At 44.1% G+C, this 68005-nt stretch overlaps 9 protein-coding genes across 14 annotated transcripts in view; 5 read left to right on the forward strand and 4 right to left on the reverse strand.

The window, feature by feature from the left end:
- The window catches only part of LOC311364999 (ceramide synthase 2-like), a 15238-nt gene extending 10226 nt beyond the window's left edge, over nt 1-5012 (forward strand). For both annotated transcript variants that reach the window (XM_084484520.1, XM_084484519.1), the window contains exons 8-11: nt 234-362; nt 1344-1450; nt 1742-1895; nt 2985-5012. In XM_084484520.1, coding sequence (XP_084340646.1) covers nt 234-362; nt 1344-1450; nt 1742-1895; nt 2985-3131 — 537 coding nt within the window. In that variant the 3' untranslated portion in view covers nt 3132-5012. The remainder of the gene's footprint in view (nt 1-233; nt 363-1343; nt 1451-1741; nt 1896-2984) is intronic.
- Nucleotides 5013-6728: 1716 nt separating this feature from the next.
- LOC311365302 (cortexin domain-containing 1 protein) lies at nt 6729-7537 on the forward strand (the record flags this gene model as incomplete). Its single annotated transcript, XM_084484819.1, has 2 exons — nt 6729-6740; nt 7361-7537. 2 exons carry the CDS (start codon nt 6729-6731, stop codon nt 7535-7537), a joined length of 189 nt encoding a protein of 62 aa, XP_084340945.1.
- Nucleotides 7538-11545: 4008 nt separating this feature from the next.
- On the forward strand, nt 11546-25201 carry LOC311365304 (histone-lysine N-methyltransferase SETDB1-A-like; the record flags this gene model as incomplete). Its single annotated transcript, XM_084484820.1, is given in 18 exon segments — nt 11546-11712; nt 11979-12163; nt 12528-12779; nt 13222-13266; nt 13577-13753; nt 14124-14334; nt 15153-15226; nt 15542-15732; nt 21703-21826; nt 22157-22312; nt 22498-22649; nt 22684-22865; nt 23356-23429; nt 23681-23710; nt 23713-23850; nt 24611-24765; nt 24884-24972; nt 25081-25201. Coding segments are annotated over 18 exon segments (2523 nt in total).
- A 281-nt stretch (nt 25202-25482) lies between these two features.
- clk2a (CDC-like kinase 2a) lies at nt 25483-37016 on the forward strand. 2 transcript variants are annotated; one of them, XM_084485019.1, is made up of 13 exons: nt 25483-25611; nt 26364-26563; nt 26753-27032; nt 28482-28572; nt 29623-29689; nt 30346-30462; nt 30880-31046; nt 31739-31833; nt 32984-33113; nt 33737-33819; nt 34033-34112; nt 34304-34394; nt 34836-37011. In XM_084485019.1, the coding sequence occupies exons 2-13, from the start codon at nt 26364-26366 to the stop codon at nt 35007-35009; spliced, it is 1575 nt and encodes a 524-aa protein (XP_084341145.1). In that variant the 5' UTR covers nt 25483-25611; the 3' UTR covers nt 35010-37011. The 2 variants fall into 2 exon arrangements, with proteins under 2 accessions (XP_084341145.1, XP_084341146.1); XM_084485020.1 differs by lacking the exons at nt 25483-25611; nt 26364-26563; nt 28482-28572 and having other exon boundaries at nt 26933-27032; nt 34836-37016.
- A 928-nt stretch (nt 37017-37944) lies between these two features.
- LOC311365429 (uncharacterized protein) lies at nt 37945-41470 on the forward strand. Its single transcript, XM_084484964.1, has 4 exons — nt 37945-38379; nt 38557-38950; nt 39643-39730; nt 40406-41470. Exons 2-4 carry the CDS (start codon nt 38712-38714, stop codon nt 40550-40552), a joined length of 474 nt encoding a protein of 157 aa, XP_084341090.1. The 5' UTR covers nt 37945-38379; nt 38557-38711; the 3' UTR covers nt 40553-41470.
- dnajc8 (DnaJ (Hsp40) homolog, subfamily C, member 8) lies at nt 40978-44438 on the reverse strand. Its single transcript, XM_084484963.1, has 9 exons — nt 44362-44438; nt 43724-43825; nt 43451-43507; nt 43257-43323; nt 42755-42849; nt 42570-42641; nt 42268-42359; nt 41841-41916; nt 40978-41751 (listed from the first exon to the last, which is right to left on the reverse strand). Exons 1-9 carry the CDS (start codon nt 44431-44433, stop codon nt 41632-41634), a joined length of 753 nt encoding a protein of 250 aa, XP_084341089.1. The 5' UTR covers nt 44434-44438; the 3' UTR covers nt 40978-41631.
- A 1020-nt stretch (nt 44439-45458) lies between these two features.
- Nucleotides 45459-52845, reverse strand: LOC311365387 (heterogeneous nuclear ribonucleoprotein R-like). 2 transcript variants are annotated; one of them, XM_084484906.1, is made up of 15 exons: nt 52702-52845; nt 52000-52157; nt 51751-51869; nt 51515-51622; nt 51272-51385; nt 50977-51153; nt 50587-50722; nt 50241-50446; nt 49906-50055; nt 49690-49811; nt 48761-49302; nt 47033-47095; nt 46246-46313; nt 45892-46038; nt 45459-45683 (listed from the first exon to the last, which is right to left on the reverse strand). In XM_084484906.1, the coding sequence occupies exons 2-12, from the start codon at nt 52154-52156 to the stop codon at nt 47064-47066; spliced, it is 1863 nt and encodes a 620-aa protein (XP_084341032.1). In that variant the 5' UTR covers nt 52157; nt 52702-52845; the 3' UTR covers nt 45459-45683; nt 45892-46038; nt 46246-46313; nt 47033-47063. The 2 variants fall into 2 exon arrangements, with proteins under 2 accessions (XP_084341032.1, XP_084341031.1); XM_084484905.1 differs by lacking the exons at nt 45459-45683; nt 45892-46038; nt 46246-46313; nt 47033-47095 and having other exon boundaries at nt 47834-49302.
- A 321-nt stretch (nt 52846-53166) lies between these two features.
- On the reverse strand, nt 53167-54358 carry atp5if1a (ATP synthase inhibitory factor subunit 1a). Its single transcript, XM_084485166.1, has 3 exons — nt 54185-54358; nt 53810-53922; nt 53167-53440 (listed from the first exon to the last, which is right to left on the reverse strand). Exons 1-3 carry the CDS (start codon nt 54254-54256, stop codon nt 53299-53301), a joined length of 327 nt encoding a protein of 108 aa, XP_084341292.1. The 5' UTR covers nt 54257-54358; the 3' UTR covers nt 53167-53298.
- An 11141-nt stretch (nt 54359-65499) lies between these two features.
- LOC311364861 (adhesion G protein-coupled receptor B1-like) overlaps nt 65500-68005 on the reverse strand; it is a gene marked incomplete at both ends in the record, with an annotated part of 17400 nt that continues 14894 nt past the window's right edge. For 2 of the 3 annotated variants that reach the window (XM_084484352.1, XM_084484350.1), the window contains 7 exons: nt 65500-65715; nt 66006-66056; nt 66306-66446; nt 66588-67243; nt 67435-67471; nt 67599-67694; nt 67830-68001. In XM_084484352.1, the coding sequence (XP_084340478.1) occupies nt 65500-65715; nt 66006-66056; nt 66306-66446; nt 66588-67243; nt 67435-67471; nt 67599-67694; nt 67830-68001 (1369 nt within the window). The remainder of the gene's footprint in view (nt 65716-66005; nt 66057-66305; nt 66447-66587; nt 67244-67434; nt 67472-67598; nt 67695-67829; nt 68002-68005) is intronic. The other variant, XM_084484351.1, reaches the window with a different exon arrangement.

The raw sequence follows: 68005 nt of genomic DNA on the forward strand, positions 1-68005 counted from the left end.
TCCAACGTGGTGCAGCAAAAGCCTGCACTTTTACTTTGGTACTTCCTGCAAGGCGTTAATCCTTTCTAAGACGAATGTGAATGCCAAACTCAACTCAACACTATTGATCAACAAGTGACACAATAATTATTTATTTAAACACTGCTTTTTTTTTTTCTTGCTTTTTTTTAAGATTCAAAGTCTTGTGTGTTTTGTTTTGTTGATGGTGTGTCCTGCTGTGTGCTTCTCCTCAGGATTTCAAAGAGCAGATCGTTCACCATGTGGCCACAATCCTCCTCATCAGCTTCTCCTGGCTGGTGAATTACATCCGGGCTGGGACGCTGATCATGTTGGTGCACGACACATCCGACTCCCTCATGGAGGTAGGGTGTGTGTGTGTGTGTGTGTGTGTGTGTGTGTGTGTGTGTGTGTGTGTGTGTGTGTGTGTGTGTGTGTGTGTGTGTGTGTGTGTGTGTGTGTGTGTGTGTGTGTGTGTGTGTGTGTGTGTGTGTGTGTGGTTCAACAATAAACTGCCAACCCTAGCTTATTGACCAGGGCTGGTTTGCATCTGACACTGTTCTTTACATTCAAAAGGCAAAGCGTATTGATTAGGCGTCGTATCTCCTGAACCTATAAACATTAGTGATCAATTTGTATAGATAAAGGGAACCCTCTATGAACCCTTGTTAAGGAATTAGCAGAACAAGGTCATACAGATAAGAATGCAATGATAATGATTGTGAAATTAGTTGTTTGACTTGCCTTCTGAAGTTGCTAACATCTGATTGAAATGAGTTAACAACTTTGACGGTGACTCAATGGCAGTTACAGTAGAAAGTAGCACTATGGACCACAATTTTATCACCTTCGTCCATGTGTGCTTTTACAATTGATCTGGGGCGGCATGTGGCTCAGGAGGTAGAGTGGGTTGGCTGCTCACTGGAAGGTTGCTAGTTCGATCCCTTGCTAGCGAGTGTCGAGGTGTCCCAGAGCAAGACACCTTACCCTCACTGCTCCCGACGAGCTGACTGTTGCCTTGCATGGTGGACACCACCGTCGGTGCATGAATGTGTGCATGAATGGGTGAATTTGAGGCAATATTGTTAAGCGCTTTGAGTGGCCACTGATTAGCAAAGAGCTATATAAATGCAGTCCATTTACCATCACACTGGACGGCACTGTTCCATCCATATGGTGCAGAGATGCATGAGTCTTAATGGGGATTAAAGTGTATAAAATATGGCCTCATAGTGCTCCAGTCCCTTATTTACAATCCTGCAGATCTCAGAGGTATGACCTCTAGAGGGCAACCACCAGAAAGTGACCCTCCTCCTGCTTCTCTTCTTCTGCTCTTTTTATTAAAGTCTGCCAAGATCTTCAACTACGCAGGATGGAGAAGAACCTGCAACTTCTTCTTCACCATGTTTGCTGCAGTATTCATCGTGACCCGTCTGGTCATCCTCCCCTTCTGGTAGGGAGAGCACCTTGTTCACACTTTATCTGAATGATGTTTTGCCTTTTTTTGTGTGATTATTGCCATCGATCGCATGCCTCCTGTGAGCTGCCCACATCCTATATGGAAAACAAAGAGGAAGAGAAAGAACAGTAACATTATCTAGGAGCTGCCAATAATCAGGCGTTGCTTCACAGGCCCTTTTGTCTTGTCGTGTCAATGGGCTTTTTGACTGGCCCATGTAGGTTGGTTCTGACTGGGCCTCTCTGTTCTGTGTCCACCCCCCCCCCCCCCCCCGCCCCTTACCAGGATCATACACACAACGTGGGTGTACCCCCTGACCCTCTACCCCGCCTTCCCCGGCTTCTACTTCTTCAACGGCTTGCTGGTCGTGCTACAGTGTCTGCACGTCTTCTGGGCCATCCTCATCCTGCGTATGGTCGTCAAGTTCCTGCCGGGAAACGTGAGAAACGCTGCCCTTTTCCCTCGTTTTTTTCACTCTTGAGTAGTTTTTGTTCCCATGGAACCACGGTATGCAAGCCCTTAATAAATATGTACATTGCATGGTGTGTGCGTTTTGTACATAGAGCCACACCTTATTATAATTAGAGGCGCGATACTTTCTAGGGTCGTCTCCCTAGCCCTTGACAAGATGAGTGCATGATGTTTTTAAATTGCAATACAGCATTTATTTATCCTTTGTATTTGGCAAATGAAGTTTGCCAACGCTTGGAGTCAATTTGGTTGGTTTTTAGTTTGCTAGCTAAGGTTAACGCTTCTGTTTGCTTTTGTGAGTGTTGGCAATGGCTCAGGTTAAACTGAGATGAACTATGGACTATCTGGGCTAAGCATTTATTCATGGGTTTATCATTGCATATGCAACAGGTCCAGTTCTGGTTGATATCAAACACTACTATGATCTTTCATTTTGAATGGTTTACTATCCAAAGGTTTATCATCAAAATTTGTTTAAAGCTGCTATATAGATAGATAGATAGATATCTAGATATCTAGATTGATATGATATGCACGCAATTAATTATTATTATTAAAGTAAAAGAGGGGTTAAAAAGAGCAAGATTTTGGAACTTAACATCAGAAAATCAATCTCCTCCATAACTACTGCAATCATGCACCTGGGATTGACAGGCAAGATGGATTCCCTGAAGTGATATACCCTGATTGGTCAGAAATGCCCTCAGTAGTCAGAAAACAAAATCATCTCCTTCAGAGGCAGGCACATCACATTTGAGACACATATTCTCACGTGCCATTTTAATCACTAACTAGATAAGGCACTTTGAACTAATTGCACTCAAAGTGTTTTAAGTGTTGGTAATATGTGGTCTCCAACATTGTGCCCGTTGGCGATCCACGTCAGATAGAAGGTGGCCAGCCTGCACGTATTGCAGGGCTCACTTGTAAAATAGATACCTATCTCAATGGGATTTCTCCCTGGTTAAAAAAAGGTTAAATAAATAAAAATAAAAACGTATTGTAAACATGGCCAATCCTAACCCCACGCTTTTAAACCCTCCTCGTCCAATCACAGCACATCGTGGCGGATGAGAGGAGCGACCACGAGGAGAGCGAGACTGAAGATGAGGACGCGGACCACAGCAGGAAGGAATTGTCCAAGAATGGCCACGCACAAAACGGCCACACGCCACTGAACAACAACCACGGCAAGATGGAGTGACTTGGCCGAGGGGAGGAGCCGAGGGAAAGGACACATCGGACTGAAAAATGGCGCCTTAACATCAAGCCTGCAATTGAAGGCCAAAGATCGGGAGAAATGGTTTGTTTGCAATGGTCAGGCATGCATTCCCCCCCCCATCCCTCTCACTCACACACACACACACACACACACACACACACACACACACACACACACACACACACACACACACACACACACACACACACACACACACACACACACACACACACACACACACACACACACACACACACACAAAAAGCAACTGCATACACTCTTTGTGATATCAATAATACTAGTGAGTCTGAATTCCAAATGCTCCTTTTTTTTGTTTTGTTTAGAAAAGCCATGTAGTACATCGGAACTACTCTTTAGATCACAGTAAAACAAAACAAAGACACAAACTGTCTGCGGTGGAAAGCGAGCAGTGGCAAAAAAAAAAGACTGTCAAAAGATTTGGTTTCTTTATCGTTGTAACATAGTGTTTCATGTTATCAAAACTCTCCTTTTTCGAGGGTGTCCTCAAAGTTTTCAACGGAGGACGTCGTCCAGTCCACCCTGGGGTCTTCCCCCCCCGACTCGTAGCGTCCTGTTCTCTGTAACTGAGAACAGTTCTTTGGGGGGAGGGGGGGTTTACAGTCCTTAAAACATTTCTGCTGCCTTTCTCGTCCGTTTGAGTCAATTTTTTTCAGCTTAACGAAAATGAGTGTGAATGAGACTAAAAAGAATGAAATAAGAGTGTGATGTTTTCACTCAAGTCGACCACGTGGCATGTCTAGTCCAGTGCCATGTAGTGAGCACTACCACAGCCATAAAACGATGAGGTACTGTCTGTGGACCATAAATATGTGTAGCTGGGTAAGGGGGTGATTTACCAAAACCTGAGCAGGTATACTGTATAAATAAATTAATCTAGAGCCATGTTAACTGATGAAAATATTTTTAATTGTTTCGAAAGGTGAGCAAAGTGTGAGCCCGCTACGTTAGCTTAGCAACCTGTGTTGGAATTGACGTGTGGATCCTTGTCTTTTTGGGGAAGCGCAAAGTCAACAGCTTGAAAGCTTTTTAAATCCTTTTATTTTTGTTTATCGTTGCCTTAGTTGTATGATTTTATTACTGTTGTATGTTGTAACTTGCTTTAAATCCAGTCATCTAAACAATTGAGAGTAAACTGTTCTTCGTGATCAATAATCATTTATTCTTTCTTCAAATGTCCAACTGTGTTTTTTTATTTTCTTTAATCAGTGTTAATTTGCCTTTCCATCCAAAGAAGCACTTTACGGGTTTCCTTTTTTTGGATCAAATTTGACATAGCATACAAATGGCATGTTCAATAACACCATGTGATTCAAACTCAAACCACATCCACTCTGTGTTTAGACTGGGCTGGATTATGATTTAAGTTTACAGTTTTTTGTTTTCATATTTATTTTGTCCAATGTTAACATCACAAAATATTATTCCTCTTGCTGCAATTCTGTTTCACAAGACAGGCTTAAATATTCATCTAAAATGTAAGCAAACTATTTTGTACATGTCCGTAGTCATTTGCAAGTGCCTTTAGCTTGGTTTAAAGCTTTATGTGTTAAAAAGAAATTGAGATTGTATAGAGATTACTCTAATCAAAATCGTCAATCTTTGAAATGTTTTCTATTACAAAATCTTATATCCTAACTTGTCACACACACTTTGCACTGTAATGCCATGGCCCAATTGTAATATTATTTGTTTGCCAATACCTGCAATGACCCAATGTGTGTTAAATGTGGCTCCCTCTCAAAACTTTATCTTCTGCAATAGTGTTTTTATTTTGTAATTTGCCATGTTGCCGACTTATAAGATAAACAATATTGTAGATAACATTTGTGTCCTTGGTTCATTCTTTTGTCTGTTATCAAAGGTATGATTATTTTTTTGGTTGTCAAAACTGCAATTTGATTGTTTGGAAATTACTGCCATTATTTCGGACTTGGTTTAAGTTGTATTGGTATGTAGGTGTATCAAATTACATACATTTTGATGACAATGTAAAAATACAAGGACAGGTTTTTGACTGGTTGCCTTATCAACGGGCCTTAACTTAAGCATTTAACTCAAGTATTCTTTGGTGGTTGTGTGAACGTTAAACGTTTGTTGGTTTATGCTGCCTGTTTAATTAGCCTGGAGTTTAACAGGCAGTCTGGATTTGACTTTTTTAAAGCCTTGTTGATACCTATGCCTGTAGCAATAACGATAAAGCGTCTCCTTAATGGGGCCTGGTGAAGATAGGATTTCATAGCTCAAAAGTTGTAAAGAAATTGTCCCAAGTGTCAAGTGACCATTTGTGAAGTCCCTCTGCCAAAACAGGACCAAATAAATATTTTTCCCAGCAGGCGTGTGTGTTTAACGGCAGGGGACGTGCTACCCGCGGGGAAGGAAAGCAAACCGGCGACCACGATAACGTTAGATGACTGTTCTTGTTTTCACCGTTGTAGATAGGACCCACTTGTATTTGAGAGCTATTGCATGTCTGATGGTAAAGTCGTCAACTTAAAGTTGTCTACTTAAAAACGACAGAAGATGGAGATAGGAGGATTTGTTACTTTGTTTACTGCTGGATAATTGTGCATGGTTGCATATTTGAATGGACATCCTTCAGTTAAATGTGTTCCCTCTTGGTATCCATGCCAAAAGTAGCTATACAAATCTTCTATTATTTATTTCGCTCTTCCCCCGCTTCTTTTCTGTACCTTTTGGCTGCCACCTAAAATCCCTTTTGGTTAATTGCATATGGTGCCGGATCACTTTACTCCAGTACTCTTGGCCTTCGCTCTGACTGTTCCTCAACTCCGGCAGCCAAACCAGCAACAATCTCCATTCTAAATTGGCGGGGTCGATTTCCTCTCTGCTCGCGCCTCCGCAATTTGATTGCTAATGCGTCTCCGATTTCCTCGTGTCCTGCGGGTGGACTTTCCTTGTCACCCCCAACCAACCCCTGTCTCAGCCTCCCTAACCCCCCCCCCCCCTTACCGCTCCTCCCCCTAAATCTTTGCCTGCATCATGCTATGGTTTCCCCTTCATCATTAGCTGTGTCTTCACCCTTGCATGATTAGGGTGCTCAGTGTCGCGGACGGCGGTCTGAATTATGCCCGTGTGAGTATAGTAATGGGTCCCCTCTGACAGCAAGACAAAGGCCAGCCGGGGGTGTGTGATTCGCTCGTGGACAGTGCGGGGACGTTATTCAATTCCTGCTAAAGTATTAATAAAGGTTTTACACGCCAGGGGGAGGTTGACTGATGCTACGCAAGGTCCAAGTGCACGGCTGTGAACCATGGGGATTGAGCATGGGAACGTGCACAGGGCTGTGCGTGTGTGAGGGTATTTTGTGGGCTGCTTGTTTTTTCCTTTTGGTCACTCGAGGCGGAAGTGGGGTGGTGGGGGAGTTTTGGCACACAAGATGATTGTCTGTTTTATGTAACTCTAGTCAGTAGGATGCAGTGGCGATAAGGTGAGCAAGAGACATGAGATGAAGGCAGCTCGGACAGGTGGGGGGAATGGAATGTTAGCAGGCGTGAAGAGCGAAGCACTTCTAACACGATGACCACACTGGTAAGGGAGATGATGACCATGTTTTGCCCTTTCCCATGTTATGTATTCGATTTTTCTTCATTGTTTTATGATGAATTGTTATTTTACCCCTAGTTTGCTCTTTGTGTTGCTTTTGTCCCAAAGATTGAGCAGTAGTATAGTAGTAGTGTAGTAGTGTAGTTGAAATGTTTCTGACATGTGGTTGGCATGTTTCAATAATGAGGGAAAGGCTTTGTCCCTGAACCGTATTCACTATTGTCCATATCGTGTGATAGTAAATCGTTTGTTTTCTAAATGTGAAAGTTTGGTCCAACTGGGTGAGATCTACATTTTGACCATCATTTTTCCTCACAGGCAACTTGGACTCAAGATGAACCAGCCTCATGCAATATGACCTAAGACACTAATAGCCTCTACGGTTACATGCGCATCATCAGTGATTTTACAAGCCCCTTGTCACGTTGTCTGCTCTGTTTTGTTAGCTGAGGCTCCATAGCGCTTCAGCCATCGTCAAGCTCCACTGAAACGTGCATATCTTGGGGCAGAACACCCACCTGCTTTCCCCCCACAAAAAGAAGACCAACGCTTCTATGAGAAGTTAGGCTCATCCTCGCCATTACTCGCGACGCCTCATGGAGCAGGCCAATCGTCCACCATTGGCCCCGCTGGAAGTGGACGTGGACCTGGGGTTTGCCCTCTTCTTCCTGTTTCTTCTGTGCTTCTTCCTCCTGGTGACTATCGTGCGCTGCGCTCAGACAGTCGTGGACCCTTACGGCTCCATCTCGACCTCCACCTATCAGGAAGAGCAGATCACCTGAGAGAGACGTGCAGGACTAGAATAACTGTTTGTGTGTGTGTGTGTGTGTGTTTAATGGGATCTCAAACTGCCTACTCTGATATGGTGTGCTTGTGACATGTTGATCTTTGACTCAAGAAGTCATATAATGAATGATAGACTCTTTAGTGTAGTCCTTATTCAGGGAGGTTGGAGAAGAACGACTGATGACGGTAACCAATCTGACTATTGGACTTTTTTAATTCTTTCATCTTGGTGAGTTAATCACCTGTAAATAGGCTTCTTTGTCTTATAGATCCTGCTAATGACAAGCTAACATTTGTGTTGTGTTAGATAATGTAGAAAGACCACTTTTGGATGAATGCTGTCTATAGCCTATGTTGTGAAGTATTTCTTTAAAAATGGGAATACTGTAAATGAGCATTATGATTGTAAGTTTATATGACTAGTTTTTTCAATAAATGGATGACCATACTTTTATATAAAAATAAAAAATCTATTTATTTAATATACTTTTGTTGGGCCTGTTTGGAAATGTTGCAGGGAAGCAATATTTAACATACGAATATGAATAATTGAACTAAAGGTAGCCTTGCTGTTTTGGCAGACATAAATTGTATTTTATCTGCATTAAATAATTAAGGCCCTTTGGCCATAGAGGGGTTGCCCTATGACCAACTGGACCCCTGGCAGCCGCGACGGAGTCGAACAAAAACCGTCACAATTTGACACCTGCTACCTGTGCCGTATACGGCTTTGCAAAAGTTATCTCCTGATAAAAACCTACATTTAAAGCAAACTCAACAACTTTAACTTCTGGGTAAACTGTCTGAAAGGGCCAGCACTCCGGGTGGGTGTCGTGCACTAAGTGATACAGCTGCTTAGCCAGATCCCAGTCATTTAACTAGCAAATACAGAGTCATGTCATGTCCCTGGTCTGGTAGAAGCAAAGTTCTCTTTTTTTATTATTTTTTTAAACCTTTTTTTATTTTCATTTATTACCAGTTTTATTTCAATAATTTTGGCGGACCGTCAGGTTTCGGCAGGGCGCCTGTCAGCAGCCCGCACTACAGGGTCTGATGGATCACTTTATCAACGGTAAGGGTGCACTTTGTGTTTGTTTGTTTTCTTTACAGTTTGAATTAACTGCCTAACTAAGAGTGTATTTGCGCTGTTGTTTACCTAGTATCCGTTAGGTGAGCCTTACGTTCGGTATTATTCGGTCCGTCTTGTTTGACTGGGACGTTGACTTCCTGGTGCGGTTAATATAAGGGTTTAGACACGTACCCAAACTCGACTGACCAATAGTGGGCCGACCTTCCAAACACGTGGCTTTTGTTTACAATTTCTGGGTCACCGAAGTGGTTCTTGTTGTAGTAATTCTAGTACAATATGGCCACTTATGTTTCACAAGCAAACAGTATACCTACATTGCTTACCATCTGAATATTTTAATACAATTGGACTTATCGGACCCACTAAAGAATCACAAAAATGTAGGATAGATTTATGTAGGCTACTAATGTAATAATTATTATATATATGTAAACTAATTATAGGCCCTATAGTTTGTATTATGTATTGTTATTTTGTCATGTTAGTGAAATGCACATCCTCTCCTTTTACTGATTTCGTATGTTGAATGTGTACTGAAGGAGGAAGGTGTGTGTGTGTGTGTGTGTGTGTGTGTGTGTGTGTGTGTGTGTGTGTGTGTGTGTGTGTGTGTGTGTGTGTGTGTGCAAAAAAAAACAGTCACTATATCTGGAGGAATCACTACTTTCTGTATCCATAATGATCACACAAAATATCAGAGAATTTTGCATCTGTTTATTTTCTGTTTGTTTTCATGTTTATTTTCAAGAATAAACTTGTCCTATGTGAACATAAATAACTTAGATACAATTATTGTGGGGGGAGGCTCCTAAACTGAAAAGGATCTTTCTGGTGCATGAATATTTTGCCCACCAGTATTTTGCTGATAATGTATCATAAACTAAACATTGCCTATTACCCCTGACATAAAATTGCATAATGTGAAGCCCAGAAGCATATCACATATTGTAATGGGTAGGCCTACATGCACTCCTACGCATTCCATATTTAGCACGTAACTGTCTGATGGCATGGATCCATCCGTTTCAGAGAAGGCAGGGGTCACCTCGTCCTTGCCCTGCTCTCTGTTGCTGCTAGAACCGGAGACGTACCAGGTAATGTCCTCGTTATAGCCATCGCAGGAGTGGTACACGTATCACGTAATAGAATAAACACTACATCAATCCCTCGAGACGAGCTCGGGGAGACTGATATTGCATGCTTTGCGGATGCTGTTGTGTTTTCCTGTTTTCTCCTCGATAGTTGTATTTAAAGATTACGATTCCGAGTGGTATTTTTCGGAGTGGTCGAGTTCATCTCACTACAGTGTACACAAGCATTTCCACAACAATATGCTCTGGTTAGATACCTTTACTGAGTTATTGCAGAGCATTCTTCATACATTAGATGATTTCCTCATGTCAATAGGACCACCAGCCGACCTCTTTCAAGATGGTAATGTGGGCTGGACTCCCCCCGCTCCCGCCTGCTCGGTTAGGAAGGCTGAAAAGAAAAGACCACGAGTGAAGGCAGGAGCAGCGAGAGGTAAAAAGCTAGCTCTCATCACGAACTGAGTTTGCAACATACAGTATCATCGGTATACCCAAGTAAGCCTTTCGTTGATTCGTCGGATCTATATACCATCTCACTTGTGAAAAAACCTGAACCACATATATTTGAAGTCATTATTTTCTATTGTTGTTTTTTTTTGCCTGATTGATTGTGTCTCGCAAACACAGGGGCACATTTATAGTATGACTACATCAACCTACACATGTCTGCATTTTGAACGCACGGTTGCACCTTATACTCTTGACACTAGGGCCACGTTGAGGAAAAAACGTTATATTGCTTAAAGAGTGTCTTAAAAAATCACAAGTTACATTTTATGCTAACTTTAATATTGTAAACTTTTATCAATTATAAACCCAGCAATATAAAGATTCGCCATCTCAATATTGGGACGCGCGGGAGAAGTAGCGCGTGGGAGCGGCGTCACCAGGTGGGAGGAAGAGAATCACCGAGAAGACTTTCTGTGTTCGTTAATCAAATAAACCGAGAAAAAATAACCCACTTTAATATATATGAAATATAAACGGTGGTGGCTTAAATCGTCGAGTAGGCCTACTCTTTTGTTGCATCCCTTGTTGTCAATGTTCTTACTTTAAGTTTTGGAGAACACATTAGGAGGATGAGTTATGAGCACGATTGAGCTCAGAAGAGTTTCTGAAGTATATCTTCACACCGTGGTTCCATGCCGATCCATTTAATTTTCAATACAGTATTTCACATTGCAAATGTATAACATCAATACAGTAACATTAGTGTTGTACCCCATTTTGCATATACACATAATCAGAATCAAAGCTTAGCAACGTCACTATTGCGACGTCAGTCAATACTATGGTAAGCAATGCAGGACAAATCCTAGTGCAACTATGGGGTCCCAAAATAACCGCAACTATTGGCAATATGTTGTTGGTGCAACGATGCATGCATGTAGACTGTAACAGAAATATACGCTGAATCTACGTTTTCTTATTTTTCATTGTAGCCGCACTCCGCCTGTGTTGTAATTTTGGTAATCTGTTGGGGAGTTAAGACATGAGCATCTTTGCGTGACTTTGTTTAGTTGAAACATTTTTGCGTGACTTTTTAGTTTTAAAATCAGCATCATTCACCAACTGACAACTAAGGCACATAGCCTACCTTGCCGTTAAAGCCGTGTCGGTAAGATGGTTGTGATACATTTTATTGTTTTGCTAAACATTGGCATTTGCCAGCATTACCTTTACGTAAGCAGGGGATATTTCATAAAATGTAGTGCTAAATGTGCTACATTTTGTGTAAAGTGGACCTCTACATATTGTATATATACCAGACAGTAACGATACAGCAGATGCTGCCACCACTCATCAACTACTATGTTGCAGCTGCGATGGAGAGTGATGAAGATGTAATGGAGACTACGCAGGAGGAGCTTCAGAAATGGATCAGAAAGGAGGTGAAAAAGAGCAAGATGGTGGACCTATCAGCAGAGAAAAGGTGCCAACTACTGTTGGAGAAGTGGAAGAAGCAGAGGGCTGGGCTCGTCAAGCTCACCCAGTAAGTAATAGGCTACTGCCACTCTTCTGAATCAGATACATTTCTTTTAAATTCTGAAGGTGTGCCACTTATAACAGCCTAGCATTTGCGTCTTTGAGGATGTCTATGATATCCTTTTGATTATCCAACTTGTTTTAAATCCTGTGGGGAAGTCTTATTGACCGCATTAGGCTTTCCATCCGCGACATATAAATGTGCATGTATCCACCTGTTGGCTGAAACAAGTGGATGACCATCGACAGTTGATGTGGTTGTGCCTGACACAGGTCAGTGGCAGACTGTGAGGTCATCGTCCAGCATCTCTACGGCCTGCTGGGCTGGGACTACAGAGATGAGGATTCAGAAGTTGAGGAGGAGCTGCAACACAAGCTCCCTGTCATGGGATTGAATTCCATGAGGGAGAAGTCTGGGTCCAGGCATGGTGCTGATGCTGAGGGAGATCCAGAATGTGGTAAAGGGCTGGGAATTCCCCATCTCTTTACCCCAGAGAGATGGGGGGGATGGGGCGATCTAGAGTTCACATTATCCAATTTAATCTTTTGATTTCAAACAATAATCTCACTAAGATTAATCCCTCTGTACTAAATTATGTTTTAAATATCATGAAACTACATTACAATTTTTTTTATCCCTAACAAATGCTGATGTCTATAATTTCACAATGACGTACCATTGGATAACAATACAGTATACCTTGTAAACCTAAAGGAGATGATGTCTAATAACCATACACCTTCACACACAACTTCCCACCCACACATAAGCATATCAAATGACTTGCTCTGGCCTTTTTTTTTTTTCTTTATTCTTGGAAGATGAAAAGCCCAAACTGAAGCGCAAGCTGGTCCAATTAGACACCACTTCCCCTCGCCTGGAAACCGATTGCCTCCCTCCGCAGTTGAAATGCGCGAGAAACGGGCCGTACTGCGTCAAACAGCGCAACAAGCTGCGGAGTGGCGAACCCTCCTCTTTGTCAGCCCCAAGGAGACGGCCGGTGGTGGTGCTGAAGAGGCTCCCTGAGCATGAAATACACTCTGCTCTTTGTCCTCAGCCACCGACGCCCCACGGTATTGCTGGTTGTAGAGATGATGTCCACAACAATGATGATTATGTAAATAGTGTCGGTGATGTGAACCAGGAAAATGATGGTGATGATGTCATAGACAAAGCCTGGGGCTTGGTGACTGGAGGTAATTCTTCGACGGAGGATTCCTGGAAAGGGACGGCCGCCGCCTGTACTAGGGACACTGAAACTCTTTCACGGATAAGTGCAAAAGACAACAAGGCAAAGGTTAAATCAAAGTCCGTCACAGCAGGACGGCAAAACGGAGGTCAGTTCAATGAAAACTTTGGAAACGAGTCAATAAAAAAAAAAGTACATTTAAAAGTGGTATTAATTTGGCATTGATGTAATTCGTTTCTACACTCTACCACTTTGCCGCTCACTCACCATTTTTGATATGTTTGTCTTGTGTTTTTGTTCGGGTGTTCCCGTATTGATTCTTTCAGGACAATCAGATGTGCCTCACAATGGCAAGACCACTGTACACCATGGTAAAAAAAAATCAAAAGACTTTCATGCACAAGTACTGTCACTGTGAAAAGAAGCAGTCCACGACTGCCACAGTAGGAAATGAGGATAAATTGTGATACGTGATCACATAAGTATCACATTGTTGTGTATTAGGCAGTATCGTATAAAGATGCAGCCATACATTTTCTTGTTGACTATGTTTTGGGCATGAATAGATCGACATCGATTCAAATCACAAAGAATAAATGACAAAGCATGGCTGATATTCAAGCATTACTGTTTTCATGGCAGTCATTTTACTCTGTTTTTTCTTCGATGCTCCGACATCAGCAGAGACTCAGAGCTGTGGAATCGCTGTCTCCTCCGTCTCCAAGCCCTGCACCCCCATCGCCTCCCCAAAGTCCCCCATCCGCCCAGAGCAGAAGATCAGGCTGAATATGAAGGTGCTGGCCCGTCGCAAGACTAGAATGTGGCTACCGGGAGAAGTAGTGGAGATCATTCCAAAGGGTGAGGGCGGGGAATTCTGATGGATCACTGATGCATTTCATCCTGCAACTCCAAACATGTGAAACATTTGGGTCTTCTCTGGGCTTTAATGGGTTTGAGGTTGGTGCTGGGGCTGCTAAAGGAATCACTTCAAGGGGTTGACACAGTGTCTTTATACTCTTGGCTGAAAGCAAAAAACTCTTAGCCACTTGCATAATGAGGATGAAGTGATTTTATTTGTTTCCATCTAAGGTATGGTTGTCCCTGGATGTGCTGGTATTCAGAATAATAGTATAACACCTGTATAATATTACATCACATGAGATACATGACATATCCTGTTACATTGTACAACATCTAATCCATAGCGTGGACCGTTTGTCTTGGACAGATGGGGGGGAGGGCTTCAAGTACAAGGTGAGCTTGGAGAACAGCGGGCGTGTCCTGGTGTCTGGACACCACCTTGCCTTTGAGGACACTGCTCCACTGCGGAGTCTCCATGTGGGTGCCCGTGTGGTGACCACCAGCTACCGGAAAGACAACAAACCTTTCTTCTACTCTGGCATCCTGGGAGAGCTTCCCTCCAGAAGGAACCGCATGAGGTAGAGAGTGGGAGAGATGTGTGTGTGGGGAATCAGTGCCCTGCATGATGAAGCTCTGTAGTCATATTCAAATTGAAAATCTGATTTTAAAAGACGTAGTTAATCCATCTTCATTAAAAAGTTTCAAAACAACAGAATTCCATTCAAATGCAGCCAGATATGTGTTTGGGTTTATTTTTTGGAAACCTTATAGCCACCTGTCAGCTATTGTTGAATGAAAACGTAAAACAGAATATCTGTTCTGATTGGCTGCGAGCTGGCCTCTTTATGGCAAAATCTTTGACCCCGCCTCAAGTGCATCTTTTCCCAGATTCATCAGATTCAGGGAACCTATCTAAATTGTCGTTGACAAATACACACACAGTGTTGAAATATCGGCATCTCATGTGTATGACTGCAACACTTCTCAATGATGCTGAAACATAGGAGGAGGGGAGGGAGCACAGGGAGAGTTTTTTTTGGGTTGTTTGTTTTCAAATTCTTGCTCTCTTTTCTGCTTTCTCTCCCTGTGTAACAAAGGTGCGCCTTTGCAACTCTGAAATCCTGCCCGCAGCAGTTTAAGAGGATATATTCACCGGGTTTAACCTCTTGTTCTAATTGAGTTGCCTGGCAACCAAAGTTGGCAATTGAACAGAATGGATATTTTCAAATATATTTCCTAACATTTTGACAGTGATTGGTAGCTTATGAAGTTTCACAAGCTTCATAAGGTAGGATGCATTAAACTATGCACGCACTATATACATGTATGCATGCACACTCATTTTACAAGGGAAGTATCCAATAGTTCATATTCTGTTTATTTGTGTGTGTTTCAGGTTCCTGGTCTTTTTAGACGATCATACTCCTACCTATGTTGGACGACCTTCTCTGCACCTGGTGTGTAGGCCATGTAAGACTGACAAGCACATTATGCTCATACCTTTTAACATAGCTAAACCGAGGACTTTAAGTGAGAATGAAATTAAATAAAATATATCCACCACATTATGATGGATAAATCTACTTTTTTCTGATCAATTTCATATACTCTCCCATCAGTCCGAAAGAAAGCTCCTTTTTAATTTTTGACCTTCTTCATGAGGGTATTTTTCCCCAGCCATTATCATTTTTTAAGCCAAGCACTGTATATTTTGACCTTTTAGTTCCTGAGCCCTCACAAAACGTCCCACTACGTCTTCCCCTCCACTTCTGTGCTGTGTCGCAGTGGTAGACCCCTGGGCAGACATCCCAGGAGACGCCCACCGGAGATTCATCAGGGAGTACTTGAAGGTGTGGCCATACCCTCCTATGGCCAACTACTGTGTGGATGAGCAGCTCAACGTGGAGTGTGAGGGGGTCCAAAGAGCCTGCGAGGTGCTCCATATAGACTGCAGCCTGATGCATGTCCTCTTCAAGGTAAGCGTCTTTGCAGTGGCGGATTTAGCAAATTTGGGGCCCAAGGCGAAGATATGTATGGGGCCCACCTAATCCGATTTTTAAAAGAGAATGAAGAAAAAAAATGTACAGACTGAATGGTCGATAGGCAGGTAAAGCTAATCTACAAAAAATATATATTCCCCTTTAAACCCTGCATACACTTCTTTACTCCAAAATTAAGATGGAAAGCAAGGTAAGGCAACTTTATATAGCACTTTTCATACACATGGCAGACTCAAAGTGCTTCACATATAAATATTGTCATACAATAAAATTAAATAATAGATAAGTAAAAAGTAAAATAGATAGAAAATAAAGGCAAAGTTTAAAAAAAACATTTTAGAAAGGCAAAGTTAAAAAAAAATGCATTTTAGAAAGTGAGAAAATAAAGGCAAAGTTAGTATTAAAATAAAAGATAGATAGAAGCATTGTAGATTTAAGATTTAGCAGAAAGCTAAAGCAAACATAAAAGCCTTCAGTCTTGTTTTAAAAGCTGTCAGAGTTGAGGCAAGTCTTAAATCCTCAGGGAGTTTATTCCAGCTATTTGTTGCATAGTAACTAAATCCTGCTTCCCCATGTTTCGTGTTGACTCTGGGGATAATTAACAGATTGGTGTCAGAGGATCTTAGTGGCCTAGAAGGCTTATGTAGTGGATATATCAGTTAAATATCAGTTAAATATTTTGGCCCTAAACCATGTAGGGATTTATAGGTTAGCAACATGATTTTAAAATAAATTCTCTGACATACAGGGAGCCAATGTAACAATTTAAGAATTGGTGTAATATGTTCAAATTTTTTGGTCTTTGTTAGAACTCTAGCAGCAGCATTCTGAACAAGCTGTAGTTGCCTTAGAATTTTTTTTGGGAGACCTGTAAAGAGACCATTGCAGTAATCAAGCTTGCTAGTAATAAAGGCATGTACAAGTTTTTGTCTTCGGTAGACATGAGCCCTCTAAGTCTTGCAACGTTTTTAAGGTGATAATATGCAGATTTTGTAACTGATTTGATGTGACTGTCGAAATGTAAATTTGAGTCCATGATAACCCCTAGATTTCTGGCTTTGATTGAGGTTTTCAGGGACAGAGAGTGAAGGTTTTGGGTAACTTTAAGCCTTTAGGTTTTAGCACCAAATACAATTATCTTGGTTTTGTCCTCCATTTAGTTGAAGGAAATTTCGGCACATCCAGTCTTTTGACTTGCTCAATGCACTGGCACAACAGATCTATGGGCTGATAGTCATTTGGTGATAGCGATACATAGATTTGCGTGTCATCAGCATAGCAGTGATGGTCAATATTGTTATTTTGCATGCATTTTGCATTTGCCCTAGTGGGAGCATGTAGATGTTGAATAGAGAGGGTCCTAAGATCGAACCTTGTGGGACTCCACATGTCACGTTTGTTGATTCTGAAACAAAGACGCCAATAGAAACAAAGTAGTTCCTATTTTGTAGGTAGGACCTAAACCAATGTAAGACTGTGCCTGAAAGCCCCACCCAGTTTTCTAATCTTTCCAAAAGTATTGTATGGTCTACAGTGTCGAATGCAGCACTGAGGTCTAGTAGCATTAGTATTGAAATTTTGCCAGAGTCTGTGTTAAGAAGGATGTCATTTACAACTTTAATAAGGGTGGTCTCGGTGCTGTGAAGGGGTCGAAATCTGGATTGGAAGGTATCATAGCAACCAGTTGATGCCAGGAAGTCACTAAGTTGCTGGAGGACAACTTTCTCAATGATTTTACTTATGAAGGGTAGATTTGATATTGGTCTGTAGTTGTTAATAATAGAGGCATCTAGGCTCTGCTTTTTTAAAAGAGGTTTGATAACTGCAGTTTTTAAGGCTTTTGGGAAATTGCCTGATTGGAGAGAGTTGTTAACTATTTGCAATATGTCTATTGCTAGGCAGTCAAAAACATTCTTAAAGAGGTTGGTAGGTAAAGTATCAAGGCAACAGGTGGATGGCTTCAGTTGTGTCACAGTTTCCACAAGAGTTTTAGAGTCTATGACATTAAAGCATGTCATTGCCATGTTACTTTTGCCTGAATAGGGTGGTAGTCCAACATTTTTGTTTAAAGTGGAGACATTGATGGCGCGTCTGATGCCTTAAATTATATCAGTATAAAATGCTGCAAACTCATTGCATTTCTGAGTGGAATGAAGGTCAGGTGGAATTTGTGTTGGGGGCTTTGTCAGTCTGTCAACAGTTGCAAATTATTGCATTATGGCATTATTAGTATTGGTTTTAATGATATTGGAGAAAAATGTTTCTCTAGCACTTTTTAAATCTAAATTGTAGGCACGGAGGCTCTCTTTATAGATGTCATGGTGAATATGAAGTTTTGTTTTACGCCATATGCGTTCAGCCTTGCTGCATTCTTTTTTCTGGGCTGTTACAAAAGCAGCTTTTCTCCAGGGTGCCTTTTGCTTTCCAGAAATCGTTTTAACCTTATAAGGTGCAATGACATCCATGACTTTCAAAAATTTCTAATTAAAGTTTTCTAAAAGATCATCAGCAGAACATGGGTTGAGAGGTGGTAGCAAGGAGATGGCCTTTTTAAAAAGTACATTAGAATGTTCATTGATATACCGTTTTTTGACAGTATTTGATTTTGTCTGTATGTCGGGAATAAAAGATATATTAAAGAAAACACAGAAATGGTCGGACAGTGAAGGATCAGTCACCGAGAGATCTGAAACATTGAGACCCTTTGTGATAACCAGGTCTAGAGTGTGCCCCTTACAATGAGTAGCCTCTTTCACATGTTGAGACATTTCAAATGTGTCCAAAATGGTAAAACGTTTTTTTGCACACTTGAATCTGATCAAGACTATTTCCTGATTCCCGGGAAAGGTTATGATGGGAAATAAAATAAAATAAAAAGCGCAATGACTGTGCTTCTATTGTTGTCATACGGTAACGTTGATGGAGGTGAAACTCGAGCCCTGGGAAAGGAACGACACTAAAAAGAAACAGCGAAACGCTGATCCTCGAGAGCCGGTCCGTGGACTCCAGCCACGCCGGACACACACAACCATGCCGGACATACACAACCATGCACAGCCTAACTCTAGCCCCGGGAAAGGAGTGACACACACGGCAAAACGCTAATCAGTGTCCCCCTCGGGAGCGGGTCTGTGGACTCCAACCACGCCAGACACAACTTAACTTTGAGTGATTACTCCCATTTACAGCCGCTGGCCAATCAGTTGCCAGCAGCCTGTTTACGTCACACAAAAGTACCTACTCTGCTCGCTTGGAACCTCGACGGAGGTAGTACTAAAAAAAGTACCCGGTACTAGGTACCGGGTACTTTTTTTTCCAATGGAAATGCAAAAAAAGGCGAGTCGAGTCGAGTCGAGCTGGTACTGTCGGTGGAAAAGCGGCATTAGTGGTTACAGCAGGAATGCAAAAGTTGCCATGTTTTGATGTAGGCAACCTTGGGTTCAGCAGATTATGCGAAACTTCCTTTGTGCTGTGTCTACGGCTGAACCCTTTTTTGTCTCAGTAATAATCAGGACTACTATCATCAAGCCCTCCGCTTGGATGTTATCAGACGATGTGGTCATGACGTGGGGATGGTATCATTGACGCAGATGCAAGTTTGATGCCAACATTTCTCAGTTTCTTAAATTCATCTGGAAAATCATAAAGGGAGGAGACAGTGGAACTGGAGTTGTTGTTGTGGCTATGGGAGAGATGAGGCTGGTGGTCATCATCGATGGGGGAGTGCTGGAGGTCATCGTCGATGGGGGAGTGCAGAGGAGGGGGGTGGCCGTTCCTTGCCAAGCCAGCATCAGCAAAGGGGGAAGGCATGGTGTCGATGGTGTCGGGTGGGCTGTTGTCTCTCTTCAAGGTCTGTGGTCTGTCTGCTATCTGTGTGTCAGATAGTGGGACAGTAGATGTGTGGGAGACGCTGTAGTCTCGCTTCTTCTCATGGCATGACAGGGTAGATTTGTGGGAGAGCGAGAAGAGAAGATTGTCCCTTAACAGTTTTGAGCCTAACCTGTTTGGGTGTAGGCCATCTGCTCTGAAAAGATATTTGCGCCCCCAGAACAAGTTGAAATTGTCAATAAAGCCCCTTCCTCTTTCATTGCAGACTCTTGAAAGCCATGTAGCCACATATTCAGTGCAAGTAGACGACTGAATCTGTTTATTCCCCTGTCAACTGCTGGTATGGGTCCACTAATGACCTAATGTGTAATTTGTCCAGTGTGTCCAATAGTTCAGTGAAATCCCTCTTCAGAAGTTCTGACTGTTCTCTTCGAATATCATTAAGTCCTGCATGCACAATAACCTGTGAGATTTTGGGGTTTTCCAATATAATTGTGGTTAGTTTCTGGTTGACATCACTAACCGTCACATCTGGGAAGTAGCATGTTTTGATCTTCTTACTGGTTATATCCTTTATGGTTGAGTCTCCTACAATCAGAGTGTCTGGTTCACCCTTGTTGGCTTGAAGTGGCGGTCGCAGACGCATGCACAGCTCGACTCTGTGGTGACTGGTTCTTGTTCCGTCTCGGTCCCCACCGTCCGTCCGGACGCATCCTGGGGCTCAGGTGTGCACGGGTGGCAGATGCATGCGCAGCTGGCCTCCCTGGCGACAGGGTCATGGTCGTCGACTTTTGGAGTGGCAGGAACCGGTTCTTCAGCGGCATGGTAAACTTCAGCGATTGGCTAATCCGGCTGATTTTAGCTTTGGGAAGCTTAGCATTTGGCGTTGAGTGAACTTGTTGATTCACTTTGGAATGTTGTTTGGGCTTAGCGCCGACTCTGTGCCAGTGAGAGGCAGCTGGAACTGTCTCTCTGTTGTCCAGCTTCGGGAAGGATACAGTGTAGCTTTGATTATCCTGTTGTGTATTTGTCTGAGCTAGCTCAGCAATCTCAACCATCGGCACTGTATCCTGGAGGAGTCCTTTGCATTTTTCTAATGCTGCTAGCCTAAAGCAGAGAACAAACAAAGTGTAGCACTACCAAAACTAATAGTCATGATGGAACCCAACAGAGAATAAGGTTACAGATAACACCTGTCTTTGCCAAAATGCCAGGAAAACCAGCACTGTTTATTCTTTTTTTTTTAATATCAATATAACAGCAAGACAAGTAGTTAGGGTAAACCCCCACAAACAGTCATATACATAGCAAAACATCACAAACAGCCATATACTATATATACAAATACTGCCAAGAGGAATAATTGACTTTGTATGTGTGAGGTTGCAATTGGCATTGCACTTGAGATTGAACATTTCAAACAAACAGAGAGAGAGAGAGAGAGAGAGAGAGAGAGAGAGAGAGAGAGAGAGAGAGAGAGAGAGAGAGAGAGAGAGAGAGAGAGAGAGAGAGAGAGAGAGAGAGAGAGAGAGAGAGAGAGAGAGAGAGAGAGAGAGAGAGAGAGAGAGAGAGAGAGAGAGAGAGAGAGAGAGAGAGAGAGAGAGAGGTTAGATTGTTCTCCACATCACACGTGTCTTCTCACAGGTCTTCACCTAGCACCACTTCACAGCTAGCTACTGCTGCTGTGGCGGCATGTTTAACGCTTTGGACGTTGTTGTTCCTGTCTGTATCCCCAACAGTAGCCGTAAATAAGTGTCATCTTTGGCAGCGTCTTTTCGCTTTTTTCTTTTATTTGAGCAGCTTGGTTAACTTTATTTCCTAACCATTTTCCTAACCCTTTATTTTGTTTTCGCGTTTAGACTTGTCTTGCTTCGTCTCTGTTTGTCTATTTTTTTTTTTTATTGTATTTTTTTTTGAGGTTGGTTGGGGGCCTCCCTACTATGGGGGCCCCAAGCGGCCGCTTACCTATGCCTCTATGTTAAGACCTCCACTGCGTCTTCGAGGGGGGTGGAGGTCCTTTGTGGCTGCAGTGACCCATGAAGATCTGTTTCTACATGCAGTTGTTTGTTTTAGTATGGCCACAGCCTGACTGTGCAGTGCCTGTTTCCCCTTTCCCAGCATAGCGGACTCAAGGAGTGGATTTATCAAGGTTCCATACGTCTGGAGCACTTGGTCAACATGAATAAGGTTCTGCGGAAAACGGACAGGGCGGGAGAGACGAAGGCTGATGAACCCCGCGTGGGTATGTTTTTCTTTTTCTATGGTCTAAGTTCATCTATAATAGAGGAACTTTTAATCATGAGGTGGTGCTAATGTTATATCCACCGTTCACTAGACTTTGTTTCTCTGTTTGAAATAAAACAGAGAAACAGAGAGATATCCTTGCACAAATGTACCATCTATATCCTGTACCTCTATAATCTGTAGTCCATTCCCCATTGTCCTACAAGTCCTGTGGAATTGTATAATTTTCAGACTTTTAAAATTTTTAGTCCTATTTAAAAAATGTATACATATACTGTATTCTACACAACTCGAAGATTTTGTAGCGTTGGTGTTTTGTTTTTGTCAGCATCCCCTGAAAATCAGCCGAAGGCATGTCCCGGGTCTCGTTCCACTGTGACCACTCCACCCACTCCACCCGCTGCCATGGTGAACTACACTCCGCACCTCTGCAGCCCCACCTGCTTGGAACAAGTCCGGCCCGACAGGCCTCTGGAAGCGTTGCGTAAGCGCAACCCACTGCTCACCCCCATGATGTACAAGTTTAGACGAGCCAAAAGGAAGCTCTCCCCAGACACCATGACCACGGTATTGAGTACTTACTTAATTTGACCGACTAGAACCCACATGTACGTGCGCGATCTCACTTCTTTGTTTCCTCCACACCTGACGGATTATGTCCGTCGACAGGGTGCCCCTGTAGAGACAAAGCCGCCCTACAGCATATACTACTACGCTCCCTGTGGCTTGCCCCTGACCACCATCGCCCAGGTGGAGGAGTATCTGCATGGCACGCGCTGCGACTTCCTGTCCATGGACGCTTTCAGCCTGGACCCGCACCTGTCCGTCGCCGGTGCAGAACCCCTCCCCTTCAAGGTGTTCCTACCTGACCTGGCCTGCGGCAGGGAGAATAAGGCGGTTTCCTGCATCAACGAGCACGGCTACCAGCTTCCCCCCAAGCTGAGCTACAGGAGCGGCCGAGACACCAGCCACGTCCGTCTTGACGCCAGCCCCGACTTTGTGCCGGGCTGCGACTGCATTGATGGTTGTAGGGACAGGTGCGTGCGTCGGTGTTTGATGCATCGGATGGTGCCCAATTGAAACCAACGCCAACCATGCCCACTTGATAGAACCTCGTTCCCAGTCGTTCTCATTTCAAAACGGATAGTGTGTGTTATTTGTGAGAGAGGGAGAGGGCAGGACTTTCGAGCATGCTCTGCAGGGCAGGCTATTCATTGAAGTGACATGGTTTTACCGGTGAGAGAGATTGCAGGACTTCCGATAGAGGGATATCCGTTTCCGTTACATATTTCAGATTTTGCTTTGTCAAATTCTTCATCAAAAGTAAATAGATGAAAATACAAAATAGATAAACGATGTACACGTAAACTGAGTACACATACTAGTGTATACACCTTGCACAGGATACAAGCAGGACAGGACAAATTCAAAATGAAAGATTGTGTAGCTCCCTTACTAAACATATTCTATGTCTCTATGCCTCTGCCACAAAGTGAGTCCTGCTCCTGTCGCCAGCTGACAATCCAGAGCACTGGTGGGAGAACGATGGAAGAGAACTCCGGCTACGCTCAAAAGAGGCTCAACCATGCAGTGGTTACTGGGTGAGCCTTTGCTGTTATCTCTAGTTAATGACCAATGTGCTCTTGTTTACTTCTGTGACTTTTTAGTCATTGCACGTTAGAGTATAAAGTAAACAAAAAAAACAGCACAAGGAATGTATTTGTATATTGTTCAATATTTGCAAACCTGCTTAAGCAACCTCACTATGTTATGGGTTCTTACTCGAATGGCCACCTCAGCAAAAACACTATAAAGTGTGTGTGTGTGTGGCTTTGTTTAATTTTCCCCGCAGCGTGTACGAGTGCAACGCCCAGTGTCTCTGTGACCCCCGCACTTGCTCGAACCGGGTAGCGCAGCACGGCATCCAGGTGAGGCTCCAGGTCTTCATGACCCGGGACAGAGGCTGGGGCGTCCGCTGCTTGGATGACATTCCCGCCGGCACCTTTGTGTGTTCCTACAGTGGTAAGAAGGACCATGCCTCAAAGCTAGGGTAGGCGATTTGGAGGAACCTGCCAGACTAAGCCAGATTCTGAAGAATAACCAAATGGGAAACTCCCATGCCTCCCTTTAGGCCTCCCTCAAAGCCACTCCCCTAAAAAGATGTAAATAGGAGTTGAATGCATGCTATTATGCGCTTTAAGGGAATGTCAATCAAAGATTAGAGCCTTGCCCCTAAGTGTAAAAATCCAATGGAAGTGTGCCAGAAGGTATTTATGTTATTTTGATAATAGGTGGGGACTATTTCAAACCAGGTCTTTGGTTTTACTCTAAAGCGTTTTTTTTTTTATTTTTTGTCAAAATAACTGTTCAAACTATTGTTGTTACTCGTTTGAAAATAATACACACGCCATTTGGTTAAAATATTTGACCTCTGCTCTAACGACTACACTGAACAGTCCAAGGAGCAAGTGGAAAACGGTGGTCCAAATGGTGGTATCGTATTGCCAACAATACAAGTAAAAAACGAATTACATGAAATGCCCTTAATGTATTGGTTGGGGAATCCATAGAACCACAGTTATTGTCAGCGATTCATCTCCAAAGCAAAAATAAGTACGGTCGGTCATCATCAGTGTCCTGCACGTCTACTGAAATTTGCCTAAAATATTGGGAGCAACATCATTCATATCAGTGCCCCCTATTTTATCAAGTGTTGTTTTTCTCTTGGTTTTATTTGAATTAGACTGATTTTTACATCTTTCTGATCCCACGAATGTTGTAGCCTCTAAACCGACTGACGCTGAGGACCCTTCAAAGAGAAAGAAACCTGCATCTTCCATGGTTCCGATGACTACATCCAGATGTTTCTTTGATGGCGAGGAACACGGCTACATCCTTGCTGCTAATATGGAGGGCGATGTCGCCCGCTACCTCAATGTTAGATCTACATTTATAACACACCTTGCTTTATGCCATACTCTAGTTACAGTATTTTATTTGAATTCAATTTTAATTGATTTCAGATTTAATTTACTTTCTGTCCCTTCTTTTATAGCATAGCTGCACCCCAAACTTGTTCAAGCAATACGTCTTTGTGGACACGCACAACCTCAGGTTTCCCTGGTTAACCTTCTTTACTAGCAAGTACGGTTCTGAGGTTCTGAGTTTGTTTTTATTTTTTATCTAACAGCTGTAATGACTGTTTTGCTGTCACATAATGCACCTCTTATTGTATTATTTTGAACTTTGCAGGCGGGTCAAAGCTGTCACAGAGTTGACCTGGGACTACAGATCTGTCCAAAAAGATGATGCTGAAACTCTTCTTGGTCAGCCGTGCTGCTGTGACTCTACAAACTGTTCTGGCCAACCATAATGCTTAGAGACTTTTAAATTGTATATAAATGTGTTGATTTGCAATGGTGTGTTTATTCTATTTAAATAAATATCACTCAACATTCACACTCTCTCTTAACGGTTAACCTTCAAAAATGACCCTTGACTATTTTAATATTGAATAGAAAAAAACGAATCATTATGTTTTAGAACCATAAACAACACTTGTTTATTTTTTATTCTGCGAGATTGTTGTCTAATATTAAGTTGCCCGATAAATAAGGCGTAGCACCGCTGTCAGCCCACCGCTAACCAGTACAAGAAGACGCTTCCTACCAAGCGGCTTGGGGGAGAAAAGATAAACCGTCTAGAGAAAATCCTTACGAGAAGAACCGAAGCGCCACCACGGATTTCTTGTGGGATAAACGCACAGGCCTCGCTGCTAAAACGGTAAAGGAAACATAACAACACAAAAAACGATGATATAAACGTTTATCTAACTACATGGATAATCGTATAGCGTTTGGTTGCTAACGCTAGCTGCTAAACGTATGCTAAGATGGCGGTCGAATTAGTTGGGTTAGTCAACATCGCTAGCACAACAAGCTAGCTTTGCAATATTCTACTGTCACTGTGTCCAGTTCAATGCAGCTGTGTTTCTATCTTTATTTGTATCGCTAGACTACTTAGCAAGGACATTTAGTTGGAGGCTGGGCATTATGATGGATACTCAATGCTGACTGTGTTGCTACTGCAACATTCAAATGCAGTCCAACGTCGGCCATCGTATCTTGTCATGACTAGTTACTGTTGACAAGCATAGATGCATTTAAATGTCAACCTCCAAGTCATCTACCGGGAAGGATTGTGTGGTTTGATTTGGATTCTCGGCTGGATTATCCGCTAACGTTAGTGTTGTTGTGTTGAGCTAACGATCGCCTGCTAGCGTTATGCTATCACATTGTTACTTCCCTCAAGGCAAAAGTCTATTTTTAGTTCAAATTTCAAGTTTGTCCTCAACGAATGCACCCTGATTAAGTAGTATTCGATTTGAATACGTTAATACATCATTTACAGTTTCACACACTACTGTTGACAATGTCCATGGTTTCTGTATTTACATTCAAGGCGTTGGATTCGTTCGATCAGGGACATCATGACTGACAGCGACATACTCATTGACTTGTTTTAAAATGTCCTAGATGCCTCACACGAGACGTTACTCGTCCTCGGAGAGAGACAGTCGAAGCAGCTACCAGGATCGTTTTAAAGACAGAGGTCGGAGACCACGGCACCGGAGATCCCCTTCGTTTTCCTCCAGCAGTGACAGAGACCGAAACAGAGAACGAGATCGAAGGGGACGGGGACACAGACAAGAGGAAAGCTATGCTCGTTCAAGGAGGTATGTTTGAAAGCCCCATCTTAGTGGCTTTATGCCACACCATGTGTTTTGTTGATGCTTTTATGCTACTGCTGTATATTGTTTGGGTCCCACCGCTGCTATGCTGAGAGAGTGTGACATTGAGTTCCATTAGAGGTGATTTGTACTTCACTTCTCTGTATAATAATAAGGTGATGTCCTTGCTCTCAGTCGCAGCTTTGACAACCGGTCAGCAGAGCGGCGGCCGTTTGACAGAAGATACTGCGATGGATACCGACGCCTGGATCACAGTCGGGAGAGAGACCGCGACCGGGAACGGGAGCCCCACGCCGCAGCCGACACTTACTATCCACGGGACTTCACGGCCACCATGTACGACTACCGGCGAGGCCGCGAGAGGGAGCGGGAAGAGTCGTACCGGAGGAAAGGCAGCAGGCGTAAGCACAAACGAAGGCGGCGTAGAACCAGGTCCTATAGCCCATCCTCCTCGGTGAGTACAGCCCAACCCGAGCTTGTGTCCTAACCCTCCACCTCCCCCCTCTTTCCATCGCTCCCTCTCTCTCTTCTCTCTGTCAATCAGGCCTGTCCGTCTATCTTTTTCTCTTTAAACCTATTGTTTTTTTACAGCCCCTGGACTTGGTAAGTAGTACAATCTTTATGTTTTTTTTTGTTGGTTCATTTTTCGTCCTATCGACAGGTTTTTCTTTGTTCATATTTTTGTTTTGGTTAAAAGGGGCCTTGCTTAAAGTGGCATTTCCCTTTGGTAGAACATTTTCGTTTTATTTGCCCAAATTCTCATCACTTTTGTTGTCACCCAGTGAAAATGCAAGTTATTTATTCCTACATCTAACAAGGGGGACCCTTTTAGATAAATAAATCAAAGATAACCTTGCATTACATATATTGATACAACTCTGGGTCGTACAATGACATTCATTATAACTGTCTTGGAAGTGAGCCTTTATAGACAATAGATAAGAATGTCAATGACGTCTCAAAAAAGGCAATGCATACAAAGTGCAGTTCTATAGCAAAATCTCATTCACTTTGTATGTATCCGTCCAAATCCAAGCTTCATTTACACTATAATGATCATGCAGGCATTGCTGTACAATGATCACGGATTATCAACAGCAACTGATTAATTAATCTAAATTCATTGAACACAAAATTGCTATATTTTGTTCCAGCTCTAGAAAATGTTCGATCAAAGAGTTGAATTGCTTCAAGAAAAGGATATGAAACATATTTGACATTGGGGAGATGTATTACCCACAGTTGTTAAAAAGTAAACACACATTTAAGAAAGGGATTACATTTGGTCTAGTCTTTAACTCTTTCTTACCTGTCTATGGTCACCTCATTTAGTCCGCCATCCTGGATAGTACTCTCATTAACACGAGAGGTTATTTTTTGAACTTAGTGATGCTGCAACTGTCTTCATTGTTTTTTTTTCCTCTGCGTTGATGAATGGATATGCCGGTTGCTTCCTTGTGTTGTAAGCAGCCGTAGATACAAGGCAGAGGGGGGGAGAGGAGTGGAGGACAATGTGTGATCTTTGACTTGTTCCCTTGCAACTATATCCCCTATCGTTATATATATCCCACGCGTGGTGTCATGCGTGACTCGCCTCATGACCCACCACCAAACCCACCCACCGACTACGCCCACGAAAACCAACGGCGCCAACCAACCCCTCCTCCTCCCTCCTCCTCTACCTGTGACGCCACGGCTACGGCTGCCCGCCCCCCCCTCCACGAAACGACCTCTTCCCCTTCCCCCATCCCTCCCCATCCCCCACTCCTCCCCATCCCTCATCCACCCTCCCCATCCCCCCCTACCTACCTACTCCACCCTCCTCCTCCTCCTCCACCACTGTCCCTACATCCGGTCGTGTGGTGCCGCTGCTGTCGATGGCGTCCGGGGGGGCTGAAAGCAGCGGAGCGGCAGCCGGACGCGGGCACTGAGTGTGAGGGACGACGAGGAAGGGCACCTGATCTGTCGGAGTGGGGACGTCCTGCAAGAGAGATGTACTCACTGCCACTACTCTATCGTAACCCTTCTCCATAATGAGTATTCACATTACAATTGACAGCAGGGCGGAAGTGCCTGATGATGTTGCGGAGGATGATGTTGATGATGATGATGATGATGATGTCGATGACCGGCTAGGACGCTCTTTTTTGCTCAAGCTGGAGAACCGCAGCAGGGGGGCGGGGTGGATGTTGTGGGGTGTTAATCTTTTGTTGTTTTCTCCCAGGAGGATTTTAGATTCCTTCTGGCTTTTTGGTTTTGGTTTCGTTTACTTTTGATTTTTGTTATTTTAATTTTTAGCATTTTTAGCTGTGGAACATTCACTGTGTTTCACAGAGCAGTTGCATCGCCGAGCGCCCTCTGTCGCGCTGCGTTACAAACAACCTTTGCGGGTTTAAATCTATTAACTATTTTGTGCTCGCCATATCCCCATAATATGAAGTTCAGCAGTTTGTTCTTCAGTATACATCTGGCTCTGACTTGGCTTATCCCTGTGCGCCAATACCCCAAAACACTAGCATAGCAGCGGACATTATATTGAAGCACTCTCAGAAGTCTAATAAGTGGTCAATCGTAGAACAGCCTGTCCAGTTCTACAGTTGCCCAGTTCCACGCATCAGCCATGGTGTCCTCTTTGGGCACCAAGCCACGGCTACGCCATGCCCACTTGCGCGCTTATTAGATGATTCATCTTTTTGGACGGCTTCAAATGGCCATGATGACGGTTGTTGGATCAACCCTTCTATCAATATTTTATTGACATGCTCCATGACTTGTCATCCATTCGGCGTAGCTTAATCTCAAGTTTTTCAAGCCTGCCGGTGTCACTAGGCAGCGGTTGTGCAAGCGGGATGGGCGCTAGAGTCAACGACGCCTATCACACCTTTTGCGTTATGTGTAAAAAAAAATATAGCTATATCTGTGCTCTCGGCCCCACATGTCTTAATTCCTCTGTTCCTTCTCTCCATCTCTCCCCTTTTCTTTCCCCCCTTTCTCTCTCTCTCTCTCTCTCTCCCTCTCTCTGTCTCTGTTGTCTTGTGTTACAGACGAGATTGTTAGCACCCTGGGCGAGGGCACCTTCGGGAGGGTGATGCAGTGCATTGACCATCGCCGGTGTGTATGAGCTGCTTCAGGGTGGGGGGGTGGTCATTGGGAAACAAAGGCAGCAGAAGCTGTTTTGATGTTAGACTCATTAGAACCATTTCTGAGGCAGACCCATTCTGGAGTGTAACTAAAAAATAATAACCTGGATGATGATCTTATCACTTCCATGTTGTCTGTGTTATGTATTGTGTATTTCAGTGCTTTTTTGTTTTTGTACATCTAAAACCTGCCATGAATACAGATCAATTTCTAAAATACTTTTATTGAGCTGACAATGTGGCAGCATGTAACCTTGATTGTGCCAAAACGATACGCTCAATTTAAATGTGTTGCCCAAGGTATTTATAGTTTGGCACCTTCACTCAGCAGCCAGTGATCGTAAATCTTGGGCCGCCTCCAGACTAGAGCGAAACCTTGTTATTTTCGCATGGAAAAGGATTCACATTATCCTTGTATGATTTCACTGTTTGTGAGAAAATGGCTTCCATGCATAACCGGATGTTTGTATAAGTTTGTTTACCCTTTTTCATCGGTGAGGTGGTTTGATTTATTGATCCCACATACGACTACAGAACCATCCTGCTGGTATTATATTTCTGTTGTCTGGTGTTGCGGACGACCTTCTGAATCTAAAAGGATGTGGTCTTGTCTCCACCTTGATTCAGGGGCGGAGCCCACGTCGCACTGAAGATCATCAAAAATGTGGAGAAGTACAAGGAAGCGGCTCGGCTGGAGATCAACGTGCTCGAGCGGATCAACGAGAAGGATCCGGAAAACAAGCAGTGAGTTGCCCCGCCTGTCAGGAGCTCTGCGGTGCAAGAGACCGACCGCAAACCAGTTTGGTAATTAAAGACGGGTACATGCGGTGATGCAAGTAATGCATATTAATTAGGAACATTAATTAGGTAATTTAGTAGTGACTGTAACAGTGGGAAGAAGATCCTCAGGTGGAATGGTATGGATCTATAAACAGATCTATAACGGTTGAATTCACACAACACGGCGGATGTAACGATTTGATCAAGTGAGAAAACAGTTGAGATGCCAATGCATTTCAATTGGACCATAAAACTGGACCCCATTGGCAGGAGTGAGGGCAACTATGCATTCCATTCCACACATTCTTCATCGATGACCCCTCTGTCTCTCTCTCTCTCTCTCTGTCTTTCTCTGTGGTTCCCATAATTTCCCCTCCCCAGCCTATGCATCCAGATGTTTGACTGGTTCGACTACCACGGCCACATGTGCATCTCCTTTGAGCTGCTGGCGCTCAGCACCTTTGACTTCCTGAAGGAGAACAACTACCTCCCGTACTCCATCGGCCAGGTCCGGCACATGGCCTACCAGCTCTGCCTCGCCGTCAAGTGTGAGTGTGGCCCTCAGTATGACAACACAACTTTAAAACCGAAAGGACAGCGTCATCTCTGGTCAGACAGGTTATTGCATAGCTACTGCTGTTGGATTTCCAAACTGTGCCCAGTGGTGTATTCACAGAACGCCCCGCCCTCTCTATCAGGAAAAGCAGAACCTTAATCCAGGCGTGTGTAGATTTGAAACGGCTAACAAGTTAAACTGTCTGTAGTGTATTCCCCATTATTTATATAGCGGTGGGTGTTGGAAAGCACCCTCTGCCTACGGTGTGTTGAATAACATTAAAATACATCCCAAGGCCTGAAACGACCAAATCACATGGACAAAATGTAACGATTGGAACTGTTGAAAAACTGCTGAAAAATAAAGGGCACTCTTGGTGGCCCCGCCCTGCGGTATCTCCCACCTACACGCTGTCCCCAGTGAAAGCCTCCTTTGTCAGGGCTGCAGGGCATCTACACAGGGGAGTCGCTGGTTCCAAACATGAACCCATCCACTTCGTCAAGAAATCAACACTAGGATCTCTTGGCCGTGATGCAATGGGTGGGGGGGGATGGGGGTTGTTGTTGGGTTAGCATGACGGGGATTAACAAGGCTTGCATGGGACAGGATTATCATGTATAAACAAATATACAAGCAATACCAATATAACCTTTTTTATTTCTCTTCCATCTCTTCCCCCTATAGTCCTCCACGACACCAAACTGACGCACACGGACCTGAAGCCGGAGAACATACTCTTCGTCAACTCGGACTTCAGCATGACCTACAATGTAGAGAAGGTGAGCGACGCAAGTTCTAGCCGGTTTCGTATGCACATCCAATATGGCGCCTGGTCTTTTGAGAGATGCATGCAACACTGTTTCGATCCAGCTGCGACACCTCCAATGTAAAAGTAGACCTATCTGGATGATAGGGGATGGTAGGTCTTGAACTCATCATTTAGGCTGCAGAGTGTACGGCTTTAGTTTGCTTATGCTAGCATTGTCTGTTTTGTCTCTTTTTGTGCTTTTTATCTGAGTCATCTGTTGCAACAACAAATATATTAAATATAGTTTGGTATATTCATTCATGGACAACGAAAAAGTAAAGGATTCTGAGGAAAGCTCTTGACCTGGTTATTAAAGAGTATTCTTTTTTTGTTGCAACAAAAAAACACAACATACTGAGCCGTTACACGGGCAATGCTTCACAGGCTTGCATAGACGGGCAGAGTGTAATGACATTCTTAAGTCAGACTGTTGCTCTGTCCCTAGAAGGCAGAGTCTGCATTCATTCTCACTCATCCCTGCTTACAGTGTAGAACCGAGAGGGCTGGTGGTGAATACAGCCCACGGCCTATTAAACGTTCTCAGCGGTGCATTCTGTAGTCTACCGACTACAGAATGCACCCACATTCTGGTTAAAATCCTGGCAGCTCAGTCCTCTGGGGGTCTTCCCACAGCAGCAGGAGCTGCCAGGAAACGGTGCCGCCGGCCTCCGGGGAGGCACCGGTTGCACAACCTGTTTTGTTGTGACCTTTCCACACTGGCCCGCAGACGTGGCGGAGCTGACGTAAAGGCTCATTAAAGCGACACCATGGGAGGCCGGGTACCCCCCCCTCACCACGAGGCGACGCCTATAATGTTGTGGCCGCCGTCGCTCCTCCCTTCAGTGGTAGGGCTAGCAGCGGAGGTGTACTTAATGCATCGGCAAGTACACAACCAAACAGGAATGCGGGTTGCGTGTCGGCGAGAGCCCACAGGTTCTCGGTTTACAGTAATACCCGCTGCATACCCGCAGGCGTCCTTGAGCAACATGCCCGACATCCATCGGCTCCTAATTTACTTCTGGATGTGTCGAGTCTCCGTCTCTTTTGGATAACGGCGTCAGCCTTAATGATGGATGAATAAATGTGTGTGTGTGTGCGTGCCCGTGTGGTCCTCCCTGCAGAAGCGAGACGAGCGGGCGGTGAAGAGCACGGCGGTGCGGGTGGTGGACTTTGGCAGCGCCACCTTTGACCACGAGCACCACAGCACCATTGTCTCCACACGCCACTACCGAGCCCCGGAGGTCATACTGGGTATGCCTTTTCTTGATCCACGCTGACATTTTAATGAAACCCCTTAATAATATCAAATCATAATAAAGGACCTGATAGTTTTCTCTAAATCTCCCATATGACACCTTCATGTGTCCACACAGGGTCTCTCTTATTAATCAGTTATTTTTATCCAGATACTCGCTCACGGAAACTAAATCTCATGTAAGCGGTTTATGTGTCGAAATTTGACCCCCCCCCCCCCCCCCCCCCCCTCCTGTACGGGGAGTTATATTGAGAGACGTGTTGTGTTCGTCCTAATGAGCAGGCGTACTTGGCCTCGCACAATACTCTGGTAACCCGTCACAAATGCAACACCCTCGGGGGAGGAACACCTTAAAGAGTGTAATGAGGCCATTACTTTGTAAAGTGCTGACTCTTCCTCGCTTTCTTTGTTTTGTAATGTATTGGTGGCGAAAAGGGTATTGTGCTAGGAAGTCTAGGAATTATGTGCAACTTCATTTTGAGTTTGACAACCCTTGTTGCTCTCTGGCCAAAACAGCCCTTTCAAGATGATTATCTGCATTATTGGTTCCGGACCGTCCTCTCTAACTTCAGGTCTTATTTTTGGGGGGTGTGCTTGTTTTTCGTTGTTCAACACGCAGAGCTCGGGTGGTGCCAGCCGTGTGACGTGTGGAGCATCGGCTGCATCCTGTTTGAGTACTACCTTGGCTTCACCTTGTTCCAGGTACCCCACCCTCATTCTTTCACTCACTCAGGGAGTGATGACCAAAAGTAGGCCATGCATCAGCTGCTTGTCAGCCCTGTTGTGTTTCCTGTGACACCCAATACAGGTTAATTCTGAACCATAAAATACTAGTTGGGTTCACACACACACACACACACACACACACTGTGCACCCCACCATGTGTGTAATGTGCTGGTCTTGACCTCACCCAGACACACGACAACAGGGAGCACCTGGCCATGATGGAGAGGATCCTGGGTCCCGTGCCCTCCAGGATGATCCGCAAGACACGGTCAGCACACACACACACACACACACACACACACACACACACACACACACACACACACACACACACACACACACACACACACACACACACACACACACACACACACACACACACACACACACACACACACTGCAATAATGAAGGATCTATGCGGACCCTGTTATGGACTCTCCTCCTCTCCCCTCCAACAGGAAGCAAAAGTACTTCTACCGGGGCAGACTAGACTGGGACGAGAGCTCGTCTGCTGGGAAGTACGTCAGGGAGAACTGCAAGCCCCTGCGGGTAAGAACAAGACCGGTTTGGTATTTTTTTCCCAATTTTTTTTTTCAAATTTTTGGTTTTGGTTTCGGTCGCATTTTAGTTTTGTTTCAACATGGGGGATTTGTCAGGGGTGACATTCAGAAAGGTCAGAATACATATTATGTAATATAAAGTCCATAACCCATAAGTTGGCTTGTGCAAATTTGTGATTGCATAGTATATTGACAATTGAAGGGATGATTAGTTTATCCTATGCTGATATTAAGATGACTTTAACTGACTTACTGTTAGAACTTCAGAACTACAAAATATAAGATGTCTTTTGACTTTAAACCCCAGATGTTTGGATTTACTGTGATATAACTTATTTTTGCACCCAGCACAGACAGATTTTTAAAAGGGAGACATTTATTGATATAGCAGACATCGATATATTTCAATTTCTTCAAATTCCCCCCCCAGCGGTACCTGCTGTCAGAGGCAGAGGAGCACCACCAGCTCTTCGACCTCATCGAGAGCATGCTGGAGTACGAGCCGGGCAAGCGGCTGACGCTGGGGGACTCCCTCAAGCACCCCTTCTTCGAGGGCGGCGGCGCCGGCAAGAACTGGGAGGGCAACCGCGACATCAGCCGGTGATGCCCGTGGACGCCTGAAGGACACACGCACAGACAGGACAGACGAGGACATGGTGGTCCTGGGGATCCTTTTGGTTTTGGTGTTTTGACGTGAGTGCGTTTTTGGACTGCACTCAAGCCCCGCTCTCTCTCTCTCTCTCTCGCCCCTCCCTGCGGAGGGTTCCGCGGGGCCCCGGAGGGACCTTTTGAAGAGAGCCAAAGAAGAACCTTGTCCCGCTTTACGTTCTCCCATCGGACTCCTGCTCTAAGATGCCCTGCGATTGTTTTTAAAACTCAAACTGTAGCCCCCTCTGCCCAGCTTCCACACACACACACACACACACACACACACACACACACACACACACACACACACACACACACACACACACACACACACACACACACACACACACACACACACACACACACACACACACACACACACACACACACGTCATTTTTGCTCCTGCCTTCGTTCATCAGCTTTACTCCACCTTTGGTCCCTTTTTATTCCTGTGGTCGGCATGTCTGGTGAAAAACTGCCCTTTCTAAGAAGAGGAGTTAGTGTTACTCATATTTAAATCAAAAGGTGATCTGCTGTTATGGAGTTGAACCTGTCTTCCAATTCTGGTATCTAGGGGGAGGTTGTTTTTTTTGTTTTTTAAAATTTTTTCCTTTTTTCTCTTTTTCTTTTCTCGAGCAAGGCCGTCTAAAAGAGTCCTTCTCAACACAGTTTTAGGAGACTTGATGTCATCCACACGGATACGCTGGGTCTTCCACTATGCTGACCGTTCATTAACTGGGTGGGGTTAAAGGCAATGCGGTCAGAGCAAAGCTAAAATAAATGAAACAAACAGCCCCTTTTTATGGGATGGTTAACTCCAGCAAGGTATTATATAATGAGCCGTACACTATGTCCTGCCTGGAACTATGAGTATTGTATAATAGGACTGTCCCTTTTCAATGGTGGTGTTTTTTTTATTTCCCTCTTCGATCACCGTCCTCTGGGTTTGTAAGCAACGTGTTGGACACTCCAGAACAGCAGGCCTCTGTAGCTGGTCTTTTGAAGGGATTTATCCTGTTTCTGTTACAGTATGCAATATTCTGCATTGTTTTTTTTTTATGTGTGGGATGAGGAGTGTATGTATGTGTTGATGATGGCTGAGGGGGGGTGGGGTGGTTAATGGTCATTGACTTTGTCCGTCATCGTTCCCCCCCCCCCCAAACACACTAACACACACACGCACACATCAGTCGTACAGCTGAGAAACGCACGCCACATCACACAAAATGTTAACCCCCTTCCCCCCCCTCGACTATCGGCCATGAACTCTGCTCTTTGCATTGAGAATAAGCACAGCTCATACTGGTAACCATGGGCAACACACCAACCCGTTATGCTATATTTATTATGAAATTAGCGGGACATGACCTCCCCTCCCCCTCTTAAAAACCTGTACATTACTCTTTTTGTATGAAATGTAAGCGTATTAAAAAGTGTATATATGTATGATTGTGTATAATTACAGTAAAGTTCTGGCCAAAGGCTTAACGGTGTGATGTGCGTGTCGGTGGTGTTAAGTGACACGTCTTCCCGCTCTAATCCTACAGCTGCTATGACTTCCCACAGACGGATTAGGGCCGGGAGGCGTCATGGCATCATGACACGTGTGCGTTGCTCTCACGCTCGCACATGAACCGGTCTCCACAAAACGGATAGGTTTCACCCCTCGTGGTGGACGGCCAAAGATTGCCCTGTCAGCCATACCAGTTATCTAGACCACCTCAGTCTGAATCATACAGACCCCTAAGAACCTGTTTACTGGCCCTCACTCAAATTGGAATTATCAATGTAACAATCATAAAAGTCCCATGATTTGAACAGCAACTATTCAAAAGTAAAGTAGAAAGTTCTTTGAATAGATACAAACATGACAAACTCTCCCTGGCTGACAGCAATTTCTATCCAACACTTGTCTGTTTTCTACAGAAAGGTCACGTGCTCTGTTTGTCCCATTCATCTCCCCGTAGAGAGAACCCCAAAGCCTTCAGGGACTGTTGCGTTTGAGTCACATGGGGATTCAAACCGGTATGGTGAGGATGCTGCTGAACTCATCTGCGTTGTTCTACACTAAATTAAGTGGCAGCTACACCTGAAATATGAGGTTGCAGATAGTAATGGAAATTGGTCTAACGTTTTTGAACTGATCATTGTTAATGGGTGATGTTCATATAAATCTGTATGTAAATCTGTAGTATTTCCTCAGGATCATCAGCGTTATATAACTGATAGCCCTCTTCCAGGCATGAGCTCATGGATGAAAGTCTTGCCTGCAGGAAGTAGCAGCAGATCGCGTGACTCCATTGATTAAGATGGCTGAATTCAGTTGTACTTCTCAGGTGCGTAAAGCAGCTGGGCTGACTCCAGGGTGGAGGAGGGAAGGGATTTTGGTTTCATTGGAGGAAACAAATCCATCCCTGTCCCAACCGCCATCTGTTCCAGCTTTGCCTACTAATGGCCAAACTCTTTAGGTAACATTGTTTTTTGCTTCACACAATACTTGGTTAATGCTTTCAGTGGAATAAGTGCACATTTGAAGCTTTAATAAAGTAGTAAATAGAGAATTTATATTAAATAAAAACATAATTACATTAGGTTCCATGGAGAGCCCAATTAGTGGCAGTTGAACCCATGTCTCCAGAGCTGGTAACCAAACACCCTCTCGACTGTGCCGGTATAATCTGGTTTCAATTGACTTAAAATTAACATTGGCATCGTTATGTTTCCAAAATAACATTAGGTTTCCATGGAGGTTGCACTCGGCAGAAGTTGAGCCAAGGTCTCCAGAGAGGATCTCCAGCAGGCTCTATCTGCTGCTCTGCCGTGATGCCACCTTTGATTGGTCAGGGATTATAATTGACATTGTAATCCACATGGCATTGTTATGGTTCCACAAAGACGTCACGATGTTAGGTTTCCATGGAGACCGCCCCAGGGCTTCCGAGCTGATAACCAACAGGCATACCTGCTGTACCACAGAGACGCCAGCTATGTTATAATCTGAGGTTACGATGGATTAATTCACAAATACAATTTCTTTAGAATAACTGCAATTTTTTTGTTTGTGTTATCTGGACTCTCTGTTGATGAGTCGACAACAGTTTTACTCTAACACAGGTATGGCAGTACCCTCTGCGTCCCTTAATGAGATGAAGCCTATTTAAGTCTCCAGATAATCTCCTGCAGGACAGGAAAGTGGGATGGGGGTTGTATGGAGTCATTAGTCAATCTTGTTAAGAGACCAAGCAAGCAGTTCATGAAACAACGCTTCCATTGGTGGTGGTGTGCTTCACAACAACACTTGGACTATAGCGGTACCATTTCCCAGGTGTGTATGAGTGTCCGCCAAATTACTAAATGTGAATATATGCTATAGGCCTTCTTTTATTTTCCATCTCATCTGGTGATTTTATTAGACTTTGGAACCTTTAACGCAAAGATACATGAATTTTAAGCGTATTTAAACTATATATATATTATTTTACTTTTTTTTTTTTTTTCCCAGGTCCCCAACGACTGGGAGCAACATTACTGTCGTCAAGGCCTTCCCGTATCGTGGTGTGATATTTTGGCACCTCCAGACGACTCTGGGAAAGGGGTCCCATCCATCCGAAGTGCCCCCAAGTCACCAACATCCATCCCGACCACAGCTCTTCCACTATGGATTCCATGAAGTCCCTGGGGGCCCCGTTCGCCAGCTGTGTGTACTGGGCCAACCCCGGCAAGAAGACGCCGTCCGTCCGCAGAAACAGCTTCACGCGCAGGAAGAGCATCGGAGCGCGCCGGATGTCCCTTCCCGGCATAGGCATCGGCAGGCGGAAGTCTTTGCCCTGTAGGCCGAGCCAGAAAGTCCCAGATTCCTGGCTCACTGTGTACAAGGCTGACCTCCAGAAGGAAAGGTATGTGGCTCATATATATCTCTCTATGTACTGTATATTTTATCAGCATACTGGTTATACAGAAATGTATTTTAATAAACACAATTTGAATGTAATATTGACTGACATTAGAGAGGAAAAGGGTTCTATCTGCATTGATTTAGCGCTTTTCTCTGACCTGTGTCCACTCAAAGCATGTTACAATGTATGCAACATTCACCCGTTCGTACACACATTCAGGGTGGTCGTGGCATCCATGCAATGCAACATTCAGCTGGTCCGGCTGTTGTCACTGGCATACCTAAAGTGGGGTGTCAACCTACAGTGGGATTATTATTACTATTGGGATTATTGTTATTTGAGTAAAATCACATTCCAAAATGTGACGTGCCCCAGGTTCATTCAAGGACTCTCTACAGATAACCAATCCATTCTACTTTATGTATAATGGAGGAAGGTTTTTAGCTTTATTTTCAAACTATGAATACATTAAACTTGGCTACTTGACTACTAAAATAGAATTCTTGTTACAAGTCTCTTCAATTACTGGGGATAAGCCTCAACCGCAAGTAGGTAAGCCACTTGACTGTGTGTGTGTGTGTGTGTGTGTGTGTGTGTGTGTGTGTGTGTGTGTGTGTGTGTGTGTGTGTGTGTGTGTGTGTGTGTGTGTGTGTGTGTGTGTGTGTGTGTGTGTTTGAAATTGTATTTTTTAGGAAACGACAGCAAGCAGTGTTGGCCAAAAAGAATGCTGATAGGTCCATCAGAAAGACCCACTTCAGGAGCCAGCACTGTCTTCCAAGGGTAGGCTGAGAATCTAACGCACACAAAGGATGAGTTTCAGTGTTACAATTACAGGAAAACTAAAACCCAAACTTATTTAAGATGGAAAGGGAGTTATGAATAGAGCCTGGTTCAAAATCACCCCACCCCTTAATCAGAAAAGGTGTCTATAACAGAAGTGGGCTCAAGGCATTTTTTAAATTTAGAAAGTGTGCAAGAACTAGCTCAGACAGGATGTTTGCTTCATAACCCTGCATGGGTGACACAGCAGCCAGTATGTGCCAGAACCTTGGCATTGGAGTGGTTGGGAGTTTGGCCAGGATACCAGGGCGCCACTGCTCTTGAGTGTCATGGGATATTTTGTCTGAGTCCCTGTCTCGGTCTCTGTCCTGGGCCAATTATATAGGCCAGAGGGATGAGCACCCCCTACTGGCCTTGGCCATCCAACATCTCTGCACTGCTTGGTCTACCATCCGAGGATGAACCAGGCCGGACCCGGCTTAGCTTCCAGAAAAACACTGCAATATAACACATGCTTACAGGTGGACTCCGGACATTGGGGATGAAACACACAACATCTGGCAGCCAAATACTAGTCTAGACACACTAGATTGCCCAGAAGACCAAGAACACACACTCTACTGAATAGTTGTTTTAATTGTTTATTTATTTATTTTTGCTTTACTTCTTCTGTAGAAGCCCAGCAACCCAGCCAGAAAGCCTGCGTCCAAGCACAACCAAAAGTCATTATTCGGCGCCTTCCAGGGCCTCAGCCTGGATGGGGCGATGGGTGGTGGGCGGGGCAGAGTCTCTGCTGGTGGAGACCCGTGCAAAGTTATGTAAAGAAAGCTAACGGCTTCCCAGACACAAGGATGTCATGAGGGTGTAAGTACTTGAGAAGCACAAGCAATGCTGGTGATCCCAAACTGAATGATGTGAATTCCTGATCGATTCATAAGAATGTTTTTGACACGTAAAGATCCTATATTAGTGAACCAATAGCAGTTGTAAAACAGTTGTATTTTAGTTTGTTGCTTTGAATTTGCACTTTTTTTTTCTGCCAAATGAATGTTTTAATAAAGATAAATGACATGTTTAAGCCAGACTTTCATCCTGAATTTCTATTATTTAAATTCATGTCAGTGAATCAGCGACCTAAATCCCACAAAATGTCAAGTTAGCATGGATACAGTGGCTGGAACCAGGCATCGCATATTTATATAAACATGTTAAAAACAGTACAGGATCGATGAATAAAACCACCAAGGGAAAAAAAAACCTAGTATTTTATTTAACAGCACTAAAGAAGGTAACATAACATCCAGTACTAATCGAGACACCCGATAAGTATTGCATTATCGCCATTTGTTTTATGTTGAGCTGCATTGGAGTTCAAGGAAACCTACTGAAATCCAACCAGAAATGAACATCCCACAAGATAATCTGCATACACATCTCATGGTTTCAGATAAATACATTTAGTAAATACTGTAACCTTCGCCAGTATGCCATTCCAATTCACATTCATGGAACACTTTCCTGTGCCGGTTAGCCTCTCGACTATTCAGTCTCCCACTCATCTCGTAGAACACGTCAAAATAGGCTTTACACGCTTTATTATGAAAAGACATCCCACAGAAATCAAGACAAATTACAGTGCGTTAGGAGAAATGATTACTGAATATCCGCACCCACCCCCCACTCCTTCCTACATTTGTGCCAAATGTCATCATGCTCTCATACAGGTTCCAGATTCACAAATGTGTACAATAAAAAAAAAAAATAGAAACCTCAAAAAACTAAATTTCTTAAGAGGGGGGGATGGAAGGGGGTAAATTGTCACGTAAACAGCTGCATGGCGACTGAAGACCTTCCTGCAGACAGTGTGGTGGTGGCGGTTTTGGAAGTTATAAAACAATGTTTCACTCCCTCTGCTCCATCTTGACTTTGGGGGGCTTGAGGAAAGACCGATTCTTCTTCTCCTTTTTCTTCCCCTTGGACTGGAAGGTCCTCCAACTGTCCACGCGGCCGTCCCTCGTTTCCTGGTCAACAAGCATTATTAATATCCATATCATCACAATCAAATGTATAAACGCTTATCTCTGTGTTGAGGGATCCTGCAGAAACACACCTCAAAGTTCTTTTGCCACTCTCTGTCTCTTTTGGCTTTTTCTGCAGTCTCTATCTCTTCTTCTCTTGCCCTTTTCCTGGTGGAAAAAGACAGAAAAGAATGCATGACCAAACGACAATATGTTGTCTCAGTTAAACAATCACACTATTGTTACCCGATATCTTTAGCAATGGCTTAAGTCAACATCAGCCGAATGCAATGCAAAGGGGACGGGAGTCACATTTGCATAAGAATATCTCACTCATTATAATTTGCTTACTCTAACTATTAAGATGTATCCAAATGGAAATGACAAATTAGGATTACACACATCCAAATTAAACCAGCAATGATAGTGGCACTCCCCTACAGTAGTTTATAAGGAAGCCTTTTAGTTCAAAGGGGTTCCATTTGAAATAAAGGGGCACACAAAACACTTGGGCTTTACCTTTCATGCATATCCTTTGCTTCCCTTTCCTTCCTCTTAATCTCCAGCTCTGCAAAAAGCTTCATGGTCTGCTTGTATACAGCCTGCCTGAACTGGAAAGGCAAGGAACACTTCAGTGTATTGGAATAATAAAAATTATAGTTATATTAAACACACACATATTTTTTCTTATTCACATAAATATCATTCAAATACCCAATTTAAATTGGAATTGTAGAATACAGTTTCATTTCAGTTTTTACCCCATTTAAAATCCTCAGAAGTCCATTGACTTCGCCTAAAGAAGGATGGGATTGCATTACCATTTCTGGGTCATCCTCCTCCACAAACACTGGCTTGCCATCCTTCTTCAGCTGTTTCTTCTTTTCCTTCATCTGTTGGGCGTGCAGGGCAGCATCGTCATGTTTACATCAAGGCACCATGTGAATGCTAATTTACAGGGTGAGATCTGCCCTATAAGTATCCCCGAATAGGAGTGTTCCCTCACCGTATGCTCAATGTACTCCCTCCCAGCACTGATGACATCCACAGCCCTCTTCTTCTGCTCGGGATCAAGAAGGAGCTTGTATGCCTTGTCCACAGCTAGAGACAAACAAACAAATGTCACTAAATTAATGTTAAGTTGTAAGTTGTAACGGTTAGCCCCGTTTTAATACAAATACTCCCCAATATACAACGCTGTGGATGCTTATTTTGTGAATTTAACCTTTAGTTTCAGATTGTATAGACAGTAATATGCTGGCTAAGGATAAGGATAAGGATATCCATGTCCGGAAAAACCCATTCTTAACAGGGAAAGTAGATAAAACACTAGATTTGCATTTAAAGTCACTGATTTCATTGGTTTGTATATTATGGAGTGTTGGGCTACATAATAACTACATGCCATGTTGGATATAGCTAAAGGACCACTATATTACCATACCATTTCAATGCCTGCAGCCACAGAAATACAGGCTGAATGCCTGAAAACCAGAAAGGGCTTCTACCTTCGAAGGCTTTCTGTGCTCTGTCTGGGTCATCTTGGTTCTTATCAGGATGTACCAAAATGGAGAGCTGTATACAGAAAGGAAAAATATTCAAATGCGGATGGGAATTTCTTCTATTTCTGAAATGAGTGTGGTACATTTTGTCCAGCGAAGTCAAGGAATCTGCTATGGGGTCTGGAGGTAGATTTTTTTACCGCACGGAATCTCTTCTTCAATTCAGTATCAGTTGCCTCTGGATCGATTTGCAATACCTGAAAGACAGTAATTTGTTAGTATGCATAATATATATTTATATAAAACCAACACATACATACATACTCACTCACACCATCATCTGAATAAAGAATGCGTCATACACCAGTCTAGTATGACTAAACCTAACTGATGCAAATACCACTTATTTCAAACTCAGATATTCCAAGCCGTTTATGTCACCTGCAAAAGGTGATCAATGATGACCCAGTTACCTCAAATGGGTTTAGGTTGAAATAGGAGGCCCCAGGCCGGAGTAGTCTATCTATTTGCTGTGTGGAGGTCAACACAGAGTCCCTCTTCTCTATCTGCTTCACCTGAGACACACAAACACAAATTAAATGACATCGTTAGCCAGTCTATATATAGTACAGCACCAATCAATACAGACCCACTCTTGAGGTCTCTCTAAAGACAAAGAATAAAAGAGAGCCAACGCCAAATCTTGATCATTACAACGTATCAGTATGGTGCGTTTTATTTATTTTTTTAGACCGATTTTATATTAATAAATTGAAAAGGTTTTATCGTGTGAATCGATACTAGGAGGCAATTGAGACACATGATAGTCAATTGCTGATTGTTGATGTTTGACAAACAAAAATGCACATACGTATCAAACCCGTTAACCATTCAGCGGGTCACATTTATAAATACGACATGTGAACATGTTTTAAACAAGCGTGTTATTCTGCACTGCTATCGTTAGCCAACGTCCATGTCGTTAGCTGATGTTGAGGGCTGAAAGGCTCTACAAGCAACGCATTTAAAACCACGTCCAATGTCAGACGTATTCTTAAGTGCTTAATCAAAATAATGCTAACAGAAACATTTATTTAAAATGTTTTATCACCTCTGTGTAAAAGTTTTGAAATAAATCATCCGAGGAGCTCGGAGCTGAGGGCTCTCCTCCGGCGGCCGCCATCTTGTCCCGGGTTTACATCTGACGTATGAGGGCGTCACGTGACTGGCATACGGTCCTTCTTTAAATGTTTGGAAGCAGACGGTTACGTGTACAATATGCCCTTTCTAAATGGAAAGAAAAATATAATAAAATGGTTTGTTTTATTTGATTTTGGTATGTACATTCTTTTGGTATGCATTATCGTTTTTCCCATGTGGGCGGGGCCAATTGGGAAAACATTTCCGGTTCCTTATAGTACGTTTTTCTTTGCGTTACAGGCATGGATTTAGAATAGAAAATGGGTTAAATAAAGCTACTACGATAAAAGCGTAAATATGCATATGCAAGATATCTCACACGTTTTCATAGTGTCCCATACGGAGAATATATTATATTCTCAGCGTCATATTGTGTAAAACATGACATTTGATTGTGCTTTTTGGGATTATTATGGAAATAAATTAACACTAGTCAACAGGGTGGTCGGTTTTTTGGAGACGCAGAATCGCTCTTGATTTAATTTGGTTGGTTAGATTTGTCTGTTTCATAGCCTACGGTAAGGCTCAGGTGCACCAAAGAACCATAGGCCAGGGGACTGAATCAAATCACCTCCATAAATTGCAAATAAAAATGTTCTGGTTTGCAGCAGACTCAGTGCATAATATACGTATTTATTTTCTTCCATAAAATATGTGTAGGAGTGTAGGAAAGCAACAATGTCAAGATTGTGTAACGTCTCAAATCATATATGTAAAGAGTCAGGGTTTAGGGAACTAGCAGATTTTAAATAGGTGTGTGCGCTTCCCCCATTTCTATTGTAATTCTAAAAATAATTTCATAGTTGCTTCTAAACTAAACAAGAATGACATGGCACTAGATGATAATGTAGTTATTTCTCCTTATCCTTAACTAAAATACCTCATGTGGCCCATACAACACACCCACGACATCTCAAAAGTTGTCTATCAAAATGAATGGAAATACTCCAAGAGAACACCCTTACTGCACAATTATCAAGCTCCTTGTTGCTTTATTTGTATAGCTTCGAGGAATAGCTAATATTACACCCAGCCTACAACTACTGCAGCAGAGGTCATCCTTCTTCTAGATCCTTCCAATCAGCGTACGGGGTGGGTGTGTGTTCTGGTGGGGAGCATCAGGGTCCAACCTCCTCCTCCTCCTCCCCCTGTCACATACAGCCTCCAGTCAGCCTGCCGGTCCCTACTGCCCTCCGCTGGTCACTGCACTCAGGAGGTGGACATGACCTATGTCTAAGCAAGCAACAAGTTTCAAAGAAATACTTTAGGTCAAGGTATTTCTTTTTTGTAATTTTGTGTATGTATGTTTAGTATGTGTGAATTACATTTGTGCATTTTTTTTTTCTTTAGCATGAATGTTAGTGAATTTTGAACATTTTCATTTGGAGATGAAGACGCAGATAATCCCTGTTGAATCCCTTTGGAAAGGTAAATCACTCACCATTTCTTGTGTTGGAACACTGTGAACACAGAGCCTGAACACTAAGTGGCCCGACAGCCTACAGGGACTCATGGCCGTCTGGGAACCTGAGTTCATATTGCACTCATAAGTCTCCCGGGTCACAAGTCATCCGTACTCAAGCTGTTCCTAAAAGCAGAGGGCACACAGTGAGCATTTATACGTTTCATCTTGGGACAGTCATCTTAATTGTATCGTGTAAGGTCTGACGAGGAATATTGCTTAAAGTAACTCGATTTAATGTTTTTTTATATCCGTACATTTAAGATCTAAAAGCAACATACGACAAAAACAATGGAAAATGTCACATTAAAGCTCAGATAACAAATACCTTACCAGTTAATTTGTTCCACTCTTGTGAACTCTGAGTCATTCACATGGATCTAGGGCAGCCTCCATACTGTCTGGTAACAAGAGGCAACATATAAAGACACAAATCTAATTGAAATACTTTTGACAGAAAAACGTCCTGGTTTGGTACTAGAAATGGCATGTAAGGCTTCATACTTCCACTTTGCTTAAAGCCAGGCTTTTCACAGGAGTCACGACATCCATCCAGCACCTCATTCTCTCACACGGACACACCCCTTATTTTACCAACCGACTAGTGCCATCTTGTGGCTTTACAGATTAAAACATATTTTGAGGCCCATCTGACATCTTACGCCACGTCTGAATGAATTAACCGCACTACAAATAGAATCATTTAAAATATTTTGAATTATTCACAATCCAACATACAATTGAGTATCCATCTCAATAACTAAGCCATCACTGGGATCACGGAACGGGACTGTCTTTGCTGCACTGTGTGTCCCATTGCTACACCTAGTGGTGAAAACAGGCCAAGGATATTTTGCTCCTTTGTAAACTGGGTGACTAGGGCAGTTCTCCAAAATATTATTGCTAGGGTTTTGCGTCCCTACCCAAATCCCTGCCTGTCCGCTTTCAGTTGTCAGATCCGACCTCATGACCCAACCGAAATTGCTGAAACAACGCTATACGCTAAATCGTTAGTAGAGGAACATGGAGTTTTGCTAGTTGTTCCTTTGTTCACGGCCAGTGATTAAAGAGTAAGCAGCGGGGTGAGGAGGAGAAGGTACTCTGTGCAAGGCGAGCTCACCCTCGAGTACCGCTCAGGGGAGTTCCTCACGCTAGCCGTGCCGCACTCTCAATGATCCTCCACCTGCGCAGGTTGGAATAAGAGGACAGAGACATCAAACAAAGCACACAGGGATATCAATGTACCAAGAGGCAGATGCTACAAGCGCTGTGCTGAAGGGTTGGGGGTGGGGATGGGGTGGGGGGGGGACAGGGTTAGATGAGCAACTGCTAAGCCTCATGAGCACAGATATATACACAGAAGAATTTTAACCCTTTTTTGAAAAAACTCTTAAAAAAAAAAAAAAAAGACAAATCTTTAATGGCGTAGAGAATTCTAACCCCCTTGTATTAGTGCCTTTCAAGAAGAAAGATAAGGACTTTTTCAGATGGCAAATAATTGTAAAATATGGTTCTTCAGTGGTTTGTTGATGATTTTGGAGCTTCACTGGGGATCCATTCAGCGGTCAAAGCTTGTGTTTAACTGGAATCAATGTAAATCCAATGTGACCGAACTCTTTAATAGGTCTGGATGTACCTGGAATGTAGGCTACATGGATTAGGTGTGTAGAAGGAGTAGAGGCAGCTTCAAGTGGCATGCAGAGGACAATAAAGGGTTAAAATCCTGTTTTTTAATCAACATTTCACCCAGCCACCACCCAACTTTTCCACGTCCAGATTGTTTAATTTTAGCGAGTCTTTGTTTGAACTTTGAAGCATTGTTTACTAGAAAATCTCCATCAAAATGTGAGAATTGAGGTAGAAATTCAAATCAAATACTGAATGACTCCATTCAATTTGAGGTATCTTTGACAATTGACTGATACTCAACTGAGTTTTATTGAAACTGAACAAAACGTAGAAGTTATAAATACAAAGAACATCAAAGAACAAACTGCTATGGCTCTTAAGGTAAGCCAAACCAAAATCCTATAATCGGGCAAATTCAAAGAATACATAGGAAGTTGTATCAGTTTAAAAAACACATGTGGTCTACCTCTAGAAATGCTACGCATACACATTACAAAACTTTTGATTCCTCCTCTCCTCCCGTGGATTCTTTTCTCCACCACAGCAAAAACAAAACAAAAAATATCAAGCGCTAACCATATGCATTTATTTACAAGCAAGTCCCTAAGCCACTATGAAACCACGAATAGATGGGGTACAAGAAGGGGAGGACAGGGAAGGAGCGTGGACACATACTTCCTGCAAGGCAATATACGATGATTTAATGTCCCTTCAGACTTTTGTAAAATGAACGTCCGTGTTTGGATATATTTTTTTTTGTCTTTTTGTAGTGTTCATTGTTGGCTTTAAAAGAATGAGGAACAAACAGTAAAAGTGTTTAGCTCAGGTAATTTTTTTTTTTTTAAACACATGTCCCAAATGTAACCGCAAGGAGTAAGAAAGGATTCAGCAAAACGGTTACGCTCACTTCTTCAGCCAAAATGCTTTCCAGCCAATCAAGTGGAGCCAATTCTGGGATCCGTCCATTTTTCAGGGATAATATATATTTATATATTTGTTTCTTTTTCGATGAGGAACGAAGAATAAAAAGTCAATCAAAAAAATTGGGGCCCAATCTCCTGATTTTTTTTTCTTTTTGTTCTTTTCTTTTTTTTTTGATTTTGTTTGTTTGTTTGTTTGTCACTTACTTTGACAAATACCTTTTGGTGCGTCTACTTCCACTGCTGCCCATAGGAATCCTGTGAAAACTCCAGGGTGTCATTACTGTAACCATAGTTACCGGAATAGTCGGCACCCTGCTGCAGGGGCTGCTGGGCGATGGGCTGGGACCCCCAGTTCTGCTGGTTGTTGGTCTGCCGGCGCTTGGAGTCAGGCTGGTTGAACACGTCCGCCTTCCTCTTCCCGCCGACGTTACCGCCGCGGTTGCCCCTGGCGCCACGGGGGCCGCGGCCCCTCTGCGGCTGGAAGGGGGCCCCGCGGCCTCCTCTGCCGCCCCGGGGCCCTCCGATGGGCGGCCCCCGCTGTGCATAGCCCCCCCGGCCACGTGCGGGAGGGGCCCCCCGGGCCCTGGGCGGCGGCGGCCCCGCCCGGCCGGGACGCGACCCCCGGCCCCTCATGCTGTACATGTCGTCGTAGCCGTAGTAGGGGTCCTCGTAGCCGCCGCGGTAGTCGTGGTAGTCGTAGCCCCCGTAGTAGTCATCGTAGTAGTCTTCGTAGCCGTAGTAGTCGGGCGGGTAGGCGTAGCCCCCTCGGCCCCCGCGGCCCCGGCCCCGTCCTGGGGGGGGCATGCGGGGCGGCGGGTAGTAGTAGTAGTCGTCATACCTGCAGAGAAAGGAATGGTTGGGGGGTGGGGGGGTGGGGGCAGGGGTCGGGCGACAGAGAGAGAGAGACAGAGAAAGAAAGAGAGAGAGAGGAAAACCCGGATTTTACCATGTCCTTATATAAACTTGATGAAACGAGAGCTCCTCACCAGACTAACGGCGAATTCCTTACTCCACTGCTGTGGGCAACAGCATCGGTCCAGGGCAAGGCCTGTTGTTTGTCTAAATATTTATATAACCCACATTTCCAATCTGTTTATAGGAAATTAAAAATACCCTTCGTAAGCGTTAATCAAAAAACTCAAGTTTCAATAAAAAAATACTAATAAAAAAGTATCAATTAAATGCAGATAGCAGAGCCACACTCCCTGAAGTAAGGTGGAGTTACCCTGTGTTCCTGGTGGTCTGGCGGGCCGCCTGCCGCTCCTTCCTCTTCTTGTCCGGGGGTTTGGCCAGCACTATCTCGATCTCCTCTCCACCCAGCTCCTTCCCGTTCATCTCCTCCATGGCCTGGCGGACACAACCATTGCAGGAATGAGCCCAAAAGGAACACGAACACGAGTGAGGAACTGTCGTTTGTGTCGATGTACCGCAAGTGACCCACCTTCACCGCAGAGTCCCGCTCCTCAAAGTGGACGAACGCGTAGTCTTTGAGCTTCTTCACGCGCTCCAGCTTGCCAAACTGAGAGAAGGTCTTCTCCAGGAGCTCCTCGGTGACTGGCGTGGCCAGTTTCCTCACAAACAGCACCTTCACCTATACACACACACACACAATCAACACACACACACACACACACACACCCCCAAACATCAGTTGACATAACAGCCACGGTTATGCTTGTAATGCTACCGTTAGGCCCGTCTATTACGACACCTGTTGCCCACCAGTGGATGTCCTGTATGAAGAAAAACAACAACAAAAGAGAGCGAGTGGCTCACCTTGGCCATGACATCGGGGTCCGGCTCGGCCACGGGGTCGGCCCACTCCACCGTGACGGGATTCCCCCACACCTTCACCTTGCCGCTCATGAGGCGGCGGCGGGCCTGCGCGGCCGACTTATGGTCCTCGTACTCCAGGAAGCAGAAGCCGCGGTTCTTCTTCTTGTCGTCGGGCTGGTGGTACAAGATCACCTCCTGGAGTCCCTCTGCAGAGGGAAACAAGAGGAGGGAGATGGGTTCCACTGGAGGAGTTTGAAGCAGTACAAATCCACGTTACTTTGCTTGAAATTCAAAATAATTCAACAAATCAATGTTTTTTTTTCAGACATTACATCAGAAGACCAACCTGTGACTTTGCCAAAGTCCTCCAATATGCTCTCTCTCGTCTTGTTCTTTGGAATGGATCCGACAAACAGCCGATTGTTTGCCACAGATATGCACACTCCCAAGTACTTCCCAGGCCGGATCTCATAGTTATCACACTGGAGAGGGACAGAGGTCAAAGGTCACTCATTGTTGTTCTGTGAAAGATGCGAGGCAAGTTGGAAAACAAGTTGAAATGGGAGTTTAAAACATTGAATCTGTGAATCTGCACAGGTTTATAAACCATACGATTTTGTTGCTTTACTTACATTTTTACAACGAGAAGACAACCCACTGAAATCCGGTAGCATTTCCATAACAATCCTGGTACCTTGCCTATATCTGTTTAAATCTACGTTGATCGGCTACTTACGAGTTTCACAGCCTCCTGGGCGTCGTCCTTGTTACAGTAGGTGATGAAGGCGTAGCCGCGGTTCTGGCCCGACAGGGGGTCCATCATTAACCTGAGGTCCCAGATGGGCCCGGCCGTCTCAAAGAGGGGCACCAGCTCATCCTCATACAGGTCTCTTGGGATCTTGCCCACAAACACCTGAAGGAACAGGAGCAGTACGGTCGTAGCGATTAGCATCCTCATACAAGTCCTGGCAGGCCAGCTCTGTTTCGTGTGGCCAATGACCAGACATTACGAAGTGTCCCCAGACGTTTACCTCTGTGCCAACGCCGGGCTGGCACCCTGTGAAGACCTGGGGCGGTGGGGGCCCTCCGTATTTCCTTTGCCCCGTGGTCACATCCAAGGTATATCCAGTTCGATCCAGAAGAGCCTAAAAACACATACAAACAATACGACATAACACGTGTTCAATGATGGGTCAACAGTGACATGTTTATAAGGGTTGAATGCAGAGCTACCATCCTAGTTCAGACTAGGACTTGACACTTTGTGGGTTTACCTTGATTTTGGTCTCGTCAGGGCCCTTGGTGGATTCTTGTACTTTGCTTCCTTGCTTTTCCCTCTGTCTATATGTCTTCATGACACCACAGAGGAAAGCACTTTTGTTCTGTGGAAAGATTTTTTGGGGGGGGAGTTTCCCTCCATTATTATATCTACCACTACTGAAAATGCATTAGAAAGCACTCCCCCCCCCGTCCCGCCCCCCCTACCCAGTGATGATTTTAAGGCACCAACCTGAACGTGGGACAAGTCGCTTTCTTTGAACTGCAGCAGCACAGTCAGAGCCCCTTCCTCGTTGAACTCCCGCAACGCGTCGATCGCCCGTTCATCCAGGTCCTCGTACGCTACCAAGCCTGACATTACAAGTCGTAGTCATTAATAATTCATTTGCATGCATTGTATTGTCCTTTATCACATATTCATGGTATGCACGAAAATGTAAATGAGACTGTGAAGGGATAAAGTTCAGAAGTAATAGCCCACCTGTCTGGAAAATGTTATCCAGGCTTTCCGCTACTTTCTGAGGGAGCCCGGCGTCCAGTAACGTCTGGTAATTCTCCGTGTGCGTGGTCGACACGTCCATCGGTTCATCCTCCTCCTTTGCTAGGGCAGAACTGCCGTTCACCTCAGCAGTGGCCATTCTAAAAACAAAAGCAGGGTTGTGCGCTTAATGTACAAAGTTGTCACAGTTCGAGGCGCGTTTGGCGCTTGATTCCGAGCATGCAATGCATATACATGCAATACAATACGAATGACGCCTTGACCAAGTATAAAATAAAAATACAATTGGACATACAAACGGACAACGGTATGCATCTTTACTTTTCGCGTCAATAAATGAGGCTATGTCACAGCAGAATTGTATGAATATACCAACCAACAGGCACCGTCCCGCCCCCTTTGCATGCAGGTTACTAGCAAACTTAATATTGACGAATGCATTTATATTCTAGTCTCAATACGCTCACGGGTGATACATTTAAGTCACACTGCACAATGACATCGCGAAAGTCTTTGGTAAATAAACAACGGGTTCGTTTTCTATCTAATTCAAAGACTAACACAAACATCATTAGCCTGCTAGCTCGTCAGAGAGGCTACAGCGGAGGCCTAGTCGTGCAGAAAAACACCTTTCACAATTCAAATAAGCACGCGTCGTGCAAACAAATAGTTAGCCGAACTTACCTATATCTTATAGAAAATTAACACCACCGTGGAATTAAAGATGAAATTCTTGATGCGTGAGATGTTATCAAATCGGTAATATCAATAATACGTGTGGGTCTGCCCACGAGACAGATTTCCAGACAGCCCCGTCGTCGCTCGAACAACGCCACCACTCGGCGATCACCGCCACCATTCGGCGATCATCGCCACCATTCGGGGATCATCGCGAGATTCTGAGGGAGACCGAGGGGGTTCGTTTTGATACACGAGTTATCACGTGACTATATTAGGGGTATGCAACTGTTTCTACATTGATATGATTGATATGTAGATACAATGTATCTACATATTTTTTACTTCGACCCGAATAATGTAGCAGGCTACCCAAAGAAATACACGAATATTCAAACGGTGAAGAGACACGAATAATGCACTTCAATGTAAATGAACCATATGGTAGCATGACATTGGAAACACAGTTGATACAAATTAAGAGCTTTATTTTGATTCATATGACATACAATACGGAGCGTTCAAATAATAATGAATAGGACTAGTATCGAATCAGCGATGTTTTAAGGTCGTAATGTGGACGATGCCTCGCACTCAGAAAACTCAGTCGTCATGTTTTAGCTTTCTTATTTTCCCGTTGTGTCGCTCGATCTCCCGTCGAAGGCGATCAATCTCCTTCTTGTGGTGATCGATCTCCTCCTCGTGATGCTTCCTCAGGAGGGCCAACTGCTCCTTCTCCTTTTGCCTGAAAGGGTTGAAAACAATAAATGGATGACAATTGTTATCCAACAATTGTTATGTTAAACGATTTACTGTATACAACAAGATGCTACGCAATACTGACTACTATATTTAAGTGTCAGGTCGTACAATATACAATAAGTGCGTAAGAGGGGTGTTTTTAGGAGAGTATGGGAGGAGAAAAGGGGCGGGTGTTTTTGGGAGAGGGGAAGAGGCGGTAGGGGGCAGGCAGAGTGCGGTTGAGTCCGGCGAGCGACTCTGCGGTCCTGACTCGGCAGGGAGCTTGTCAATGTCCCACCACCATGGCAGTGCCAGACTTGACTGTACAATACAAGTGATTACAAATAGATCAGATACAACCAAGGCGTCCTACCTAAAATAGCGTTCCTCCTCTGCCGCCTGTCGCTTTCCAAATGCTCCTCCGGCCTCTCTCACTGCGCCTCCCCCGCCTCCCCCCTTCCCTGCTCCTCCACCTAGTTCCCCGAGCTGTGGAGAAGATGAGAAGACAGTATGCAGTGCGTGACCTGGAGATCAAAACATCTGTGGCACGGGGTGGGGACACCACCAAGACAGGAACGTCAAGTTCTGCTGAGGGCCAATATGCGCTTTATTGATCCACTTAACACTGTTGACATAATGTACCCACACATCGTACTCGTTCACCATGTGTTGTCATGAATGCACGGATTAAATTAGCCAAGTAAAGACTGCATTAAAGAAAGCAAAGCACAAACGTTTTCCCATTTACCTGATCAGACGCCATCCTAATCTGACTGGACATGTAGCCCCTAAAGCTGGACCTAAGTACCAATCTAGCCATTGTCAATGCAATTGATTCAGATCCAAAAGCAGACAGACATTTCAACACAACCGATGCGGAAATTACTTTTGATAGTTAGGGCTCTTACTCTTTAACCGACGTAAACAGCAAGTTACCTAAAGAAATGAGAATATCCGCTTTGGTCCTTTCAAAATAAAAGCTAAATGAGTTTAATAAAAAAAAACATGAACAAATGTAAATAAACACCTGACTAGATCAAATAAGATTTAATAAAAAGTAAAGATAGGAATTCAATTATAAAAATAAATAATAATCATATAACACATACAATAAAAAAAATTGAATCGTTCTGTGTAGGGTTGGTTTGTGGTGAAGGTATTATAAAATTAAGTCATCCAGAAATTGATTTGCTTTTAAGTTGTATGCTTTGCATTGATGAAATTGTTGCATTTCATTTTTTGTCTGAATTTGTCTAACTTGCAAATCTTCATAGTCTACTCCCAAATTGGCCTTCAATTACGAAATGTATCTCTAATTATGAAAAATATCTCTTGATAAATAAATATTAATATTGTTGGTATATACATTTTGTCCATATTTTAACGTGAATATGTTTTGTACTCAAACACATTGATAAGACCGTATGAAATCAAAATGCCCCGTGCTTTTATATTGCAAAACCAGTGCCGCTGGGTTCTGCGGATGATGCTGAACTTCTGCTTGTTTGCGATGCCATCCAGTGGCAGCAATAACAATTGCAACCCCGACTAGTGGGTGGGTGCAGCTTCCATGTTGCAGATCGCTGTAGTGTGAGTGGCTTCCCCTTAAGTGTACCGCATTAGAAAGGACTTTGTGCGACACTGAAAACATTCTGAGAATGAATATCAGACAATTCCGACAGCTAGATAGTAGGCATGTACTTATCTCTCAAATAATAATATAATCAGAATCAGAATCAGCTATATTGGCCAAGTATGCACACATACAAGGAATTTGACTCCAGTAGGGTGGACACTCTCTCAGACAGTAGACATACAAACAAACATACACATACATACGCACACAATATAGAAATTTTCCACATAGGGAAGATATAGGCTGCGTGCCATGGGACACAGCACGTAGCGAGCAACGCAGCAAGTAGCAGGTAGGTATTAGACAAATCTTATGTACAAAATATACATAATATATTAATTATGCATATACATAAAATATACATATATAAATATGGGCTGAAGGAGGGACTTCTACAATTTGCCTTAAGTATAAACAATGTACAATATGGACATGGTATGTACAATAGGTATAGAGGAAGGGCAGCAGTGTACAGTGCAAGGGAACTAGCTGTTCATTAGCTTGATGGCAGAGGGAAAGAAGCTGTGTTTGTGTCTGGATGCATTGGCATACAGTGATCTGTAGCGTCTGCCAGATGGGAGGAGTTCAAAGAGATGGTGAGTGGGGTCACTGGTAATCTTCCCTGCCCGCTTTTTGGTTCTTGCAAGGTACAAGTCCTGAAGGGAGGGCAGGGGGATTCCAATGATCTTCTCCGCTGATTTGATGGTGCGCTGGAGTCTGTTTATGTCTTTCTTTGTGGCCGCACCAAACCAGACTGAGATGGAGGTGCAGAGGATGGTTTCAATGACCGCTGTGTAGAAGACGGCCATAAGCTCCTGTGGTAGGCCATGTTTCTTCAGCTGCCTTAGAAAGTACATCCTCTGTTGGGCTTTTTTGAGTATGGCTCTGATGTTGTGTTCCCACTTCAGATCCTGGGAAATGATGACTCCCAGGAACTTGAATGAGTCCACTCTGGACACCAGACTGTTTGCTATTGTGAGGGGGGGCGGTGCTGGGGGGTGTTTCCTGAAGTCCACTATCATCTCCACAGTCTTTAGAGTGTTAAGCTCCAAGTTGTGCTGGCTGCACCAGGATACCAGCCGCTCAACCTCCTGTCTGTAAGCAGACTCGTCGCCGTCCTGGATAAGACCAATGACAGTGGTGTTGTCTGCAAACTTTGGTGTAGAGGGAAAACAATAGAGGGGACTGGACACAACCTTGTGGAGCACCAGTGCTGACAGTCCTTGTATCCGATGTGATGGCTCCCAACCTCACATGTTGGCTCCTATCAGTCAGGAAGCTGGTGATCCACTGACAGATGGCAGGGGGAACAGAGAGGTGGGAGAGTTTGGCGGTGAGGATTCCAGGGATGATAGTTTTGAATGCTGAGCTAAAGTCCACAAACAGGATCCTTGCATAGGTCCCATTCTGATCCAGGTGTTGCAGAATGTAGTGCAGCCCCATGTTCACTGCATCATCCACTGACCTGTTTGCCCTGTAGGCAAATTGCAGTGGGTCCAGCAGGGGATTGTGATGGATTTCAGTTGGGCCAGCACCAGGCGTTCAAAACATTTCATAGCCACTGAAGTCAGTGCCACGAGTCTGTAGTCGTTTAGTCCAGTGATGGTGGGTTTCTTGGGGACAGGGATGATGGTGGAGCTTTTAAAGCATGAGGGGACTTCACACAGCTCCAGGGATCTGTTGAATATCTGTGTGTATACTGGCGCTAACTGTGAAGCACAGGCCTTAAGGCAGGATGGTGAGACTCTGTCTGGGCCGGCAGCTTTGCGTGGGTTTTGTTTTAGGAATAGGCAACGCACCTCTTCCTCACGTATGACGAGGGGGTGGGGGGTGGGGGGGTGGGGGTTGGAGTAGGAGGACAAGGGGGGTAAGGTGGGGAAGTGGCGGGGGCAGGAGGAGGGGGAGGAGGGGAAGCCAGGGTGGAGATGGAGGTGGCAGGTAGCTTGGGGGAGGGGGGTGTAAATGAGTGTTTTTCAAACCGTAAAAAGTGTTTAGGTCGTTAGCCAGACCAAGATTAGCCTCTGCAGTGAGGGAGGGTTTCTTGTAGTTAGTGATGGACTGGAAACCTCTCCACAGAGAGGGCCTGTCTGCCTGAAACTGGTTTTTCAACTTTTCAGAGTAGCTTTTCTTGGCCAATCTGATTTCTTTGTTCAGTGAATTTCTGAGTTCCTTGAATAGAGTCCTATCCCCACTTCTGAAGGCGTCCTCTTTAGCCTGCCTGTAAATGCGGAAAGTTTTGGTTGGCATACACATTTCTTCACAGAAACTGATGAGTTCACAGTGTCCCAGGCTTCATCCTGATTGTCTGAAGCGGTTTCCAGTAAATTCCAGTCAGTGCATTCAAAGCAGTCCTGCAGTACCACTTTGGCTTCTCTTGTCCATTTCAGGACGGTTTTGGTGACAGGCTTTGCAGATTCAAGCTTCTGTTTGTAGTTGGGAATGAGGTGTGTCACGCAGTGATCAGATAGACCAAGGGCTGCCCGTGCAATAGAGCGATAAACCCACTCATATTATATTATCTTATATTATGGTATTTTTTATGTGTCATTATATTAATGTGTCCCTTGCCATTTCATGTGGAAGGCAATTTGGGTGTGTCTTGTACATGCTGAGGTGTTAACATCTGTTCTGCACAGTACAAACATTAATGTGGTTATAACCACAGGTGGCCGGTGGTTCTTATCTGATGAATCGGTTACTAGAGATAATGACCACTAATTTTTGTGTTGGATCACACACACACACACACACACACACACACACAAATGAGTGGTTCCTATCTGATGAATCAGTTACTAGAGATAATGACCACTCATTTTTGTGTTGGAGCACACACACACACACACACACACACACACACACACACACACACACACACACACACACACACACACACACACACACACACACACACACACACAGGAGACCCACTGATGAGAATGACAGAGCTCTGTCTGTTCAGGCCTCTCTGTGTGTCAATTGCGACTTGGCACAGGGGAAGGCCAACTGGCACAGTGCTGTGTTTACAGAGGTGCACCCTTTATGCCGGAAGAGACCAAAACCACACCATGCGTTTAACAATGGCCGTGACGTCGGGGACGGCCTTTCCAGTGGAACAGCGTCATTGTACACGTTTATAAATCAGTGATCTTGAGGTAACTGTGACGAGGCCGGTTTATATAACACGAGCATCCGGGCGTCATGAATGTAACCTGACCCAAATGTCTTGTTATTATTTCACTGGGTTATGAAAGAAAATAAAAAAATAATATAAGCCTTATAGAGTTGCAGTATTTTTTTTTATACATGAGGAAGGCCTCTTTCTTTTTTCTCCAATACACATTTGAAGGTTCCGGAAGTTTCTCAGGGATTCTTTTTCTTCATCCTTTTTCGAGAGGCTGAAAGGGTCTACTCATGCTTCAACTTGCATTGAATGCATGGTCGAAGCAGTGCCAATCTTTCGACAAATGGTGGCAGTATGTTCTCATGCAAACATAAGCCACCTCTGCCATATTCAACATTGGAATACAGTCCACTTCCCCATGAAAACTAATTTTCTTTCTTTATAATGGACAAAACCCTTTGGTGAAAGATGGGACGTTTCAATATACAGCCAACATAATGTATGCTCATTGGAGGCATAGTACACCAGGGAGGTGATCCGGATAGTTAAATTACCTCTATTATCTATTATCATATTAATCTGCCTTCATTTTACACAGCTGAACACTCCCTGCTAATGTCTACTAATTACCTAAAAACCTGTTTGGTTACATCTGGTTACATAACAGTATCAATAGACTAACAACAAAAAGCATTTGTTCCCTGCACGTGTTTTTCACTTGTCTGTGCGGCTTTGTGAGGTTGTGCAGTGTATGGACTTCCGGTACACGAGAATCAGATCCCGCCAATTACCTGCATTTTTTTTCAGCTTTGCTTTCCTCGCTGTGCCCAAGTGTTGCCATAGGAATTAGTATCCTGGCAACAGCAGCACCAACCTGAGCAAAGACAAAGTAAGGTCACGCAGACCTTATGAGAATGTGCAAAATGTTGTTATAGCTCGCTGCTCGTCATAGCTTGTTCATAAGATTTTATGCACCGCCAGACTCTGTTAGTCTGGTTGGTGCATTACAAATTAAATCATGCAGACTTTAGTTAGGCTAGATAACCATTGTGCATGCTATGTTACAAAGGACCTGCACCCTGCATGAATAATATCAGTGCACAATTATTATTGGTATCATTATTATGATTAATGTTGTTTATTTACAATGCACATTTTTCCTTTCCCACTCTTCCGGTCTGGCATACCATATGGGACGAACAACCGTTGAAGATAAAGTGTTTTACTATTACATGTAAATACCAAAGGATGAAGAAGGATGCAGCCGATGTTGTTGTGCCGATGTGATTAAACTCAACACGCAACAGCAGCGCAGCACATCTTGTCATATTATGAGGCTTTTGTCTGCTGCTGCAGAGACCCATCCCTGCAAATGGCCTTCATAACCTGGTTGGATGTTGTCACTGTTGCCATGGAGACCACCGGGCCTGTAAAAAAGAACTGGATTCTTTGTGTCTTGTCCATTTCAGGTTAGCTCATAGCTAAAGGGGAATGCTTACCCTTGATATTGCAGTGGGAGAGAAAAGACAACTGCCTATACAAAACAACAAATATATAATCCATAGCTTCATTTGCAAGTTTTAAGATGTGCATTTCCAGTAAAGGCTAGTAAGGCTTTGGTTCTGAAATGAATTGGACCCCTCTTAAAAAACAATATCTCAAGGGGTTATGTTAAATACAATTATATTTACAGATATCACAAAATACACATGAATACGATATGGCATAGCATGTATATTGAATGATTGCTCTTTCACAAATCATACAAGCAGTATTTCCCAATATGTTCCTTAATTATCCATTATAACATGATCCAGTTTTAGATGTAATATATGCAGCACATTGGATGACTATTATTTTTCTCATTCTTTGTCATTTCCTTTCACATAAATCCCCCTAGCATTTCATCTGTGTTAAAGGCGCTCATTACCCCTGACGAGCTCCCGGGCGGCAGGGGAAATGGCGTGACTCACAGGTGGAACCACCGGCTCTCCGGCCCGCCTTCGGTCTGCTGAACAATCAGGAGAAAAATAAAAGTGGGCTTCAATTTTTTCTTTTTTTTCTAGGTAATAAGGAGCAAAAAAGAGAGAGAGAGAGAGAGAGAGAGAGAGAGAGAGAGAACACGTATAGGCATGTATGTACAAACTAGTCGCCTGAAGGCCAATTAGTGCTGATCACTGAAGCCCTAGGAGAGCTTGCTCTTTCAGCTGGCCTCCCCATGTGCTGAATCAATGAGCAGCCTGGGATGGCTTTAAATATGCATTGATATTATACAGCAACTCTATACTTGGGAGCCAAAACATGCAATGTGTTGCAAACTGAGTCAGCCTCAGTTCGTTAAGATACATACCTTAGGTGTTTATTACATTTCTTGGGTTAAGTTTTTTTTCAATTGCATTGGTGGGTAAGTTAATTAGCGATTATTAGAGGAAGGGGTAAACTAAACAATGCAATGATTCAATGGAGTTGATCTTTTTGTTGGTTGATTAGTTCAAAGGTGCCATAACATGTCACCACCAGGTGTGGTGTGATTAGCCGTTACAAGCCGTTTTGGAAATCAGCCCCTTAAGACATCACAGGTGTGCGTGTTCACCTAGATGTGTGACAGATAGATGAACAACGTTTGCTACAGTCCACTGGGTAGGCTGATAGACTGATCTATCCAGCCCACATCTAGGTGGACACGCCCACTTTCTGCCCCCCCCCCCCCCCCCTTATGATGTCATAAGGGGCAGATTTCCAAAACGGCTTGTAACGGCTAATCACACCACACCTGGTGGCATGTCATGGCACCTTTAACAACACAAGCCCTATTGGGATCATCTCAAACAAAGTTATCAAGCTGTAACATGAGCTGTGTTCGATTTGGCTCTCTTATTCGCCCATTTCCTTTTCCCTGCACAGTGAGCACTATATAGTACACTATTTAAGGAATAAGTATAGGGGGAACTCAGACACTAATTATGCACCAGAAACTCATCAGGGTGACGTTCAAGGGCCTTGTTAAATAGACTTCAGGAGCTGCAGCTGGGCCCAGTTGGTGTTGACCTACTGGTTGTTGTAGTCTTTTATGCAGCAGCCCTCTTTATTTGTACTTGATGTAGCCAACTTGAGGGACTGCATCTGCTATCAACAATAAGTCCTCTCGAGATGCAGCACTACCCAATACATGGATGCTTGATGGATGGTGGGATGGTGGGATGGATTAATTGTAAAAGGATAGATATGTGTAATGGTAGCTGAAGGTTAATCTTCATAACAGTGCTTTTCATCAGAAGGTTCGCCAAGTCCATTTGTATTCCCTTTTTCTTTGTGTGCGTCGGTTTAAGTCTCTTTACACCTGCACATTTCATGACATTAAGGCTTACAGACCGACAGGCATAAAGGATAACATAATTGCCTCAGGAAGTGTCTCGTCTCTCTCTATCTATCTCTCTCTCTCTTACTCTCTCACTCATCCACCTTGAGGATTAGCTTCTGCCGTTCCTATGGCAACAGCCTTCAATTAAGCCACGGCAGAGGATGGTGTGTTATTGCCAACAAGGGGCTAATTGATACTGAGTTTCACAACGGGTGGGGGAGGGGGGATCACACCAATGCAAATGTATCAATGATAACAGACGACTTTAACAATGTGCACAAACCCTAACTCAGGCGTGCATTCACTAAAGCTTGAATATCGTTTAGTTCATTTTGATTGCTTCTAGTTTTGGCTGGCTGATGCAAGTCGGATGCAAGTAAGTATGTGTGTGCAGCATGCAGAGATGTCGTAAGATGGACCAATCCCTGCACATCCTTAAAGGGATGTTTGAACTAATAGCAGTAGCCTAATTGGTGTCTTCCTTGTTTAGTACCATGGCTGTTTATGCAGAATCTGTAAATATCTATTCATAATCTGAAATCTGTACAAAGTAGCAATCTGTGTATTTATACAAAAGCTAATGTATATAGTATATATTTAATATGTATATACACGTTCAGTATGCATATATGCCATGGTGGTGTATAACATGGGTGTGTAACAAAACAGAAAATCGTGGGCTAAAGCGACGTATACAATGTAATTTCTGTCTTTGTGTTTTCTTTGTGTTATGAAAACACATCCGTGGATGGAAGTAATGAATGGATGTACATATGTATTGTATTTGATAGGCCTCCTGCAGCTTTTTATCAATGCCTTGTTAAATGAAACCAGATGCAATCAAACAAAGCATTTTGATGTAATCATTTTATGTGTATGTGTGTCTGTACATAATGTGCTCGTTTTACTGTCTCTGAGGTGAGGCCAAAAGGTAGTTTCCGGCCCGGTTTGTAAAATAAAGCCCTTAATTATATAGTCTATACTACTCTAGGCTATTGCTAACTAAGCCCTGTATCGTGTAACCAAATGGGTGCATGTGCCCATGCACCCATTTGCAGGGTCTGCCACATGAAAGTCTGGAGCCCCAGATGGCATTATTAGGTTACAACATGGGCTGGTTGCATTCTTCCCCTCAATTTGATCAGGGAAAAACCATGGCCCAAAGCTCAACGCTCACTACAGCCAATTTGCTCCCATATGAACTCATGAGAAGGAGCAGTGAGCAAGGGAAGAATCATGCAAATGTCGTCTTCCTCGTGCCCTGAAGCTGAGCTTGCATACAGCACGATTAAAATTCACTGAGAACAAGAATATCTAATTTGAGAGAGGAGGCAAGAAACATAAGAACAGCCGCGTGGAGCCCATGCGGTGCTAAATAAGATCAAATACAGAATAGCAATCTTACCTTTGCCGCATTGTTTTGTTTTTCTATTTTCGTTGGATGTTGATATTTTGTTTTACCTTGCTGCACAGGCTATTTCTTCTCTTGATAGTTTGATTGCCTTATACTCAAAATAAACCAGACTCTTACCTTCAACTTAAAAAAAATATTTATTTCTAAATATGGCACTATCTGTAATGCTATATTTAACAAAATCTCTAGAGGCTCAAATGTGACAAGAAAGGAATATCTGCACTGATGCAGCATCCATTTTTATCTTAGTTCCAAATTGTTTATCTTCCAAGGAGTAATCTCCATTTTGTTTGTATAATTTGATGCTAAGATGAGTCTTCAAGATATAAGAGTACATTAACAAGGAACATTGTTTTACATTATTGAAACTATCAATAATCTATATAAAAACCATGGAATGTCAGATGTTTCAGCTTGAATTTAAGATTGAGGAACCTGTTCTCAAAATATTAAAGGTAATTCATGCAATAAAACCATAAACTCATTTTAGTTTTAATATAGATTTGTGTTTTTTATTAGAAATAATGACATTCATCATTTTGTGCTGTGAAAACTGTACATTTACAAGAGGAAAAATAGTAAAATAATTGTCAACAAACTGGAGACGAGAAGAGGATACAAATGGGAATTGGGTAATAACTAGTAACTAGAGGTTTGTACTGCTCTGTGTTCAGGGTACAGGTAGTACACACGCTCAAGTTACGAACAACGGCTTATTAAAAACACATTGTTACAGAAGACAAGAGGTTTGTACATGAAGTGCGCTACACAGTAGTAACCACACCCTGAAGCACATTTTCGAATATATGTTGGTTATTTATTCTAAGGGTCTGCTTTTCAGAGTACAAGTACAATAATCTACCTGTCACAAAGCTCTCCAAAAATATGGAGTTTTGTGCTATAGCGAATCCCTAGTAAATAGATTCCATTTAGTTTGCTAATACAGATTTGTTATACGATAGTCTCATAAAGTCGTCTATATATTATGTAAATATGGAGGAACATGGTATAAAAAATGTATTTCTCTGTAGACATTGGTAAAAAAAAAAACCTGTCTAAAATCCATCCTGCTTGAGCATCAAGCGCCCATCATATTGCACTTTTCTTTTACACTGATGGCTAAAAACACAAATATGTGTTGAATTTCTCAGAGGCCCTGGCACTAGACGTGGAAGTCACGCCAGCAGCAGGAGCCTCTGTATTTTCCCTCTGAAACTCTGTGACCACCTGCAAGGCTGAGAAACAAAAGGGCAATGGTGAAAGTCCTACTCAACCCCATTAGGCCATTGTGGACAGTTCTGGAAGGAGCCTGCATTCTCTAATGCTGTGACCCATCGAAGCAGATGTGTGTCGCCATCACAGGCATCAAAGCAGTTTGCCAGAATGCATTGCTCTCCCCGTGTCAAAAGTCTGTTGGCACCCTTCCCGGTGGTGTTATTGGCATTTTGGTATCCTAAAGCTGGAGGCTTGCAGAAACACCGTCACCATCGCTGCCAGTTGTGTTTGTCCCGTTGCCGTCCTCACTGAATTCATGAGAGAATCATCTGATTTCATAGCTCATTATAGCTTTGTGGTGTTGGCAACAGTGCCAAGAACTGAATCTACGACCGGTAAGTCATGAGGAGAATGGAAAATCTAGAAATCATGAAAATTAAAAGTATAGTAATGATAACTGTGATATTATTAATAATAAGAATAACAATAATTAAAGTGGAAACAACGTCTAGAAGATTGAAATCCAGCTCTGCGTTATGCACACTTTAATCTCAGGCGACGGTGTGAAATTCTCACTACAGAGTGTCTCACGGAGAAGAGTCTCTTATTAGGCTCTGTAGACGCCATTTTAAGTGCAGAGCAGTAGAAGCAAACGATAAACTGGGACAAGGGAAAAACAAAAAAGAAAATGGCTGTTCGTGTCTACCGAACAGCGTAGAGGAAAAAGATGCGTGACGTTGGCTTTTCCTTTCTCTATCCCTTTGGAAGGTTTCTTGACTCCTAGTAGTTTAAGTCAGTTCTCCTCCAGCCCCGTGGAAGAGGCGAAGACGCACTGTTTTTTAGTTTTTCAATAGTCGGTTGAATGCAACAAAGAGAGAAGCACAAACGTGTAGGACCACCAGCGTGGTCTGTGCGAGCCAAGGGCACAGGGGAAGCGTTAGTGGAGTGTGACTGGAACCACAGCCAGTCCTGGTCTATGGGAACCACAGCCAGTCCTGGTCTGTGGAAACCACGCCTCACCCGGCTACACTGACCACCTCCCCCCCGGACACCGGCTCCAGACCGCTCTGTGGAGCCACCTCCACACAACCGCCCCCACTCCTCCTGCGGTGACGAGCTGAGGTTTGAAGACATGGATTCTGGACCGAAGCCCTTCTGAACTCCCCGCCCTGCTTGGTTCGTTCTCTCCAGGCTCCCTCTCTCATCCATACAGGATCCACCGACCGTCCATTGCTCCTTTCCAAAACCAAACACGGGGGCGACTGAGGTGAAACCAGGGAGGCTCGCAGGCCCCCCGTGACGTCCCGTCGCGCTCAGACCTCCGTCTGGAGGTCGATGATGTCCTGCCCCACCAGCGGGATGGTGGTGCCCACCTTCTCCCAGTCCACCGAGTGGAGCTCCAGGGGCGACGCGGCCAGGGGCTCCAGGTCTTTGCGGACCCACGCGGGGGGAGACTGCTGCTGCTGCTGCTGCTGCATGCCCCGGACACCACCGTCCCAGGGCCTGTCCAGAGGAGCCTGCTGCTTGTCCTGCGGGAGGAGAGATAGGGCCTTTGAGTACGGGTGCCTTTGGATCATCACCCAAGGCGTGTATGGATTTCAAGACAGTGGACCTTTGTTTCTTTCAATGTGAATGTATCATGAGTTGAACACTACATGGTGGACTGAATAAAGGCAATGGTACTAAACGATTGATATTGTGCTTTGTTCTATTCGGTGGGGTCAAGTATCCCCCTCCGTGAGGCGTGTGTAACACTGAATGGTGTGTCTAGGTTTTATTTTCTATATTCTACATTGTGAGGTTGTAAATAAACACTCACGCTGTGGTTCGTTTTGTCACTTCCTCCTGATGACACACTCCATCTCACAGACTGTAAGGAGGAAGGAAGGGAATAGGTCTTTATGTGACCTCCAGGCAATAACAACTACAGTTCCACAGTTGTTTTTTGACACAGTCTTTTTTCTGTCTTGATGAAGTAGCTCATCATTTCGGCTCAAATGTTTTTTTTTACACAATGGCCTCTGCCTCTTTTTTATAACTTGTTTGAGCACTGCTTTCAACTTAAAATGAGTTGACCCTGCATGATGACGATGAAAAAGTCCTTATTGTGATGGTTTACCTTGCTGTCAGAGGCGGGAGACTCTCTGTCTTTCTCAGCATGATGCAGCTTCCTGTTGAGATCCTGGAACATGTTCTGGTGCCTCTTCTTTGTGTGCATAATCTTCTCGAAATCTAACTCAGCATAACGCGATTTCTGCCTCTGCAAGGAGAAGGGGACAACGAAACAAAATCCGGGTTAGTCTCACAATAACAACAGCATTTCTGGCAGGCAGTGGGTCTGACCCAAAACAAACGAGAGGAGGACCTCCAAGTCCGAGTGTGTGTGTGGGGGCGTCTTTACCTCCAGGGAGCTCATGGACAGCGTGGAGATGGTCTCGCTCTTGGACATCATGGAGTTCATGGACTCAAAGGTGTTCTCCAGGCTGCTGTGGGTGATGTGCGACTCGCTGGATATGTTGTGCAGGTTCTGGATGGGCGAGTCGCGCTCCGAGTACGACACGCTCACCTGGTCCGAGGGCAGCTGCTGCAGGCCGAAGGCGGCCTGCGGCTCGGCGAAGGGCCCGCTGAGGTGCACCAGCCGGGTCTGCGGCAGCTGGGGCAGCTGGTCCAGGCCGATGTTGTACTTGGACATGTCCTCTTTGGGCTTGGTCCTCAGGGTGGACGTGGTGTTGGGCATGAGCACGTAGCCGCCGCCGCCGCTGACGCCGCTGCTGCCGTCCGAGAGGCCGCAGTCCACGTGGCCGCGGGCCATGTCGGCGTCCAGCTGCTTGAAGAGCTCGCCGTCGCACACGTACACGGGCTTGCCGCAGGAGGGGTCCACGCCGCCCGCCAGCCGGCTCTTCTCCCGCTTCAGGGTGAGGGTGTGGCTGGAGTACTCGGGCATGGCCTGCATGTGGGTCTTGCCGCTGGGGTTGGAGGGCAAGGTGTGGAAGTTGGGCCCCATGGGGAGGGGCATCTGGGGCGGGGCCAACTTCTCCTCGGAGGAACTCGTCATCCCTATGCGAGAACAATAAGGGGAAAAAGGTTGAGTGGATGGAACGATCAAACAGGGTTTCGGGAAAAAGGTTGCAAATTGGCTGAGAGGATGGTAAGTATTTCTGCAGGGGCTGAAATGCCCAGGTTTTATGAAAGAAAATCAAGTAAAAGGATCTAAGGTCTCAGTACTCCAGAATCAAATGAAGGCTCACCTTGTCTGCTGGAATCTCCGTCCTTCTCGAAATCAGACTGTTGAGGAAAGAACAGAAACAAAGGTTTAGTTAGAGATGAATGGTCGCACACAAATAAGGATGAGGCCCACAGGGCTCCCAAGACATTTAAAAAGGAAATGAACTGAAGCAAATTGAAAACTCACCACGTGTTGGCTATGGCCGTTCTGAAGGGAGCTACCAGAATCTCCATTGCCGTCATCCTTACGGTCCACCACTCTGCACTTCACAGCCTCTTGAACCTGAAGAGAAAACAAATTCAATCAAGCAGTCTGCTGAGGACATCCACCTGCAGAGCATACAACCATTTCCCCTTCACTAAAAGCAAACTCCATTCTCTTCCCCCTAATGGGTTTGGTCTTTTCCTTTCCGCCTACCTCTCTGCGCAGGATGCAGTGCACCATCACGATGATGAAGCCCTCTAGGGAGTCGAACACGGCAAAGAGGATCTGGAAGAGGGCCGAGCGGCGGTCGGTAATGGCCAGGACGGCCGACATCCAGGTGAGGGCCAGGAGTGGCAACACCACGCAGGAGCTCCACAGAGATGCCCTGC

Source organism: Micromesistius poutassou (assembly GCF_964030765.1).
Source record: "Micromesistius poutassou genome assembly, chromosome: 20".
NCBI lineage: Eukaryota > Metazoa > Chordata > Actinopteri > Gadiformes > Gadidae > Micromesistius > Micromesistius poutassou.

Excerpts from the sequence above, each read along its gene's own strand:
- atp5if1a (XM_084485166.1), bottom strand. The coding sequence starts at position 54,256 with ATGGCTAGATTGGTACTTAGGTCCAGCTTTAGGGGCTACATGTCCAGT. Across the intron at positions 53,923-54,184 it reads TTAGGATGGCGTCTGATCAG|CTCGGGGAACTAGGTGGAGG; the intron begins GTAAATGGGAAA and ends TCTTCTCCACAG. Across the intron at positions 53,441-53,809 it reads GAGGAGGAACGCTATTTTAG|GCAAAAGGAGAAGGAGCAGT; the intron begins GTAGGACGCCTT and ends CAACCCTTTCAG.
- LOC311365387 (XM_084484905.1), bottom strand. The coding sequence starts at position 52,156 with ATGGCCACTGCTGAGGTGAACGGCAGTTCTGCCCTAGCAAAGGAGGAG. Across the intron at positions 51,623-51,750 it reads GCGACTTGTCCCACGTTCAG|AACAAAAGTGCTTTCCTCTG; the intron begins GTTGGTGCCTTA and ends ATCTTTCCACAG. Across the intron at positions 51,386-51,514 it reads CTGACGAGACCAAAATCAAG|GCTCTTCTGGATCGAACTGG; the intron begins GTAAACCCACAA and ends ATGTGTTTTTAG.
- dnajc8 (XM_084484963.1), bottom strand. The coding sequence starts at position 44,433 with ATGGCGGCCGCCGGAGGAGAGCCCTCAGCTCCGAGCTCCTCGGATGAT. Across the intron at positions 42,850-43,256 it reads AGCACAGAAAGCCTTCGAAG|CTGTGGACAAGGCATACAAG; the intron begins GTAGAAGCCCTT and ends GTTTGTCTCTAG. Across the intron at positions 41,917-42,267 it reads GCAAAGGATATGCATGAAAG|GAAAAGGGCAAGAGAAGAAG; the intron begins GTAAAGCCCAAG and ends TTTTTCCACCAG.
- LOC311365429 (XM_084484964.1), top strand. The coding sequence starts at position 38,712 with ATGGATTCCATGAAGTCCCTGGGGGCCCCGTTCGCCAGCTGTGTGTAC. Across the intron at positions 38,951-39,642 it reads GCTGACCTCCAGAAGGAAAG|GAAACGACAGCAAGCAGTGT; the intron begins GTATGTGGCTCA and ends TGTATTTTTTAG. Across the intron at positions 39,731-40,405 it reads GCCAGCACTGTCTTCCAAGG|AAGCCCAGCAACCCAGCCAG; the intron begins GTAGGCTGAGAA and ends CTTCTTCTGTAG.
- clk2a (XM_084485019.1), top strand. The coding sequence starts at position 26,364 with ATGCCTCACACGAGACGTTACTCGTCCTCGGAGAGAGACAGTCGAAGC. Across the intron at positions 31,834-32,983 it reads TGACCTACAATGTAGAGAAG|AAGCGAGACGAGCGGGCGGT; the intron begins GTGAGCGACGCA and ends TCCTCCCTGCAG. Across the intron at positions 33,820-34,032 it reads TTGGCTTCACCTTGTTCCAG|ACACACGACAACAGGGAGCA; the intron begins GTACCCCACCCT and ends GACCTCACCCAG.